General features: G+C 65.8%; 2 protein-coding genes and 1 long non-coding RNA gene across 3 annotated transcripts; 1 reads left to right on the plus strand and 2 right to left on the minus strand.

The window, feature by feature from the left end:
- Positions 1-1626: 1626 nt before the first annotated feature.
- GPR31 (G protein-coupled receptor 31) lies at positions 1627-2645 on the minus strand. Its single transcript, XM_028504038.2, has one exon. The coding sequence runs from the start codon at positions 2632-2634 to the stop codon at positions 1690-1692; it is 945 nt and encodes a 314-aa protein (XP_028359839.1). The 5' UTR covers positions 2635-2645; the 3' UTR covers positions 1627-1689.
- Positions 2646-17203: 14558 nt separating this feature from the next.
- LOC118499932 lies at positions 17204-18894 on the plus strand. The gene is made up of 2 exons (XR_004902469.1): positions 17204-17297; positions 18810-18894. It is a non-coding gene; the product is annotated as an uncharacterized LOC118499932 (long non-coding RNA).
- An 8623-nt stretch (positions 18895-27517) lies between these two features.
- On the minus strand, positions 27518-40987 carry UNC93A (unc-93 homolog A). The gene is made up of 8 exons (XM_028504035.2): positions 40761-40987; positions 37965-38146; positions 36852-37081; positions 35112-35237; positions 32188-32396; positions 31501-31636; positions 30215-30346; positions 27518-27823 (listed from the first exon to the last, which is right to left on the minus strand). The coding sequence occupies exons 1-8, from the start codon at positions 40845-40847 to the stop codon at positions 27558-27560; spliced, it is 1368 nt and encodes a 455-aa protein (XP_028359836.1). The 5' UTR covers positions 40848-40987; the 3' UTR covers positions 27518-27557.
- Positions 40988-68044: the final 27057 nt, after the last annotated feature.

Raw genomic sequence — 68044 nt, forward strand, 5'->3', positions numbered from 1 at the left:
GCTGGGGACGTCGCCAGGAGACGAGAACAGATCGGTCACTCGAATGAGCACAGTGCCCGCTACTGGACGTGTGTGGTGGGCCAGGCGCCGTGCTCCCCGCACTGTTCGGTGTTGCACTTGACCCCACGGGACCCCCACGGGTTGGCCTGTCCCATCCCCGTATCGTGGCAGAGCATGGTGGTGCGGCGACTGGTCCCCGGTCACAATGCCAGGAAGGGACAGGGCAGGGTGCTGAGCCGAAGGCCCCGACCTGAGCCGCTAACCCGGTGGTGACTCAGCAGTGGCTGTGATGACCCCAACACCACCGGTGCCCGGGCCCCTCCCAGACCAACCGAGCCAGGACACTGGGCTGGCCGAGGCGCCAGTGTTTCCTGAACGCTCCGGGCCCGCTGAGCAGGCCCCCGGGGTGCGCGGGAAGGAGGGCCCCCCCGCTCTGCCCAGGACACTGGGGCAAGGGCCCGAGAGGCCGTCACACTGTGGGGCGACTTCCCCCTTTGGCCAGGCTGATGTGTGAGCCCGGGTGGGGGTGCCTGAGGGCAGCCAGCTGCAGCACCCAGGGCCAGACACGCACCCAAGGGACGGGCGGGCGGGGGTGTGTCTGGGAGGCTGCCGCGCCCGGCACTGGCCCGAAGGCCGGCCGGAGTCCTGTGGGCTGCTGAGTCGTCCCGCCTGAGGGCGGGCGTCCTGCAGGGCCGGGTCAGAGGACCGTGGGACTTTAGCGTGGGTTTGCCTGTGCGCAGGCAGGGGGCCTTGACCTGGGCCCCCCCCCCCCACAGGGAAACAGTTGGGCAGTGCCTCCAGGAGAGACGACAGGACAACCGGGACAGAAGGCCCGGGGGTGGTCACCGTAGGGTGGACAACACTCCTGGGAAGGGTCAGCATTTTGGGAAGCAGCATTTAAGGTCACGCGTGCCGCGGGGTCAGGGGAAGAAAAGCAGACACTTTTCCTTTCCTTCAGCGGAAAAGGAAGTGAGCAGGCCGGGGGGGGGGGAAGGTGTCCCCCCCCGCCCCCCCGGGGGATTTATTCACACACTTCCCAGCTGCACCTGCTCGCCTGCCCTCCGAGCCTGTGAGATTCTGTGGACTGGGGGGGGAACAGAAACCTGGGGAGGCGGGGCAGCGTTGCCGCCAGAGCCCCGCCGCCCGGGGACCCCGAACGTGGTTAGGTCGTGTGGGAACACGCTCTCGGCTCAGAACCCCAGAGCCCCACTTTCCCAGGTTCGTTGCCGCCCAGTCGCACTCTGGGGGGTGGGGGAGAGGCACAGACGTTGTGCATTCACAAATCAAAGCCGAGAAAAGGAACACCTCTCGCACACCCCACACGGAGGGAGGGTAGGAGCCGCCTCCAGCCCCTGCCCCTCCCCGCTGAGCCCTCCAGTACCGTCCTTCCCGTGGGGGCCCGGTCACCGCAGCAGCTCAGCCTGCAGCCGGACTGGGGGCCGAGCGGGGGCTGGGCGGGCACCGGCTTCCCCGTGTGCACCTGCTGCTTCGTTCTGCACGGCAGCCCCGGGTGTCCTGGCGGACAGGCCGTGATAACGCTCGCCACAGTTTCGCTGAAGTCCATCCGTGGTCCGGTCTTTGCAGCATCGTCCCAGCATGCACCCCCCCCCCCCCGCCGTGTCCGGAATCCTAACTCACGGTCACTCCCACGGGGGTCCCAGCAGACCCGGGGCTCAGGACCCAGCCTCCTCAGGAGTCGGAGTCCCTGAGCTCACAGCCCGGCTCCTGGGCCTCGGGCCCGCGGCCCCGCAGGGTGAGGAAGACCTTCCGGTAGGAGTGCCGGAACGCGGGGCTGGAGAAGCAGTACACCACCGGGTTCAGCACGCTCTGCAGGCCGGTGAGGCTGCTGGCCACCTGGGACGCGTGCACCAGGGCCGTCCAGACTTCGCAGCTGTCCGCCCCCCGGAAGGCGGCCAGCAGGACCTGGGCCAGGAAGCTGGGCAGGAAGCACAGCGCGAACAGCACCACCACCGTGGCCAGCAGCGCCCGGGCCCGCTGCAGCTTGGGCTGCTTGTCCGCGTCCCGCAGCCTCCGCCGGAGCGTCCGCAGGATGCCGGCGTTGCAGAACAGGATGAGGCCGAAGGGCAGGACGAACTGCGAGAAGGACAGCACTTCCTGCCAGGTGAGGCCGCCGGGGCCGCCCCCGCGGGACTCCGACCCCGCGCACTCGGCGGTGGCGGTGGGCCCCAGCAGGTTTTGGTGGCTGAGGCCCACCATCAGGAGCCAGACGAGGACTGAGATGCCCCGGGCCGCCCGAAGGGACAGGAGGTTGACCCGGAGCCGGGGGTGGACCACGCGCAAGTAACGGTCCAAAGCCACCGCTGTGAGGAAGGCGACGCCCACGCTGCGCCCGAGGGCCCACAGGAAGAGCAGGACCCTGCCGGGCGCGTGTCCGGGGCTGCAGGCCCTGTGCTGCAGGAAGAGGGCGGCGAGGAAGGGCAGGCAGAGGGTCAGCAGCAGGTCGGCCAGGACCAGGTTGAACAGGTAGACGGCGTAGGGCTTCCACACTCTCAGGCGGGAGAAGAAGGTCCACAGGGCCACCGCGTTGCCCAGCAGGCCCAGCCCGCACTCCAGCAGCGTGGCCACTGCCGTCTCCACCACCGCGCTGGGCTCCGAGCAGTTCGGGGGCGGCATGGCCCTGCCCGCTGCTGCGGGGGCCAGAGCCCGGGGGCTGGGGGGGCCGCGCAGCCGCCCGAGGGAAAGAACAGGCTCTTCCTTGTTCCCAGGCTCTGCCTGTTCTGGGTGCGCGAGCACGGAAGCAGCCCCAGACCGGAGTCAAAAGCAAACTGAAATCTCTCTGGAAAGAGGATCCGCGGGGAGGCCAGAGCCCCAGCTCCTCGCTCCTGTCGTGCTTTGCCTCAAAAAGAGGAAACTGCGGTTCCCTTCCCACCAGCTGGTGGGAAGCTGGTTGCTCGCGGCCGGAGGGCACCCGAGGGAGCGGGCTGGGCCCGAGGCGGTGAAGCAGGACCCTGAGCAGCGGGCTGCACGGACTCCGGCCCATCTTTGTAAAATGACGGAGACGGAGCGATGGCCTGCGGCTGACGGTGCCTCCGGGAGCTGAGACCAGCTTGCGTGGCTCGCTTCCACTCGCTGGTAGTCAGGCCATGTCACTCCGGTGAGCACGCTCTGCAGGCCGGTGAGGCTGCTGGCCACCGGTGGCCGGGTCACTCCACAGGGGGCCGGGTCACTGCACAGGGGGCCGTTTCCAGTTGTGCTTCTGCCAAGTTTTCCCTTCTGCTGAGCAGACCCCCTCCCCGCCTGCACCCCCCAGACCAGGGTCCACACCAGGGGGCTCAGGCCCGAGAGGGCTGTGAAACCCGAGGTGGGTCCCTGAGCCCAGCGCCGTGCTCCTTGTCCGGGGACAGAACGATGCCGGCACATCACGGAGCCAACAGATGAATGTCGAGTGAATCCTGACATCCCGCCCCTCAGCTAAGCCCGGATCACCTGGGTCCTGACCCCTCAGCTGAGCCTGGATCACCTCGGTTCCGCTCAGCCTGACTTGGGCTTGGGCGTCAGACGGGCTTTAGTTCTGGTTCTGGTTCTTCCACGGAGCAGCACTGTGGCCGGGGGAGGCGGATGCAGGCGCGTGCACCCCAGGCCGCTCACCCGGGAGGGGCAGGGGCTGGTGCACGGTGGAGATGCGGGGGAGGAGCCGTGCGCCGCCTCCCCGCCTCCCCGCCTCCCGGACGTTGCGTGCTCCCCCGCGTCCCCGCCGCGGACTGCGCCGCCGCAGCGCGGTGAAGTGGGTGCCGAGCCCAGCTCGAGTTGTGGATGAAGAAGTGGAGGTGCAGGCAGGGGAGGTCATTTGCTCAGGGCGACAGGCCAGTGAGCACGGGGGGGGGGGGGGGGGCGGTCCCAGCCCAGGCTCCGGCCAGCGCCTGGGGTCAGGACCAGATGCCCAGCTGCCGGCCAGTGGGCGGGAGCTTCAATGACACATCCCAGTCTCCGGAATCCGCGGGAGCTTTGACCCGGGCCCCTTCAGGGGGCGTGGCCTGCGCGTCTCCGCGTTGGGTCCTATCAGGGCTCCTCTCCAGCCCGCCCGCCCGCCCACCTACCGCCCCCCTATCGCCCCCCTCGGCCCCACGCAGGGTCAGCTGCCTCTCTCTTTTCTAAGGAAGTCCTGCGAGCACCCGGGATTGTAGCAATGTCTCAGCTGCCCCCCCCCGCCCCCACCTATGAGCACCTATGAACGGGGACCCGCCAACCGCAAGCCCCGTATGAACAGCTCCCGGGAACCCAGAGGGAGGACGGAGTTCCGCCGCGTGCGCGCAGGGAGAGCGCCGGCGGCCGCCCCTGCCTCGGTCCCAGAGCCCACGCCCGGAGCCGCCCAGCCCTGGGGGTGGGAAGGGGGGGGCGTGTGTGTGGAAGGTGCCAACCGCAGGAGAGGAGCGAGTTAAAGCTCTTTCTCCAAACACACCGACACCTTGGCAGACCTTAAAAGCTACCCCTTAATGACAAACCTCAATGTGTGCCGGAACTTTCCAAATCGCAGACACTCCAACTCGTTAGGTCAAACACGAACATGAAGAATGACACACATTCCTTTTGAGCGTAGGAAATCAAGGTGAAACATTTTTATTTAAACTCTGCTTTTTCTCAGCACACAGATTTGTGTCCCCTTCTTCTGAAAGAGCGAACCGTCCTCACCGTCCTCTCTTCTAGAGCTGTAACATTGGGGCCTCGGCCTCGGGGTCCCGCCTGAGGAACTCTTACGACCGGAAACGCTGTGTCCCCCCCCCGCCCCCGGCCCCCCACGCAGGAAACGGCTCTGCTCTCCCTTCGATTTTGTTTCTATCCTGGTTCTGGAGTTTAAATGGCTATGGAATCATTGCCTGAAACCTGCACCACAAATTCAGTGCTGTCCGTGTTTCCTTTCCGGTTTTCCTTCTGTGCCTGAGGGTCACCAGGAGGAAGACATGGTGTCAACTGAGCTGTCCCTCTGACCCCGGCTTTCCCGAGGGGAAAAATTTCCCATTCAGCAGTGTTGCTTTATCTTTTCAACTGTCTGTTTCATTGGACTAACTATTCTTCTAAACAGTTAAAGGTGCCGGGGTGACAGTGCCCAGCAAGGTCAAGTGCGCAGGTCTGTGACACCTGACTGGACCCTGCACCATGCGCCCTCCCCCACCCAAAGCCAGTCTCCGTCGGTCCCCACATATCCGGCCCCCTTGCCCCTTTACTCCCCTCCCCCGCCCCTCCCCTCCAGCCACCCCCGCGCTGCCGATGAGTGGTTGCTTCTTTATTCGTTTGTTTTTCTCCTCCTTCCTCGGGGTCAGTCGTTACACTGCGGGGGCACGTGTGTGCTCACCCCTGCACCCGGTCGCCACTCACACGGGGCTCTGGATGGGAGGCGGCACCCAGCACGGCGTCTCCCGCTCACCCCGTGCTCCCCACCATCCAGGGGTCTCGGGGCCGCTCAGACGGCAAGGCGCTGGGAGGCGGTGAGACTGGGCATCGCTCCTGCTGGTCAAAGCCGTGCACCCCGCTCTCTCCTCGTGAGCACGTTGTCCGGCGTCTGTTCCTTGTGACCTCAGAAGACAGCTCGTCTTCCTTCCAGGACCAGTGTAGGGCATTTACCCGGTGGAATACTACGCAGCCGTAAAAGGAAGGGAGTCTTGCCTTTCGAGACCGCACGGATGCACCTGGAGAGCATTACACCGAGTGAAACAAGCCAGTCGGAGAAACACACGCACCACATGATCTCGGTCACACGGGGAATCGAAGGCACAAAACAGGAACAGACTCACGGGTACGGGGAACAGGCTGGCGGCTCTCGGGGGGCGCTGGGGGCTGGAGGAGGAAGGCGAAGGGATTAAGCCAAGAACAAAGCTCATGGACACAGATGACAGTCTGGCAGTTACCAGGGAAGGGGGTGGGGGAGGGGGGGTGAAGGGGGCACATGGAGATGGAGGGGACTTGGCTTGGGGAGGTGCCCACACGATTCAATAAGCAGATGACTAGCTGTGGAATTTGTGCACTTGAAACCCAGCTAATTTTGTTAGCAATGTCACCCAATGAATTCAATTAAAACTAAATAAATTAATTAAATAAATTTTTAAAAAGAATAAGTGCTTAGAGAGTGAGTTCTTACTATTTATCGCGTACTGAAAACTGGTATTAAGCCCTTTCTCTGGCCGGCTGGGGGGGGCTGGCTGGCTGTGCCCGACCCCTGGGAGCAGGCACGTGGGCACCCCTGCAGCCGGGGCGTGGACTGGGAAGGCGGGCCCCTTTAAGGCAGGACGTCGGTTTAGAATCAGGCCGCTGTCTTCTGGTGTGCCCTGACGGCGGGGGGGCAGCCATGCGGGGACATGGCCCGGGGGGCCCGGCGCCTGGCCCCGGAGGCCTGAACGGACGCGTGAGGTGACAGAGCCCGGCCGGGGTGGGGGGCAGAGAGGCCCCCCCAGACTGCGGGGTGGAAGGGTTGGGCCCCCGCACGCAGACACGCCCCGGTTCAGACCAAAGAGGAAAAGTGCCCTTTGCGGGGCGACACGGGGGACCGGCCGCGCCGCTTTCTGGGTGCGGCCTCCCTAAAGCCCGCCCAGGCAGGGGCGACCGAGTCCCCGGGGTGTCGGCCCTTGTTGGGAGACTCGGTCCCCAAGGAGACGAGGGCCGTGAGGGCCCGTGTCGGACGGTGCGTCCGATGCCCGTGGGTGGTCTGAGGGGCGCGCCTTTCTGGCAGCGCTCATCGCTCTGGTTTTCGGGGTGCCGTGAGCTTCCCGGGACAGGCAGGGCCGCCCGAGTCTCCCGCACACACAGAGGCTGCCCCCCCACCCTGCCCCCACCCACACGGGCCCTTTGTTCTGAGGCCGTGGCCCGCCAGCAGGAGCCCGCCCCCCTCAGCCCTGTTTGGGGACGGTGCCCAGCTGGTGGCTGCGTGCCTCTGCCTGTCTAGGAGCCGGGCCTGTGGGTGCCCACCCTGGTCACCACCTTCTCTGTTGGAGGCATCCGACGGCCCGTCCGTCCATCGCCCCAGAGGTCGGGTCTGGTTCACATTTCCGATGGGTGCCACCTCGGCCCGTGCTGGCTGAGGCGCTGAGCGGTCCCCAGGTTTCCACGGAGACAGTCCTGGGCCCGTCTGAGAGCCCCGACAGCCACTGCCGAGGAGAGGCCCCCCCACCCCTGATGTGGCCCCCACACCCCACGGCGTTCTGCTGGGTCAGTGCTGAGCACTGAGCGGCAGAGACAGGTGTGACGAGAGGCGTCCCTCGCACTCATTCCTCAGAGGGTGCGGGGCCGGCACCTCACCTCCCGCCTCCTGATGGGGCCCCCTCCCCTCCAGAATGCTGGGGGCCCACCTGGAGGCCGAGCGGCCAGCACACACCAGCTGCCCCGGGGACCCACAGGCTGGGACCGACCCCGGGAAGACAGCCGAGCGCCCCCGGGAAGGCGGCGGGGGCGAGGAGTTGCTGGTGAGCTGGGTGCCCCGGGGTCATACGGGGCCATGTGGTGGGGGGGCTTCGTGGCACCAGCTGGGAGCACCCCTCCCAGCATTGGGCCTCCCTGCTTCCTCGTCCTGCAGGGCTAGGAGGTGACGCACTAGCATAGACAGGGACCCCTGTCCTTCGGGGGGGGGGGGGGTGGGCAGGGCTGTGTGCCCTGCGGCTGAGCGTTCTGAGGTCGGGGTGGAGCGGGGCAGGGAGCCCCCTCGGGTGCGGCAGCTCAGCGCTTCTGACCTGAGAGAAGGCACAGGCCGGGATGGCCCCGCTGAGGCCGTCCCACCAGAGCCCCGAACTCGGCTGCCTCCTGTCTGACGCCGCAGCTGAGTGCGAGTCTCTCTCCCCACCGTCCCCGGAGCGCAGATGACCCCGCACGACCCCGCACATCCCCCCACAGGCACCCTTGTCCAGGGGCACCTCCCACGGTGCCGTTTGCCCTCGAAGCGCAGGGTCCGTGAAGGGTCTGGTGGGAAAGCTAGTGCGTCGGGTTAAAGGCCGCGGCTTCTGACCTCTAAACAGCCGGGGGAAAGTCCATTTCGGTAAAACTCTGGGTCCCGCTTGTTCTGCGGGAATTCATTCAGGAGTGTCAGCCACAGACCGCTGCTCGCAGCCGCATGGGACGTCCTCCCCTAACGTCCTTGCCGCGCCCTTCAGCCCTGAACGAGGGGACACGCGGCGGAACCCGGGCTGCTGCAGGCACTGTGCCTGGCGGTGCCGCGGGGAGTGGCACGTGGCGACCCCACTCAGCAACACCGTGGGCGCGGGCGCTGCGGCTCCGCGGGCTCCTCGGAGGTCGGGGTCACCAGCCAGGGCTCTCTCTCCCCGGCGACAGCGGTTGCAGCGGCAGGTCGCTGGGCTGCACCAGCTGCTCCGGAGACAGGAGGCCCGCTGGTCCGCCGCCTTCCGCCACCTGCAGATGCAGATCGACGCCCTGAGGGGGCAGGGCCGGGGGCCGCGGGGCGGACCAGGAGCCGCGGAGCTGCGGGCCCCGGGCCCCGGGAGGACCGGATCAGACACTCAGGTACGGAGGGCTCCTCTGTGTGACTTAAAGAAGCCTGGTCACCACGGGGTGTACGTGCCCACCGGGGCGCCGAGGGTGGGGGAGGGCTCTGACCTCTGAGTCAACCCCACCCCCATAAATGATCAATAATGAACACGGGCCCAATCGGGGCTCTCGGAGAGCACCAGCGTGCCTGCTCTCCAAAGGCACCCAAGGGCCTGCCAGCAGCGGCTGATACCGGTTTCCTGGGCCAGCACCTCCTGCTCGCCCACTGCGGTGGCCCCAGGACACAGGTCCTCCGACCGAGGCCGCACTGGGGCACCCGGCTGGCGAGCCACAGGCCTGGGTGTGCGTGACGTAACAGGCCCTGGCCCTCCCGGACCTTGCTGTCTGCAGAGCTGGCCCTGCGGCAGGAAGCCAGAGGCCAGACGGCTCGCATCCCTGCGGAGCCACGGGGGTGCCCCCGACACAGGGCGCATTTCCTTCCTCCTTCAGTGCCGGCTCAGCGCGGGCGGGGCCCCGGGGCACGAGTGCGGATGCTGTTGGTCTGCCGCCTCGGGGGACCTGGGAGACCTCGCTGAAACAGCGGACAGCGGTGGGAAGCAAAGCCCACGGGGGCCGTGCCTGTGACGCGGCGGCTGCCGGGGGAGCTTCCCCAGGCGGAGCGGAGTGGGGCGGAGTGGGGCGGGGCGGAGCGGGCACCCGGGCCAGCGGCCCCACGGCCCCCCTATGTTCCCCTGGGATGTGGCCATTGTTGCTGAGTGGGCGAAAAATCGAGTTTCTCTTCCAGCCACTGTGCCGCTGAAGATGCAAACAATCTCCCCGAATTTTGTTTTGGGGCGAATCGCCTTCTGGGTGTGGACACCGACTTTTGGGACAATCTGCCCTCGGCCAGCTGACTCCGGGGGCCAGGACTGTGTGCCCTGGGCGTGCGCCCTCTTCCCGGTGGCCCTCTGTGTTGGCGTCTGCAGAGGGGAGCGGAGGCCCAGGACCCGGACTCTCGCGCCCCACCCGCATCTCGGCTCAGACGCCTGCCTGCCTCGCGGACCGCGGTCCCCCTGCGGTCTCTCCCCTGGGGGCACCGTCAGGGTCATGTGCTTTTAAAGGAGCCGCATCTTCTCACGTCTCTTGGCCCGTGTGTCCTACGGCTCCAAGGCTGGCCGTCTCCCAGGGGTGCCCGCGCGTCCAGCACAGGCCGCTCCAGGCAGAGTCCTGCTGTTCGGTCGGACGCTGCTCTTCGTTCTGCTGCCCGTTGCTCCTGAAGGCGTCCGGCCAGCCAGCACGTCTGCCGGGCCCGGCTTCCCACCGTCCTCACACCCGGGAGCTCACGCCTGGGAGCCGTCTGCGGCCCCATCCAGCTGGGGAAGGGGTCGCCGGTCTGCGAAGACCCCGCACTCCTGAGGATGGCCTGGGGCCCCGACATTCTCTCCCAGCGCGACCGTGGAGCAGGAAATGTTTTGTGTCTCGGGGGAGGGGCCGCGGTCCCCTACTCCGAGCATGCCCTGAGGAAGGGAGGGCACCTTTGGGGCCTCTGAGCCGCTGAGGGCGGGGGGCGTGCCGCACCCTGGGCACTCCCCTCCCCCCCGGAGACGGGTTAGTCAGACGCCTGCAGTGCGACGGCTTCACCAACGCTCGTCTGAACGAGCGGATGCCTGGCCCCTCTGTCCCTCAAAACCGTGCTCCGTCGAGAGAAACCACGGGTGAAACACTCCGCCACACCACTTTCTAACTCGGGGGTTTTTGGTGTTTCTGATTACATTTTTTGTTCTTTTTTTTAAAGCATATTTTATTGATTAGGCTATTATGGTTTTCCCAACTTCTCTCTCTTTATACCCCCCTGCCCTTCTCCCCGCCCCCCTCCAGCATTCCTCCCACTGAGCTCATGTCCACGGGTTGTGCATGAGGTTCTCTGGATTCTCTGTCCCCTACACCGTTTTTTATCGCTCCCCGTCTAATTTATGCCTACCAATTATGCTGCTTCTCCCTGTACATTTCCACCCCATCCCCCCACCCCTCCCCACTGAACTCCCTCTGTGCGATGTCCGTTTCTCTGATTCTGTTCCTGTTCTAGCTATTTGCTTAGTTTTTTGTTTTCATTGTTTTTCTTTTCTTTTAGGTTCATTTGTTAATAGTTGTGAGTTTGTTGTCATTTTATTGTTCATATTTTTTATCTTTTTCTTAGATAAGTCCTTTAACATTTCATAAAGTAAGGGCTTGGTGATGATGAACTCCTTTAACTTGACCTTATCTGGGAAGCCCTTTATCTGCCCTTCCATTCTAAATGATAGCTTTGCTGGGTAGAGTTGTCTTGGCTGTAGGTCCTTGCCCTTCATGACTTGGAATACTTCTGCCCAGCCCCTTCTTGCCTGTAAGGTCTCTTTTGAGAAATCAGCTGATAGTCTTATGGGAACTCCTTTGTAGGTTACTGTCTCCTTTCCTCTTGCTGCTTCTAGGATTCTCTCCTTATCTTTAATCTTGGGTAATGTACTTGTGATGTGCCTTGGTGTGTTCCTCTTTGGGTCCAACTTCTTTGGGGCTCTCTGGGCTTCCTGGGCTCCCTGGAAGTCTATTTCCTTCGCCAGATTGGGGAAGTTTTCCTTCATTATTTGTTCAAATAAGTTCTCATTTTCTTGCCGTTGTTCTTCTCCTTCTGGCACCCCTATGATTCAGATTTTGGAACATTTAAAGTTCTCCCAGAGGTTCCTAAGTCTCTCTTCACTCTTTTGAATTCTCATTTCTTCATTCAGTTCTGGCTGGATGTTTATTTTTCCCTTTTGTTCCAAATTGTTGCTTTGAGTCCTGGTTTCCTTCCTGTCACTGTTGGTTCCCTGAATATTTTGCTTTATTTCATTTTGGGTAGCTTTCATTTGTTTTTTCATTTTTCGACCAAGCTCAATCAGTCCTGTGAGCATGTTGATGACCAGGGCTCTACATTCTCCATCAGATGGGTTGGCCATCTCCTTTTCGTTGAGCTCTCTTCCTGGGGTTTTGCTCTGTTCTTTCATTTGGGCTGTGTTTCCTGGTCTCGGCGCACCTGTTAGGTTGTAAGGGGGCGGGGCCTCAGGGGCTCACCAGGGCGGGACAGCCCTCCTGGCTGCGCTGTGGGAAGGGGCTGGAGGGGGAACAGTGCGGCTCACCTGCTCCTGCTCGGCTCCAGCCCGCTTCCCAAGGGACTCTCCTGTGAGACTGGGAGTCTCTCCCACCGCGGCCACCGCCTGGCCCTCCGTCGGCTCCGAGCCTCAGTTTCTCCTCCAGCCAGCCCCGCCCACATGGTCTAGATCTGTGGTCATCCTCCTGCCGGCTGTGCGAGGAAGCGAGGGGTCCCCACCTCCGCCTCCGCCTCGGCCGGGACGCCTCACTCAGCGCTGCGTGCCGTGATGGCCGCAGACCCTCCCTCTGTGTCCAGCCAGGGCCTCACTGCGTCCCGCCGGACCTGGGCCGTCAGACGGGAAAGGGGGAGCCCAGGGCTGTGCGTTTCGGGGTGCAGACGCAGCGTCACGCTGGCCCGGCCCCCGTGACGACCGGCGGGACCCGCCGGCTGGTGGTTTTGGACGACGGGACCATCCTTCATGCATCCCACCTCTGCTTCCAGCCGGCGAGGACGAAGATAGAGAGAGTCGACTGGGGGAAGATAGTGACGCGTGAGGACGGGGACAAGACGGTGTCCATACACCTCCGGGTGCGAGGGGCCGCAGGGAAGCCCGCCCCCCTTGGGGGCGCAAAGGTGAGACGGGGAACGGTGCTTGTGTGCACACGGTCACACCACACGTCGAGGTTGGGCGGAGCCCCACCCAGGTCTGCTGCGAGCCCTTCGTTTACTGTCCAAGACGGTTTCAGTTGTGCAGAATGACTCTGTTTCCCGGGACGGCTCGTGGAACCTCCGCGGCTCGTCGTCAAAGCTGAGACACGCAGCTGCCTGCCCGGGGGGCCGTCTGCCTGCCCGCCCCCAACCCCCGCCCCGGTCTCGGCATTTAGGCAGTGACCTTTCTCCTCGTGCCGAGGGCGGTGCCTTCGGGCGAGCCTGGGTGTCACCAAAACACACTCGTGGCTGAAACGGCCTTTGGTGGCCCCAGTTTCTGGCCTGGGTCGCTGCCCCTGAGATGTGACAGTGCCGGGCTTTTGTGACTGTCCTTGCTCCTAGGCTGCCACCCCCCCGGGCCGGAGCCTGCCATCGCCGAGCGGCAGGACGCCCGAGGGGCCGGCTGCCCGCCACGCCGAGCCGACGGAGGACGGCCCCGCTGCCCAGGACCCTGGTGAGGCCACCTGGGCTGCTCCTTCCTGCCGCTGTCCTGCTCCGTCCCCTGGCCGTGTCCACCCTGCTCTCGCTGTGGCCAGTGCTGGGGTTCACGGGACGCCCTCACCGCTGGCCGTCTTCTCTGACCCCTCTCGGGTCCCCTTCCGTCTGTCCTGCCACCCCCTCCTACCCCGCCTGACGCGCACCCAAAGCTCGGGGACAGCCACTGGCCGCTGTCCCCACCACCTCGGTAGAACACGCCCCGGTGTCATTCTCTCCTCCTTCTGAGCTTTGGGGGGGGCGCTGTCCACACAGCTGTGCCGAGCCTTCTGCACCTGGGGTCCCACCTGGGGTCCCACTGGCACCTGGGGTCCCACCTGGGGTCCCACCTGGGGTCCCACTGGCACCTGGGGTCCCTCCAGCACCTGGGGTCCCACTGGCACCTGGGGTCCCTCTGGCACCTGGGGCCCCACCGGCACCTAGGGCCCCACTGGCACCTGGGGTCCCTCTGGCACCTGGGGTCCCTCCAGCACCTGGGGTCCCACCGGCAGGACCGAGAGGCACCTGGCTGGGCAGGTCGAGGGAGAAGCGCCCCCTCACGTCCCCGTCAGAGAACGTGCACCGCCCCCCCCCCCAGGGCACCTGCGGGAACACGTCCTCACACACACCAGGGCCCAGGTGTCCCTCCCCTCAGGCGCGGGGCCCACCAGGCCCACGGGCACCACGAGCCCGACGACCAGAACACAGACCACGTCTCCCTCACACCCAGGCCCCTCCCCACCCTCCACCCCCAGTCCCAGTCCTCTCGGTGGGTGCCATCCTGGGTCCGCCAGGCCCCTGGGCAGAGGCCTGAGGACCCCTTCCAATCCCCCCACCCCCTCTCCCCTCCTAGCTCAGCCCCACCTGCTCAGTCTCTGCTCCTCCCCTCCCTGCCACCTCCAGCCCAGACTGCCTCTCACCCCTCCCCCAGGGGGAGTCTCCCCCCCCCCTACCCCGAGACCCACCTGCTCCTCTGCAGGGTGGGCACAGTCCTCACTGGCCCCCGAGCTGCCTCAGTTTACCAGTCGGAGGCTTAGTGCTTCACCCTGCCCCTCTGGGTCACGTGGGCCACGTCTCTCTCCCAGGCCCGTCCCTGACTCAGTAGCTTCTTGCTCAAAATGCGCCTTAAACGGTTCGTGCATCTCACGGGAAAGAGAGCACGGCCCGGTCGGCTTAACGACTCTGTGGGGGGCAAGTGACCCTCCCCCCTCCCCGCGTGTCTCCCGCAGACGCTCGCCCCTCGCCCCCCGAGGGTCCCGAGGGCAAGCCCCCCACCCGGGCTGGGACAGAAGGGCCCACCGGCCCCTCCGCGGACACGGAGCCGCAGGTGCGTGCGGGGACGGGAAGCGTGGTTCCGGGTGACTCCTGGGGCAGCTCCGCCCGCCTCTCAAAGACGTGGAGACCTTTCGTTCTGGTTTTAAGTCAGCCGCATGTAGCACTCAGTCAAGACAAGATGGATGTTTTTCCCAAATCAAATTTTAATATTATTTTTACTTATAATTTTAAATGGAGATTAGTACGAATTTAGCAAGTAACACTTCTAAGCCCTAGCTAGCTAGAGGTCCACTTATTACATGCTGTATTTTTAAAAGATTTTTATTTATTTATTTTTAGAGAGGGAAGGGAGGGAGGGAGGGAGAGAGAAACATCAATGTGCGGTTGCTGGGGGTTATGGCCTGCAACCCAGGCATGTACCCTGGCTGGGAATCGAACCTGTGACATTTTGGTTTGCAGCCCGTGCTCAATCCACTGAGCTACACCAGCCAGGGCTTTGTTTTGTTTTCTTAACATCCATGTGTGGTTGCCTCTCACCTCCCCCGCGCACTGGGGAACCTGGCCCACAACCCAGGCATGTGCCCTGACTGGGAATTGAACTGGCAACCCTTTGGTTCTCAGGCCGGTGCTCAATCCACTGAGCCACGCCAGCTGGGGCCGTTACGTGCTGTTTCTAACCCCAGTGTCAGGGAAACGAAACAGTGCTCTCCATGGGCAGAAATCTGGGCCGTGAGCTCAGCCACCATGTAGAGGAGGCCCCGGGAGGAAGTGCAAGAACAAGGGTCCCACGTGCCCTCGGTTCCCCCAGGAAAGTGCATGGTCTACACTGCCCCTTCCGATGTCTGAATGCGGGGACCTCGGCGCCACCGTCCCCTGGGTGTGTTCTGCGGGGGGCTCCAGCCGGCGGGGCCGCGCGGAGCCTCAGGTGGCAGCTCCACAGCTCTCGGGCTGGCTTCTCCCTGCATGCGGCGTGTCCTTCCGTGCGCTGTTGAACTTGGGGTGGCCACCCCGGCCCGGACCAGACAGACAGGGACACTGGGGACACACACCTTTGCAAAAACACGGAGTGTGGCCCGAAGCCCCGGTGCCCCTGGCCCGTGGAGATGCTCCTGCAGATGCCGGGGGACCCGCTTCTCCCGCCTCGTGACCACGGTCTCCACAGCGACCTCCTGAGGCCACGGCTGCACCCTTTCTGCAGAGTCTCCCCGGGGAACCGGAATCATCACAGCCCACGGGCACTGGGACGGGAACGGAGGGCAAAGGAGGAGAAGCACGGAGCCCAGATGGCAAGGTAGGCTGCCGCAGGCCCGCCGTCCTGGGCGGAGGTCCCGCCACCTGTCACCTGGGCCCCAGGTCGCGGGTCTGTGCCGGGGACCCTGCGTGTGCTGGCCGACCAGGGGAGGGTCTCCTGTGGGGCAGCAGCGCCCCGTCCAAGTCTCGCTCGGCCTCCGCGGCTCAGCCTCCGCTCCGGAAAGGACGGGTCCTCGGGGTGGCGGTGGCCCCGGGAGGAAAGCAGAGAAGGGACGTGCAGCGGCCGGCCGGTGTGTTCTGTGAGCTCTGGGGAGAGTCCACCGACACTCGGAACCGGCACCGGCCAGCCGCACGGCCGTGCCCTCGGAGCCTGTTTGCCGGCCCAGCCCTCTCGGGCTCTCCCTCGCCGCCCCCGCCCTCTCGGGCTGACCGCGGCTCTCGCAGATGAAATGTCTGTGGAAACCAACAATAATAGCTCTGAACAGTAGCAGCTCACAGTAGCACTGAATGAGTTAAATGCTGTTGGTTTTTCTTTTTGCCTTTAGTGGAGTTGTTGTACAGGTTTTTCAGGGGGAAGGCCCGTTTAACTTAAATTCCTTGTCTTACTGTCTCAGCGAGAGGGGTGTAAGAAATGAGTGATATTCCTTAAGGATTTGTCAAGTGCGTGGACGAGTCTGTCACTCAACTTGATGCCCCCAAGGCCGTGGGAACAAGAAGTAGTAGCCGGCTCTCGCCCTCCCAGCCCAGCACACCTGCCTGCCCTGCACCCCCACCTTGCCCCCCAACCCCGCTCTCCTGGGGGCCCCCCGGCCTCCCTGCTGCCCCCCTTCACTGGATGGAGGGGCCCAAACCCCCTGTTCGCTCATTCGCTTGTTTTTTCTTCTTAGGATGTAAACCCCGAAGATAGTAACTAATTTTATGATTTTCTTATATGGAACATTTAAAGCCTCGTACCTGTGCTTTCTCGTCCCTGAGCCTCTGTAAGCCTCACTGGAAACTTCTTTGTACTGGTTGTACTCTTCTGCAGTGGGACAGAACACACTGGCTTTGTCTCGCGGGTTTGGGGCGAGGGTGGACTCGCGGTTCCGGGTCGAACCTCGAGCCCGTCAGGGGCCCCCCACGGCCGGCAGCGGCACATGGAGCCGGCTGTGAGAAGGGTCTCGGGGGGCGCTTCCGAAAGCCCAGTGCCGGCGTGCGCCCCCCCCCCCCGGCAGGTCTCCCCAGGGGAGCCACATCCCGTACCCCCACGCCAGGGCCACGCCGGGGAGCGACCACACCCTGGCTGACTCTGAGCCTGGCTCAGGCCACGCGGTGCGCGGCCACGTGCTGACCACTCAGAGTTTTCACCCGTGCAGACCTGAACTCTCGGAAGGCTGGGAGGATCTCTGTCCGTTTTCCCTGCTGTTCATCTTCACGTCACTAGTGTTTTCAACCTGAAGACAGAGGTTTTTTCCCCAGCTCCTAGCTCAGCGCTGTGCCCGCGCAGTCACTCACGGCCCGCCCATTCTGGCTGGGAGTCGGGGAGCCTCCGGGGCCAGGTGGGGTCGGGTGTGGGTCGAAGGGCTGGGAGGCAAAGGAAAGAAGAATGCACAGCCGACAATTCCCACGGAGCAGTCAGCCCGCTGGAGGCCCGGGGTGTCCACCCCCACCCCCTGCGACGGCCACACGCCGCCCGCACTGGAGGCTGCGGCCCAGCCCGTGTGCACGGCATGGCCTCAGGGGGGCAGAGCTCAGCGGGACGAGCCAGGGTGCCCGTCATGCCTCCCGCCCGGGCTCAGGGGTGCGCCGTGGGGCTGCTGCGTTCCGTGAGAGCTCGTTCGCGGGGCCACAGCAGTGGGGCCCACGAGGCGGCACAGGACAGGGGCGTGTGCTGACTGTGCACGGAGGGACACGTGAGAGCACTGTGGTGTGTTTCCTTTTCCGTTCGCACGTTTGTGTTTCTGCACAGGTGGGCGAGGCCGCCAGCGCCAAAGGCCCCGGGAAGGACGTGGGGGCCGAGACCACCGTCCTGCACTTCCTCAACGGCGACACGCAGAGGATCCTGCCCGACCAGAGAGTGGTGCGCACGTGCAGCCCGCACGTCTGTGCCTCAGACAACGGTCGGAGCCGCCCAGTCACTAGACGTCTCCCTCCAGGGCTCGAGGACGGGGGCGGGGGGGGGGGTGGGGTGACGGGGCAGGGGCCAGGCCGTCTGTGCGCTGAGCCCTCCCGTGGGCTCAGGTTTGCGCGTGGAGGAGGGAGTAACCTCCGCCCCGCCCCGCCCCCTGGTTGTGAATTCTCGCTCAGGCAGCTAGTGGCGGGCAAGCCTCCCTAAGCCTCCCACGGGAGGTGACGACAAGGACCTGCCTCAGTGGAGGGTCACCGGGCCCTGTGACACAGTGCGCTCGCGCCCCGCCTCAGTGCTCCCCAGAAACACAACAGGGGACGCTGGGAGAAAGCTCCTTAGTCACGGGCTCAGCATTCAGGTGGTGGCAGGGGCGGGCGGTGTTGGGAGCCCCTCCAGGTACGAGCTGGAGGCCAGATCGCAGCAGGCGGCTTCTCCTGTCTGCACGGGAGTGGCTTGTCCACAGTGCAGTGTCCCTGTGGCTGCCTGTGGGGTGCTGCGTGCTGGGTGCTGGGGAAGCAGAGAGCATGGGCCTGGGGGCCACAGGGTCGGGGCTGAATCGCTGCCTGTGACCATGAGCCCGGATGTGAGCAAGTCAGCCTCCTCAGCCTCAGTTTCTGCACCTAAACACTTAGGAAATACCTGGCTCGCAGGTCAGTGGTTCTCAAGGTGGGGGGTGGCCCCCCGGGAACACCTGCGGCGTCTGCAGACAGGTCTGGTTGTCTCGAGCCGGCGTGGGGGGCGCTGGTGCTGGCCTGTAGTGGGTGGAGGCCAGGGGCGCATGGTGTGGCCCCCCCACAGCAAAGAGCGGCCTGGCCCAGACCGTCACTGGGCTGAGGTTGGGGACCCGTGAGCGACTATTACAACCGAATGCCCTCCTCCACACCAGTGCGGCTCCGCGCGGAGTAGGTGCTCAGGGACCTCCCACCTGGGCTCACGGGCACGGCTGTCAGCCCCGCGGTTGTCATCAGCACAGGGCGGGGCGCTTCCCGTGGAGGTCGGCAGCCTGTCTCACTGTGCGGGGGCGCCGCCGGTGTGGGGTGCCGTCACGTGGGCCCAGTGGGCCCGGGCGTGTGTGTGGCGTGGGGCATTAGATACAAATGTGGAGATGGATGCATAGGCCTGGGAAAGAGAGTCGGCGGAGTTTGGGGTTTCCCGGGAAGACCTGCAGAGACGCAGGCGTCCTTCTGACGACTCGGGGTTCACCGCGATTCTGACTCAGGGACACGTGACGGCGACACAGGAGGGTTCTGGACCTTGTCCTGGGCGGGCCTCGGGGTTTGGCGGGTCCCGATCTCTCAGACTTTCTGGGTTTGAGCACCAGCTCCTCCTCGGAGCCCCGCCCCTCCCCGCGGGCAGGGCAGGGCAGGCCCCTCCCACCTGCGGGAAGTCCTCCGCCGAGGCGGAAACCAGGTTCGGGGCGCTGGTACAGACCGCACCCCAACCCCCGCACCTCTGTGCTCGCAGGTCTACTACTGCGCAGGCGCCCAGACCACGCGCACCACGCACCCCAGCGGGCTGCAAGTCCTGCGGTTTCCGGACAAGCGCACAGGTCAGTGGCCTCGCGCGGACCTGCGTCACCCGCCCACCGTGTGCGGGCGCTGCACGTGGACTCTAGGGGTTGGAGCCTGCGAGGCAAGCTCCGCATGCCCGCTGTCGCCCCATAACTCGGGGCGTGAGTTCCGTAGTGCGGCCCGGGACGCGCGCGTCCTCGCCCGCCTCTCATGGGACAGCTCTGGGCCCGCTGCTGCGGCGTCCCGAGGCCGAAGCAGTGTCACCAGGCCCCAGGCGGCAGGTGCGTGCCTTCGCTCCTGTGCGTGGGCGCGTGCGCTGGGAGCCCGACCCCAGGTGAATGAGCAGCTCCCCACCGCTGAGCCCCGCGCTCTCGGAGGCCTCGGTTCTGCGTGCGCTCCAGACTACTGCCGCGTTCCGGTCCAGGCCGGAGGCTCCGGCTCCGTGAGCTCGCTGCCGGGCGCGGTAGTGGCACCTTCTCTCTCGTCGTGACCCATCCCTGCCCGGTTCCCGTCAGTGACGCGGAGGCCCCCTGAGCACGCAGCGCCCTCCCTGGCGCGGACTCCTCCGCCCACTCAGGGCGCTCAGTGGTGGTGACTTTTCGTTTCAAGTCCTCACGAGAGGCTGTGTTTGTTGATCTGGGAGAGCCAGGAAGTGGAGGGGGGAGAGAGGGAGAGAAACTTCCATGCCAGAGGGAGACTTCCACCGGTTGCCTCCTGTGCGCACCCCGACTGGGCACCAAACCCACAACCTCTCTGAGCACCGGGTGACACTCGGACCAGTGGGGCCGCCCGGCCAGGGTGGCCTCACCTGCATCGAGCCACCACTGTCCACTGTCCCCCAGGACTCTGGACGCGGATTTTGCCTCTGGAGGAACCGTTTCAGAGCCATTCACCACAGTGGGCCGCCTCCCGGCGTCTTCCCCGTCTCCTGCAGCTGCCACCGCTGTCTGTGCCGAGTGGGGTGTCTCCCGGGGTCCCTGCCGCTTCGCTGAAACCAGCCAAGCCCTAGGCCTGTCCCTAGGGTGGCCAGCAAGCCACCCCCTGAGTATATGGGGCCCCGGCCCTCCGGGGGGCTGGGGTTCGGCTGTGCCACAGTGGCCAGACCACCAAGTGCTTTCTTTCCATGGAAAGGCGTGTGTGTGCGCGCGTTCGCACCGGGAAAACCGCAGCCCTCGGGGCCAGGGGCTGTCTGCACTCCCAGGCGCCCTCTGGGGGCCTGGAACGTGTCCCCTGGGGACAAGGGGGCTGCTACAACACAAGTTTTTTAAAAGGGCAAAGGAGGCCAAAGGTCAGCACTTCCGGTTAAAACTAGGTCAGCCCTGGGGAGCGTAAGGTGCGGTGTGCCGGCTGGAGTTACAGCGTTTCCCGCGTGTCTGAACGTCGAGAAGAGAGCGGATCTTCACAATTTCTCGTCGCGAGGACACGACGCCCGTGACTGGGTGCCGTGTGGGTGGGGACCGGACGCCGATGTCCCGTCCGTGCCGGCCCCGACGCGAACCTGTGTTCTGCAGAGAAACTCCACCCCGACGGCTCGAGGGAGACCCTGTTCCCGGACGGGACCGTGCGGCGTCTGAGCGGCGGGCGGGAGGAGACGGTGTTTCCCGACGGGACGTGCGTGCGCGTGGAGAGGTCGGTGTGAGGGGCGGCGGCCCTGGGACGCACCCCCAGTTTCGGTTTGTGTAAAAGTCCGGGACGTCTTTCAGTCAGTTTTCCTGAAGGCTTCCATGTTCGTCCGGATGTGAGAACAGAGAACCGTGCCCTTGACCCTGCGGCTGGGTGTCAGGGCCTTGCCTGAGCCCTTCGTGTGGCCTCGAACACCGATTTTGAGTGTCTCCCTCAGTGACCTTGGTCGCAGCCCTCTGAGCATGCGCCCACCTCAGACCGGCCCTCTAGAAGCCCGAGCCCAGAGCAGATCAGGCGTAAACCACGTCCGATTCCCCAGGAAGGTGCTCATGGGTGCACCTGTCCCCGCGCCAGGATGCGCAGGGATGAGACCCCGGCGCAGACGCCGTGCCGATTGGGGAGTCGAGGCTCTCGCTGCTCCTTTGCCCCCGACAGCCACCGGCCCCTGAGCATGTGGGGTGCATACCTGCCCCCTCCCCCCAGTTCTGCCGCCGAGAGCCCTCTTCGCTGCCCCCTGGGTGACGGCAGCGGGCCCCACCGTTCCCCTCCCAGTAGCCAGGTTCGTCTCCTGACCTCTGGGGTCGCTCCTCTTGGGCGGTGGTAGGTTGTGTCCAGGTCACTGCCCCTGTGAATGCTGCACCCTCCCGGGTCTCCTCCAAGATGAGACCCGCAGCACAGGGCGCCAGGCTCTGCATGGCCAGCCCGTCCGGCCTGCCCAGTCCCCCCTCCTGGCGTTGTCCCCAGGCCTTATCTCCAACTGGCGGAGCTGGGCCTTTCAATCCCTTGGATCGCCTGTGGGCTGGCACTGCCCTGGCCTTTGTGCATGCTCACCCCTGGTCCACCGAGACCTAGATGGGGGACCCAGCCCCGGGTCACATCACCCACGCCCGCAGCCCCGGCTCCCACGAGGCCAACTGACACGGCCTCCCCGTCCCCAGGAACGGCGACAGGACCATCGTGCTCAGTAACGGGCAGAGGGACATTCACACGGCCCAGTTCAGGCGGCGGGAGTACCCGGACGGCACCGTCAAGACCGTGTACGGCGGCGGCCTCCAGGAAACCAGGTTCACCTCCGGGAGGGTGAGGGTCAGACGCGACAGCGGCAGCCTCGTGCTGGACCAGAAGCAGGCCGCCCACCACTCCCAGTAGGACCCCCAGGAGGGGCCCGGGGGACCGTCCAGTTATGGTTTTGTCAGAACGGAAACAAAAAACGAGTAACATACTCGCTGCCCCGAACGACGGACGGAGAACCACACAGAATTTCCGGGCCACTCCGCTCGTCTGGGAGTCGTGCAGGACGCGAGACCTGCCTTTGGGCTCTCCTGGAGCGGAGAAGCGGTGAGGGCACCGCCGGTCAGGGAGCAGAGGGGACGAGAGAAGGGCCCTGGGGACGCCCAGCAAGGCTGCAGGCTCGGTGCTGGGGGGCCACGGGGGCCTCTCGCACGTGCAGCGCTGTCCCCCGTCACTCGGCGGGCCACCCGCCCTCCCGTCGGCGTTCAGCTTCTCCCGGTCCCCCGGCCTCCCCGTGGCCCCGGGCTTCTCGCCTGCTTCCCCAGATGGACACACGCCTCTGCTCTATAAACAGACGACTTACCGATGGAAGGAAGGAAACCACATTTCCTATTTTTAAAAGGAATAAAATGAAATGTGTCCTACCACATTCTCGTGTGTGACAGCCATTTCATGTATTTTACATTAGCTTCTTGTTGAGCATCATTCTGACTCGTGGGTTGGAGAGCAGGCTGGCTTCTCTGGCTCCGCCCCCGCATGTCTCTGGGCTGCGGGCTGCTCCGGTGCCCGGCTGGGGCCACGTGAGGCAGGTCCAGCCCGCCGGCCAGCTGGGCAACCGTCAACCCGCCAACCACCCACCAACCACCAAAAAAACAGCCAACCAACCACTAGCCAATCAACCAACCAACCAATTATCCACAATCAAGTGACCACCCACCCAACCCCCACTCTGGGGCCCGCAGCCGGGCTGCCGCCTCGCTCCGGGCGGGGCCGTGTTCCGGCAGCTGGTGTAATGTTTGAGAGGGGTCTCCGTGGAGGGTGACGTTGGAGGGGAGAAGGTGTGGCCAGCAGGTGGACGGGTGAGAAATGGGTCCCAGGGCGCGAGGGACATCACCATCATTGGGTGATGTTGGGTGTTGGGACGACGGCGTGTCTGCACATGTCTGAGGACGGGTGGGGGTCTGGGTCAGTGGGAAGGCTCGCTGTTCCGGTGGTGGGAGTGGCTGAGGCCGGGGTGCGGGTCCCCAGGTCCCCACCGCTGCCCCTGCGGTCTTGGCCGTGGTCCCCGAGCTGCAGGCAGGGCAGGTGCGGGGACTCGCCGCGGCAGGCAGTCCGCTGGGCGGTTGCTCCGAGTGCCGGTGGGACCGACGGTATTTTCGTGTTGTTTCCTGCTGTCTCGGGGCGAAGGGGCCCTGCCCTGTCGCGGGGCCTGAGGTGCAGCGTGAATGACAGATGGTAATGAGTGACATTTGACCCCCGAAATCCTTTTAAAATTTCCAGCCTTTTATCTCGTACCTCACAGGCCTGGAGCCAAGTGAGCGAGCCCAGGGCCCCGAGAGCAGAGTGGTCACATGACTAAAATCCCTGCTGCTCAGTCAGGTGCACGCACTCACGCCGAGGAGGGTTTAAGATGCCCACAGGGGGCTGCACCCCGGACTGACCGAGGCAGGACCCTCAGGCGGGGCCCGGGAGTCTGCCAGGGTGGGGGGCCCCCTGTGTCAGAGGTCGGGAATGGCAGCTTCAGAGTCACGGGGACGACACGAGGTGACGCTGGTAGGCGGTCGGGGGCGCGGAGCGTGGCAGAGACGACCCCGGGAGAGGCCGGCGGCCGCCAGGTGCGGGCTGTCCGCAGCCCGTGTGTGTGAGCGCTGAGCTGGCCGGCGCTCCTCCCCATCGGGCACGCTGCCCGGGGGGACACTGGGCCGGTGTCCGGAGGCCAGAGGATGTGAAAACGAGCGTGAGGGACCCAGGGCAGTGAATGCGTCTGGTCTGGTTCACGTGCAGAAGCCCACGCCGCCGGGGCCCGCGTGGGCAGGCTCGCGGTGTGGCTGAGAGGAAGCGCAGCACGCCCCCCTTGCGATGAGGCCAGGGTTCCACGAACTTCGCACGGACACGTGGAGCGGGGACCCAGGAAGCTCGGGCCGGCGGGCCGGGAGGAAGTGACTCAATGGAGAGGCGGGAAGCAGTTGGAACCCACGTGAAAATCCCTTCACAGTTCAGTGCCTGGAAGATTCACCTCTTTTAAAACACCAGTAACCCCCTCTTGTCAAACGTTATGGAACCTGTGGGCTTTTGCATTGCTCGTTTTACTCATTTTGGTAAATCACACGGTCCGTGGGTGCTGGCCCTCGGCCTGGATTGTGGGCACACTTACTTTCTCTGGACGCTTTTCCCTGTGCTCCTGCCTCTAACAGACTTGCGTCAGACGACCCTTCAACTTCAGGAAGTGTTCTGATACGTTGTGGCACATGCTCATGCATGGTGTGGGTTTTCACTCTCGCCCTCATCACGTACTCCGGGCAAGTAACGAACGGCAGTGCCAGTGCGTCAGTTGCCGCGGAGCCCTGGAGTGGGGCCACGAGACTCCCGGTCGTCGCTGGGTCAGGTCTGGCCGAGGTCTGCGACACCGCGTTGGAGTTCGGCGATTTGCAGATCGCTGCAGGCCACCCTCGGCCTCCGGGGACGGTCCCCGTGCCTCCACCCTATCGCTTGGACAGCTTCGGCAGCGACCCACCGTCTGAGCATTCCTTGGGAGCCAGGGACAGTCCCGTTCCACAAACGGAATAATGAGAACCAGGTACACAACGGCCCTTCGGCTCACCTGCGGGGGGCTGGCGTGCCAGCGCTACTGAGGACACGGGGGCTTGTCTGTCACCCGCCCACCGGGCACCGAGGAGCCCGTGCGGGTCCTGGCTCTGGGCCCCATGCCAGGCCCTTGGGCACGGCCACAGGTTCCTCCCGTCCACAAGTTCAAAGGACAAAGAGAGGGGAAAAGGCCCTGACGACGATGCAGGCGGCCCTCCAGCAGACGGGAGGGCGCTGCTCAGCCAGCAGCATCCGCGGCCCCGGCCACTGCTCTCCAGACGACGGCCAGGTGGCCCGTGCCTGGACCTCGCTGGGCTCGCCCTGCCGGTCACTAGAGCCGGCCCCAGCTCCCGGCGTGGCGGCGTCTGGCACGTTCTCCTGTGCGCGCCGCCGGCAGCCAAGCAAGAGGACGGGCTCGGCCACCTGCTCGGGACGCCGGTCGCACTTGGCCTCCAGCGAGGAAGCTGCTGTGCCGTGGACACTCGGGGGAGCAGCTGTGTGCACGGCCCCCCTCCCCCACCGCAGTGGGCTCTGCCCCTCGTCGTGGGGAGAAAAAGGCCGGTCACTGGGCCAGAAGTCCACGCCGGGCCTCCGTGCCCACGCTCGCCGGGCTTCCCAGTTTCTCGGGGGTCACCAGGGAGAGCCCTGCGGGTGCGGCACTTAGCACCAGTGCCCGGGCTTTGGGGCTCCTGAGCGCTCCTGGCGGTGGTGCAGGGCCAGTCCGTCCACCGGCTCCGTGGGACGCCCCACGCCCAGCTGCCCCACGCAGCAGGCCACCCCCGAGGTCGACAGCCACTGGGGGCACCCGCCGCCAGGCTTCCAAAGTGGCAGATGAGATGAACCATCCCAGGACCGCTTGGCTGCCCTGCCCCTGGGCTCTGCTGCAGGGACCCTCTGGGACACGTCCCTCTGGAGGCCTGCCCAAGGCCATGCGCTCACTGCCTCGCTCCTCATCGCTCCTGGGTCTCTTCCTGCTGGGCCTTTGGTGCACAGTACCCCCCTCGCGGCCACCTGTGTCCGCAGCAGCTGCTGAGGACCCCGCAGGGAGAGCGCCCGGCATTTGAGAGGAGCCGTGCGCAGGGCAGCCCGGCCGAGAGGCACGTGAGGCCGAAGAGGCAGCGGGAGCTGAGCCCCGAGGAGCCTGGAAGGTCATGGCCAGGAGTTCAGACCGTGGTCTTGAGATGGGAGGGGGAGTGGGAGGGGGCCCTGGGAGGGGTATGAGCTGCAGGACAGCGTGGGTGTGGTCAGCCCTGGGCAGAGGAGAGGACAGGGAGTTGGGGGGGCAGGTGAGAGGCAGGTGGGGATGTGGCTCCAGGCACCGACTGGGGAGACTAGTGGGCGGGCCCCCGGCCGGCCGGGGAGACAGAAGGAGCAGGAGGGCTGGCAGTCACAGCGGTGGGGGCTGCGGGCACGTCCTAGCAGGCGGGAGAGTGACGCCCGAGGGGCCGTGGACACATCACCTTGCAGCAGGAGCAACTTTACGTTTGTTTGATCCACACCTGTCCCCTCACCTGCCCGGGAACTGGCCGCAGGACGGAAGAACCGTGTCTGCGTCAGCTCAGCACAGTGTCTGCAGGGGGCAGGGCTCGGCCACGGCTGAGGGGCGGGTGCACGGAGGGTCCCGAGTGTGGCTGGATGTTCACAGAGACGCCCGTGACCTCAGGGGTTGATGATTCTTTTTTTTTTAAGATTTCATTTATTTTTTTTAGAGAGGGAAGGGGGGGAGAAAGAGAGAGAGAGAGAGAAACATCAATGTGTGGTTGCTGGGGGTCATGGCCTGCAACCCAGGCATGTGCCCTGACTGGGAATCGAACCTGCGATACTTTGGTTCGAAGCCCGCGCTCAATCCACTGAGCTACGCCGGCCAGGGCAGGTTGATGATTATTTACGTCACTGATGCGTTTTCTTTACTCAACAAACATCCCCTAAGCGCCTATGAGTATTACATGTCAGATGCTAAAGCTTAAGGCCCGGTAGGGGGAGACATTTGCACAAAAACCAGCATCACGAAGCACTTGCTGTGTAGGCGGTGAGGACTCCCGAAGCAGGGTGGTCTGGCATCGACAGGCAGGGAGATTCGCGGTGAGCAAGCGGGAGCGAAGGTCTGGAGGGCAGCTGGCCCTTGGGAGGCCTCCGGTGGCCCTGGTGCCCTGTGCTGGACTTGTGTAAACGGGAGCCCCTGAGGGGTGTGGACAGGAGCGGGCCTGACAGGGCCTTGCCTGTGGCAGGACGAGGGAGGAGGGCAGCTGGGGGAGGCCGGGCTACCCCACGGACAGGGGAGAGGCAGTGTGGAGGAGGGCGCAGGTGAAGGGGGCGTGGGAGGAGACGGCCTCACGGCTCACAGCCGATGGGAGAAACCCATGGGGAGCACCAGTGGGTGGGAGGGTGTGTGTGGGGGGGGGTCGGAGGGTGCAGAGCAGCTCGGAGAGGAAGAAGCGCTCAGAAAGGAGGCGGCCGGCGGCGTGACCTGCTTCTCCGAACCTGGGGACCACAGGGAGGTCCAGACTGAGGTGAGCACAGGTGCTGGCTGCGAGGTGGACGGGGGCCACTTGGAAGACCCCCCATGACCTATGACTCACCGAAGTCGCCTGTGTGATGACGGCCTTCGCTGTGTCACCCAGGCGAGTGTTCAGAATCAAAGCGCGTGGCCAGGCGGCAGGTTTGCGACAGCACCGCGTTTATTTAGAGGCCCCCGCTCGGCGAGATCCAAACCTGCGCGCTTGGGCCTGGCTGCCGCGCGCCCCCGGAACGGAGGCAGCCCGCTCATGAGCGCGGACGGCAGTTGGTGAACCCGTGGAGTTGGGCCGCGCCACTTGGGACAACAAGTCCTGGGCTCCGGACTCCGGGCCCGGGGACAACAGCGACCACGAAACCGGGTCAGGGCTGCTGGTTCTGTGCCTCTAAGCAAGTCCCAGTGGGCTGAGCAGACCCTACACTTTGGTCTTCTGCACCTGAAGTTAACGGATTTTTTTTCATGGATACTCCTCACCTCTGCGGATGAGGAGGTGGGCTGCACATCTGATACAATTGGAAAAAACGACATAAAAAAATAAAACTGCATTATGCCTTTCCAACGGCCTCCTCTCGCTCAGACGGTGGCCAAGCATCAGCCACCACCTCGGAGGCGCCCCGCCCCCTCGACGCCCCGCCCCCGCCGATGCCCCGCCCCGCCCCCTCGACGCCCCGCCCACGTCCCGCCCCGCCCCCTCGACGCCCCGCTCCGCCAACGCCAACGCCCCGCCCCGGCGGGGCGTGGCCGCCTTCACATCTTCGTCTGCGTCTCCCCGCCCTCCGCGGGTCCCGAGGCTTCCGCCGCGAGGGGCCCGGCCAGCCGCCGGGCCTCCATGAGCTCCACGGTCCCGTAGGCCAGCATGGCCATGCCCAGGACGCCCAGGAGGACGTAGAGCTTGACGCTGACGCACAGGAAGGTGCTGTACCCGAAGGCGACGACGAAGCCCAGCGCCTCCCAGAGGCGGTAGTTGGCGAAGGCGGCCTCCTTGTTCTTGTCGAAGAGGACTCCGTACAGGGCTGCAAGGGAGGGGCCGTGAGCGGGGCGCCGCCGCCCGCCGCCCGCCGCCCGCCGGCTCCCACCTGCTGCTGCGGGCGGGGCTGCCCCCCCCCCAACCCCCGCGCCCTGCCGGGCCTCCTGGGCAGGGCCAGGACCTTTCTCTTAAAAACACAGACAATGTTATGCGGCGGACTCTAGGCTGGGGCGGAGAGTGGCGACACTCCCCGGCAGTGAGAATCGCCCCACGCACAAGAAACCTGGGACTCGTGACGTGTCCGCCCTGGCGACTCCGTGCGCAGCGTCCCTGCCGGGCCTCCGCACTGACCGCCCGTGGGTGACTTCTCCATTCTCCCGGACACCCCCCCCCCCCCCACCAGCGGCCGCAGGGACTGTGCACGCCTCCCACACCACGCACGGTGCTGCCCCGCCTGTCCCCCCGCGGCCCCGGGCACCCCCCAAGTCAGAGGCCACTCTCGTCCTCAGTGATGTTCCACGGCTACCTCGGTGTCAGAGAGAACTCGTCTGGAATGGCTAAGAGAACGAGTAGAGGGACGGTCACGCCATGAAGTGAGGAGGGCACCAGCAGGTGCGACACCACCAAGCCCGTGTCCTCCGTGCAGACTCGACACCTAACATTTAAGGACGCGAGGGCGCGTCTGCACGTGGAACTTTCCGCAGGCCCCGCGGGGATGCGCGCGCACTCTCTCCCGACGCTGTCAGGGAAGGTGCGGAGGCGGCCGCGGGGGACGCGCCCGCCCCTGGGGCACCGGCCGGATGCCCGCGGAAGCCGCAGGGAGTTTCTGTTTCTCTCTCCCCTGCGCTGCCCCGGTGCTGCTGTCCCGCAACATCGCCGGCCTGGCCCCGGGGGTGGTCCTGTCCTTCCTCCCAGGCACTGACCTTGACCCAGACACACCAGGTGAGGGTGCCCAGCCGAGCACGTGAGCACGGGCATCCCCTGGTTCAGAACCTTGGGCAAGCCCCCTGCGGCCCTGAGCCAGCAGAAGCACCGGTGAAACCAAACCATGGACACCCACAGCGCTGGGGGGGTCTCAGGGAGCCAGTGCAGCTGGTGAGCCGGCAGGACGCAGGTGCTAAGGAAGAGGCCACCCTGCAGACCTGCCCCCTGCCGGGGGGTCACTCAACCCGGCTCTTCACACGCAGGGGCAGCAGCCAGGCCCCCGCCCCTGACACGTGGCTGGTGAGGCACTGGCCGAGCTGCGACTAGTCCCAAGTGTTTCCTGCCAGACGTCTGCAGGGAGGAGGCTCCTTCCTGGGCCACCGCCAGGTCCCGGCAGCCCTGGGGCATCTCACCGGGCTCTGCGTGGCTGGCCAGAGGTGGGCCCGTCTCCGGGCTACCATGCTGCCTTCACCCCTTGGGTTCAGCCGCCACCCAAATCCAGCCCCTCGATCGCTGCCTTTCCCGTGTTGTCCCCCAGGCCCCGCCCCAGGCCTCCCTGACCCTCCAGTCACGTGGGTAGTGCTGACCCCACACCCAGCCCCCATGGGGGCTGCCCAAGGCTCCCTGTTCCAAGATGCACAGGACCCCCTGGGCCCCGGCTGCCCCTCTGCTCCTGGCTCTGGCCACTCACGCTCCCCAGACAACCCGTCCCTGATACTCTGCCCAGCGTGGGTGACAATGACCTCTGTCCTGTCTCCCCAGCTTGGCTGAAGGGCTCCGAGTCCCCAGGGCCGCTCCCTCCCGTGCCCCCCGTGAACCTGGCATCGCCAGCTCCCAGGGCCAAGCCCTCTGACCACCCCACCCCCACGTGGTCTCCGGTCCCTGGAGCTCACCGACAACGAGCCTGCTGTGTCATGGCCCTCCCCCTCCCAGAACTGCCAAGGGCTCCAAGCTCCCAGCCACCACCCTGACCACAGCCAGCAACCCTGCTGTGCCGGGATGGCCCCTCTAGCCTTCCGCAGCTGCCCGCCTCTCTCCACCCCCGTGGACGTCGGAGACAACCTGACAGCCAAGGCAGTGTCTGGAGCTGGACCTCAGGGCCAGATCCCAGCTCTGCGCTCACAGCCGCCCGCCGCACGTGGCTTCTCCGTGCTCCAGGGTGTGTGGAGGACCGCCAAGGCCAAGCCAGCGCCCTGGCTGACCAGCCTCGGCCAGAGGCCAGCTGGCCGTGAACAGGGAAGCGGGCTCTCACCAGACAGGGAACCCACCAGAGCCTTGACCTTGGCCTTGCAGACCCAGAACTGTGAGGAGTAAATGTCTGTTGACCCCCAGAGTGTGTGGTGCCCCAAACAGATGGGCACAGCCTCCCAAACCCGGCCGCCTCCACACCACAGCTGCACCTGGACCACCTCCGCGTCTCGTCTCCCCAGGGTCCTCACCCGCCCTGGTCCCCTCCGCCGCCCGGGGAAGGAAGGGGGCCTGGGCAGCGACGGTCTCTGTGCAGGTCACTCACCGTTGTTCTGCGTCTGCCAGACGGCGTCGGCCATGCCCCACAGGCCCGAGAACACGAAGAACACGGCCAGCTGGTCGGGGCTGGGTCTCCACAGCAGGAGGGCAACGCTGCAGGACAGCTGGGTGACGGCGCCTGTGCGGGCCCCGGGGAGAGAGAGCCGCAGGGGTGAGGGCCGCGCCCGCAGCCGGCGGGGCTGTGCAGTGCTCGTGCTGAAGGAGGCTCGTCGCCGCCTGGTGGAGTGAGCAGCGTTTCCCCGACACCCCCAGACCGGGCTCTGCGGGAGCCCCGGGCGCCCACGCTCTGTGCCGGCAGGCGTGCGTGCCCTCCACAGGGTCTGACGGCGACTCTGCTCGCCTGCAGCCTGGCAGACCGCTGTCAAGGCGGGGGACAGTGGGGCCACGAGCCACAGAGGAGAACGTCGTCATGCCCGGGCGGAGGGGCCCCCAAATTACGAGGGTTCAGGCCCAGTGGGGGAGAAGGACTCCTTCCTCAGGCCGATGGGGGCGGGGCCCCCCCACCCCGTGGAAGCTGGCCTTCAAACGGGGCGAGGGTGGGCGGGGAGGCAGGCTGGACCGCCCCGGCTCCCTGCTCCTGGCCCTGTCCTGGCGGGTTGGGTTTCTGGGGGTGCCGCGTTACCAGAATGTAGATGTGGTCACACGACGGCTCTGGCCATTCCGGAAACTGCTGGTTACTCGGGAGGTGCAGGGGCACACTGGGTCCCCTGAGGCCGTGTGGCCTTGAGACAGACACCTCACTTCTCCCTCCTCAGTTTCCCCACCGGCCAAGTGGGCAGGGCCCACGCCACAGGGTGAAGCTGAGGACGCAACGGGAATATGCAAACTGCTTGGCCCTGGTCGGCTCCGATGTCCGAGACCCTCAGACCTCGGCCGAGCGGCCAGGGAACGTTCCGTTACCGCCCCGGTCCCTCGTTACTCACAGTGTCTCTGGTCCTTCCCTCCCTTCCCGAGGGAGGGAAGGTGACGTGTGTTTGGCGTGGAGTCGGTCAGCTTTGAAAGCTCCACCTTTCTGCACCGGGGGAGTGCGGGCCACGCCCCTCAGGGACCGTCCCCAGCTCCCTGCCTCACCCACCGCCAGAGGGCGGGCCAGGGCCTTCCTTTCTGTGCCGCTCGGAACCCCGTGCTCCCCGCCGCCCCAGCCCCACACACCGACCGCGGTGGGGCAGCCCTGCGCAGGGTCCCGTCCCCCGCACACCCACAGGGCCAGCCGGGCAGCGCCAGGCACGAGAGGGCCGGCTCCTGCTGGGGGCTGGCCGCGTGCCCACCTACCGAACGCGTAGAGAGGGATCCTGCCCGTGTACTGGGACACCTTCCCGTACAGCTCGGAGCACAGCGCGTTGGTGGCCGAGAAGCAGATCATCACATAGCCCACGAAGTGGATGCCCAGGGCGCAGGTGACATAGGACTGGGGACGGGAACAGAGCCGCGTCAGAGCCTCCTGGAGGCCGGGTGCCGGGGCGGGGGGTGGGGGGGGGGCAGCTCGGTGGGCGAGTGTGGTCGGGGGCCCAGTCACGCCCGCACGGGCCCGCTGGGGGACCTCGGTCCTGCTGAACCGGCTGGAACCCTCTGTCAGCCCGGCTCCCACGCAGAGAGCAGCGGTGGCGCGCGTAAGGAAACCGGGTGCGTGCGAGCCGGCAGAGGGCGTGGACAGGCGTCTGCACTGCCGGTGCCTGCGGAGCTCTGACACGCGGTGGCAGCTCCCGCTGGGGCCAGGGGGCGGGGCCTGTCGGGGCCAGGGGGCGGGGCCGGTGCGGTTGGAGGAACAAGGGCATGGCTGTGTGGGACACGGCTGTGCTTCCACCCACGGGTGCTCTGAAAAGGGAGGTGTCCTCCGTGGGGGTGGGCATCGCTCAGTAAGTTAAACCCACATCTAATGGCCTTCCCGTGTGCGGCCGCCCACCGGGCCCCGCCCCCGAGCCCCGCCCCCAGCGGTCCCCCGCACGCACGCACGCCTACCCGCGTGTAGTCGCCCGCCAGGAAGGCCTGCTCGAACCCGCTGTACATGGGCAGCAGCACCAGCAGGCGCAGGCGCCGGTCTCTCAGGAGCCTGAAGGTCGACAGCAAGGTGGAACAGACGGAGGGCGTCCGGCCTTCGCTCCTCTGCTGAGGCTCTCCCAGCGGGTCCAGCAGGAGCGCCACCAGCAGGACCGCCAGGACTCCGCTCCCTGGAAGGGACAGCACGGGGGCGGCTGCTGTTTGGGGGCCGGAGCCACCGGACACGGGCTCCACTGCCCCTTTCTCCATCTCCGGGGGCGGCGGCTGACCTCAGACCCCCGCTGCTGGCGAGCCCCCAGGGGCCAGCCCAGCCTCGACTCAGCCTGCACCACCCCTGAGCACCCTGCACACGGCAGTGGTCCGCGCCGTGTGACTGGCCTGAGACCCTCGGGCCCCCACAGGACGCCCGCCACTGTGGGCAGCGGGGTCTCCCACGGTGGGAAACACGAAGCCTGGGGGGGACCCCGACACCTCTGTGCTCTCCCCCCACCCCCTGCAGTCCAGTCCTGGCCCCGGACCAATAGCCAGCCCGCACGCTGGAGTCATCCGTCCGTCCGAAGCCGCCCTCTGCTTCCTGCTCGTCCCACCCCAATTTGGAGGACCGTGCACGCCCACCACGGTGGGTCCCCCACGCTGGGACGGCGGGCGTCTGGGGACAGAGAGGAAGCTCCAGGCGAGCGAAGTGGGGAGCGTCCGGGGAGGAAGGGCCGAGAGCAGAGTCGGGTGCAGGGTGGGCTCGGGCACTCTGGGCGTGTCACCCGTGAAGCACGCGCCCAGACCAGCCTCGCTGCCTGGTGTGCACGGTCGCGTGGGGAAAGGCGAGTCCACGGTCCACTCCGTGATCACAGCTGCTCCTTCCCCACCATCCCCCCCACCCCGTGGGGCCCGAGCGTCCAGCAGGAGGTCCCCCCCCCAACCCCCGCACCAGCCAGTGCCGCGCCGGGCCACGAGAGGCGGGTCTCGGAGCCACGTCCACACTGGGGCATGCGTGGTCAGATGCCCTGTGACCCAGATCCGGCCCACAGGGCAGGGTTGGGAAAGGGCTGGGGTTGCCCAAGCAGCGTCCTGCATTCCGAAGGAGCTGGGGCTGGGGTGGGGGGGGGAGGACAGAGCCTGCAGCCCTGGAAATCGCTCCAGGGAGACGGTGGTCTCTGCCTTTCGTCCACTTTCCTCCTCTTCTTCTTGTCTTTGTGGCAGTGTGGCTTTGCTTCAAGGAGAGAGACTGACGAGGCTCTTCCTGCAAGGAAGCCAGGAGCCGAGTAACCGGAGACACTGTCTCCGTTTCAGGCGACCTTTGGACTTCGGCTCCCCAGGGTGCCGGCTTCTCGGAACTGGGGCGGGCCTGGCTGCTGCCAGGGGGCGCAAAGGGGACGGGAGACGCACTCGGGGGGCCTGGGGACGCAGGCTGTGCCTGTGCCCAGGGCCTGAGCTGCTCCTTGGGGACACACACGGCCAGCAAACCACAGTCTGGGGGCCGGACCTGCCCCCCTCCCCGCTGCTTCTGCACACAAAGCCTCGCTGGAACGCGGCAGCGTGGTCCTCCGTGCCCCCCTTGCCTGGCGCCTGCTCCGGGGAAGACCGCCGGCCGAGGTGCGCTAGAGACCTGAGGCCTGTCACCCCCGCAGGTGCCCTCCTGCCACGGGCCCCTGCTTCAGCCTCTGCCTCTGGCACCCTCCCAGCTCCCCTCCTCCATTCACACCCAGGGGCGGGGGGAGGACCACCCCCTGGCCCATGCAGCCCCAGAGCTGGACTCCCCCTCGAGGAGCTGCAGCTGCACGTCACTGGGGAGCTCTGTGCAGGGCCCTTCCACCAGAGTCTGGCCAGGTGGACGTGCACCTGCCCCCTTCGCTGGGCCCCCCCAGCTGACAGCGGGGGGGCCCCCTGTCTCCCCAGGTCCTGGAGCAGAGAGGGGCTGGCGTCTGCCTGGGCTCACTGTGCTTCCTCCCCGTACAGTGGCTGCTGCACGAGGGCTCCTCTGAGCCTCTGGCGCAGCAGTGACCTCCGGAGGGAGCTGCGGAGTCGCGGCAGCCAACCGACCGTGGCTCCGGGGAGCCCCCGAGACCCCGCCCCCACCCCGGGAAGCCTGGGCGCGGTCCCACCGATCCACTCGCACCAGGCCCTTGCTCGTCAAGAGCCTTCCATGACCTTTGTGAATTCCAGACTCATTGAGAGTGACCCAAAGATAGACTTAAATTCCCTCCAAGATGCCAGCCAGAAAAAAAACAAAAACTTCCGAGGCGCTCCCGGCAGGAGTGGAGTCCCTTAGAAAACCATCAGCACAGACGTTTTCCCCTGAGACGAGCCCCTGAGGGCAAGGCTCCTCCTGCCAGTCAGCCCCTCCGGGGCCCCATCTTTTCCGTGGGGCTTAGTGTCTGTACACCCAGCTGCCCGTGGGCAGCCCTGAGCCCGCACTGGCGAGGGTGAGGGGCAGGAGAGAAGGGCGCCCCACACCCGCCTCTCGGCGGGCGTCCCTCAAGGACGGCCACAGAAGAAGACAACCCGGCTTGGGGACTCTGGGTCTTCGGACGTGGCCGGAATGCAGGCAGCCCCTCCTCCAACACCTGGTCCACCACGAGCTGTCCACCGTGGTGGCCGTGACCCACAGAGGCCACCGAACACCAGGAGCTGGCTGTCCTGACTCAGAGATGGTCTTTGCAACTTAGTTAATTAGCATTCAAACAGCCCCCTGCGGGGAATGGCTACGGGGCTGGCCCGTGCGGAGGCCGGAGGCTCCCACCCTCCCGGGAAGCTGTGCCCGCGGGTCAGCGGTGCCTGGTCCCCTGTCCGTGAGGACGCACGGGGCCGGGAGGTGGCCGGCTCGCTGGGGGCCCAGCGAGGCCCCGCCCCCCGCAGGAGTCCCCCGGTGCGGTGCTGCGAGCACATACCCGTGTAGATGCCCAGCAGGGTGTAGATGAGCTGCTGGGTGGGACGCTGCGTGCTGTTGCCGGGCGCCGTGGCCATCAGGCAGTCCCGGGCCCCGCAGGACTCGAGCTGCTCCTCAGACACGGGGCCTGTGGGGGGCGGGGGGACAGGCGGCGTGAGGACACCGGTGACTCCGTGGGACCGGGGACACAGGGAGTGGAAGGGCCCGGGGAAGAGGAGCGTGCACAACCCCCGAGCCCCGAGACAGCTTGCCCAAGGTCACATGGGTCGCAGCTGGTTGGACCGGGGGTCTCAGAACACGTCCCCTGGGGCGCGGGGGCACACGCCCCATGTTAACATGGTCCAGACACAGGTGTCAGATGCCTGTCACCCGTTAAATCGCTCTCCGGACGTGAATGAAAAATTCAACTCTGAATTAATCAGGAAGAAAGAACGCCTGTGAGGGTCCACGTGGGCGGGCCTGGGTCCTCACACAGACTGGACACCGGGCCTGTGTCCCGGGGCCGGCCACTTCCCGTCTTTTCCGGGTGTGCGCCGCCTTATCCGAGAGGAGAACAGGAGGTGACCCCTCCCGTGGCAGGAGGAGAAAGGGAAGAGGGGCCTCGATGGCGGAGTTTCCCGAAGGTGGGGCTTTCTACGGCAGACGGGCAGGTGGGCGGGCCAGGAGGAGGAGCTAGAGACCGTGGCCCCCTCTTTCAAAGGCGTCCTTCCTGCAGGAACGACGGGACTCACGCCCCCGGCCCTGGTTTACACTCTCAGGCACCAGAGGGCGCACTTTGCAGCCGGGTCAGCCCAGGTGCCTCTGAACGGCCGTCCTCAAGGCTCAGACCAGTCAAGGAACGAACGGTCGTGGGTGTGGCCTTGAAACCACACTGGTCAGTGGCCCTGGCCAGGGTGGCTCAGTGGGGTGGGCATCGTCCAGTAAGCCAAAAGGTTGCAGGTTCGATTCCCGGCCAAGTCACATGTCTGGGCTGCGAGTCTGGTCCCCGGTCGGGGCGCGTACAAGAGACGGCCGGTCAGTTTCTCTCTCACATCGATGTTCCTCAGCCCCCCCTTCCCCTGTCCCTGAAATCAGTAGGCACGCCCTTGGGGGAGGATAAAAAATTCTGTACCATGCCCACATCCCCTTTGACAACAGCCAGCTTCTGTACAATATTAAAATCCCATTTAAAAAAAAGAAAAATCAAGCCCTGGCTGGCATAGCTCAGTGGATTGAGTGCAGGCTGGGGACCAAAGTGTCGCAGGTTCGATTCCCAGCCAGGGCACATGCCTGGGTGGCAGGCCATGACCCCCAGCAACCACACATTGATGTTTCTCTCCCTCTCTGTCTCTCTCTCTCTCATTGATGTTTCTCTCTCTGTCTATCTATCTCTATCTCTATCTCCCTCCCTTCCCTCTCTAAAAATAAAATCTTAAAAAAAAAAGAAAGAAAAATCAAACCCAACGAAAAGCGCTGGTCAGCCGGCCCATTCAGGGGAAAGGGAGTCAGTCACCGGGAGCTGACCTCACACAGTCTGAGAGGACAGCGTTGACCCCAGAGAGAATTCCGCGGGCGGCCTCGGCCTCCCGGGGAGGGGAGTGTCCAAGTCATCGGGGACCCTCCGGCCCACCCACACTGTCCGGGGGGACAGCCAGGAGCCAGGTGGCGCTGAGGCTCAGGCAGGCTGAGCAGCTCGTCCCCAGGGCCCCCCCGGGCCCTCTCGGGGGTGGGGGGGGTCCTCCCCGCGCCCGGCCCCTTGTACCTTGAGTGGGCGTCTGGCCGAACACCAGCGAGGAGATGAGGTTGCCCCACACGCCGGACGACTGGAACACGAGGAAGAAGATGCCGAAATACCGGCTCACCACGTCTCTGCCGGCCTGCCCCGCCTTCTCCGCGTAGGCGTTCCCCACGGTGGTGAGGTAGGTGCCCTGCGCGGACCACAGCGGCGCTGCGCCGAGGCCCAGCAGGACGGAGGTGGGCACCAGGGTGTACCTGCAGGGCAGGGTGCAAACGCAAGGGGCCGCTGTCCCCTCCGTCCTGCCCTCCCGGTGGGGGCTGGGGGGACCGCGGAAACCTCCTTGTGTTCAAGGGCCGGCTGGAGGGAGGGGCGCGTCTCCTCCAACCACCGTGAGACTCGGGGAGATGAGCCCAGCCGCGGGCCGCGTCTGGTTCAGGGTCATTGCAAGAGTGACAGGCAGAGCCGTGGCCTCTGTGTCCGACAGTAAAGGGCACGTGCGGGGGTCACAGGCGAGGGGGGGGGACCTGGGCGTCCCCTCTCAGCTTTGCTCACAGTGGCGGTGGCGGGGGGCGGGGGGGGGGACGGGACCGGTCGGTGTCGCCCTCCTCAGGGGGGCTTCTGCGTGAGAACCCCACGGCAACCGGAGAAGGGGACTGGGGGCCATCGCCACCGTGCGTCCTGGATGGCGAGTGGGCGTCCCTCAGAGGAGGGCCTGGGCCGGGGCGTGCGGCCCGTGCGCTTAGGGCTGGGTCCCCGAGGTCCCTCTCCTCCAGGGAGCAGGCGGGGCTCCGGTCGGCACGCCCACCGTCTGCGCCAAGGGGGCGGGCCCAGCGGTTCCTCGGCCCAGTCTCCCTGACCCCGCCCTGGGGCCGTCATCCCTGGGGCCCTAAAGGCCCCTGGTCACCGAGAGGGAGGCCACCCAGGCCTGAGGCAAGGTCAGCCCGGGCGTCGGCGGGAGGAGAGGGCACGGCAGAGGGCACAGAGCCACACCGCGGTCCCACGCGGGGCCCAGGGGTCTCGGGCGCCAAACTCCTTCCAAAGTGGAGCGGCGGGGGTCACTGGGCGAGGGCCGAGCATGTGCCGCTGCCGCCGCCCGAGACGCCGGGTGCCGGGCGCCGCGCGCCGTGCGGGGAGTACCAGCTGGCGTAGAAGTTGCCCAGGGAGAAGGTCACGTAGCAGCTCATGGAGGCGACGATGGTCCACTTGCAGCCCAGCGTCCGGATGAGCAGGGGCGGCAGGAACATGGAGGACAGCAGCATGGCGCCGTAGAGCGTGCTGAGCACCGCCACGCCCAGGCCCTCCTCGCTGTACAGGCTGCTCTGTGGGGGGAGGGCCCGCTCAGCGGCTCGCCCGCGGCCCCCCGCCCCCAGCGCGCCTGGCCCAGTCGGGGAGGGAAGGTGGGTGGGTGCGGCTCTCCGTGACCCCTGCCATCATGCAAGGGCAGCAGAGGCTGCCGGGGTGGACAGCGTGTCCAGGCACCGGCACGAGGGGCGCATGCGAAGCTCCGTGTCACGCTGTGGGACCACGCTCATGCTCTCCGTTTTCCTGTCATCTGCCCCTTGAGAGCCTTGTGGTGTCGCCCGGTAAGGAGTGGCCAGGGGTCCAACAGGGACCCAAACCAGACCCTGTCTCTTCCTCCCACGCGCAAGGGGAAGGGGTGGGGAGGCAGCTGAGCAGGGAGAACCCAGGGGCAGGGGACAGGGCTATGGCTCCCGGGTGGCGACAGGGCCGCCAGGTGTCCACAGCACCAGCAGCCGGCCCAGGACGGCGCTCAGTCAGCCCAGTGGCATCGGGAAGACTTTTCTAGAAGGAGTGAGGACCACAGGAGCTCGGGGGGCTGGGGGGATGACATATGAGGAACTGACCTGGGAAAGGGGGGAGGGGCCGACGCTGAGGGGAACTTCAGGGACGTGTGTGCCCAGGCCCCGCCGTGAGGTGACAGAGCACAGGACACAGGGCTGCGGGCAGGTGCAGCCGGAGAGCGGCCCGACCCGACCCCGGGGCGCTGGGGCTCTGGGTCGGACTGTTCTGTTCAAGCAGAGCTGGGCCAGAGGGCCCAGTGGGAGGTGACACCCCTCGGGGGGACTTGCACCCCAGACACCAGGAAGGGGAGGGCAAGTGGCGTCCCCGCGGAGATCCGAGTGACAGACGGGAGTCGGTGGCGGCGGCTGCCACGGCGGGAAGTATGGGGAGGCTCACCGGGCCCCGGGTGGGCTCGTGGCCAGGCCTGGGACCCCACGAGGCTCACGGCCGTCTCGGCCTCCACTTTGGGGCCCGAGGATAAAGCCGGCCAGAGGGACTGACGGACTGGAGCGTCCTTGGTGGCAGGTGCAGCCACTCCTGTCCACGTCACCAGGTGATTTCGCTTAAGCCGGTCCTGGTGGACGGGGACGGGGTCGCCCGGGTCGGATGCGTCTCTGCGGTCCGGTCGGGGGCGGGGTGACGCGTGGCCAGGCGTGGAGGGAGGAGGGGTGCTCGGGTTGGTGGGGTGGCTCCAGGCCCGAGTCAGAGGTGCCCTAACACCCCCTGTCGCCCGAGGCGGAGGGACCACGCCCAGGACAGGGCGCTCCTCACCCCTGGGGTCCGGCCGGCTGGGGGACCCGGTACGGGTGTGTTGCTGCCCTCGGGGCTGCCCGGCTGTCCTGGGCCGCTGTCACCCTGTCCCGAGCGAGCCCCCCCCGAGCCGGGGCCCCAGTCACGGCCTGAGCAGCTCTCCCCCCCTTGTCCCTCCCTCCTCCGGCATCCACGGGCAGAGGCCACTTGTCACTGTTCTGCGGAGCACCTGCAGGGTCCGACCCCGTGGGGAGGCCTGCACCCAGGGGAGCTTCCCCCCCAGGGTTCCCCCAGTGAGGGGCTCTCCGTGGGGTTGCACGGCCTGGCCGGGCCCTTCGGAGAGCACCCGCTCCTTTCAGCCTGGGCCCCTCCACACAAGAGGAGGGGTGTGCCGAGCGCCCTGACATTTCACAGCAGGGCCCAGATCCTGGGGGCTCTGTCTAGAAAAGCCCTGAGCTGGCCGGGCGGGAAAGCGGGCTGCCGCCCCACCGTTGGCCGCAGTCCCATCCCCTCTGAGCCCGGCTGGAAACGGGACCCGCTGGGGGCTTGCAGGGGACACGCACCCATGGGAACTCGAGGCCGAGCCCCCGGTCCAGAGGGTGTGCAGCCAGCAGTGAGGACAGAGAATCCAGCCCCTCCCTGCCCTGCACCGCCGGTCCCGGCCCGCTGCGCCTCTCGGGTTCCCCCCTGGCACACAGCAGTGGGCGGGGGGCTGCTCCGGGACCCCCACTGGCAGCCATGCGAGACCCCACACGCGTGTGTGTCAGCAGAAACTCTAAAAGCACTTCCGTGCCAGGCGGCCACGGGGCACAGCTGTGGGAGAATGAACGCCCCAGGGGCCTCCCCGGGTTCCCGCACGCCTGAGTCTCAGAGCGGAGCCGTGAGACGCGGCTGCCTGGGCAGGGACAGCACGGCCACCCCGGGCACACGCGCCCCCGGCCCTTGGGGGGGGGGGGGACCTGAGGAGGGCGAGGCCACAGAGGGGCAGGCAGACCCGGGGCTGTCCGCGTGTACGGTTCTGCGTGAAGCAGCCCCAAATCTGCACAGTCTGGTGCGGCCTGAGCCCTTCCCGCCCCTCCCCTGACCGCAAAGCCACAGGGTCCCCAGAGATCCTGCTGGAGACTCCTTTAACCCAGCCGCAGGCAGGGGACGTCTCGGGCAGCCCCGGCCTCCCGGTCCGAGGGTCAGACACACGCCCCCGTTGTGCAAGCCCGCCGGGCCGGGCCAGAGGCCTGCCCCGGGGACCGGGTGTCCACACCACCCCCACTGCCGCCCGCTCTGCAGGGTTCGGGCCGAGCTGCCCGGTGCGAAACCCGCCTTCCCCTGGCCCTCGGCCGCGGGGCCCTTGGGGGCCGAGACGGTGTGCGGACCGGCACGTACCTGCAGGCTCTGCAGCCCCCCGTAGGCTGTGAAGAGGAGCAGGAACCCCAGGGAGACCACCAGCACGTTCCTCAGGCTCCTGTCCATCGCGCTGGCGGCCGGCGCCGGCCCTCCTCGGACACGGGGACGCGGGGCTCCCTGACCGGGCGCGGTCGGTGCGGGGGTCGGTCTGCACCCCACCGCCACAGCACTCCGCCACACGGGGTGGAGGGCCGGTCACGAGGCTGCGGGAGGTAACGACTCGGTAATGACAGACGCCGCGAAGCGCCAGGGCCACCCGTCTGCCCGCGCCGCCCGCCGTCCACCGCCGCCCCCTTCCAGCGGGGCCAGGGCCCAGGCTGCTCAGCCCGGGCGTCCGCGCACTTTTCCCCTGACTTCCGCCGGAGACGCCCCCTCCGCTGCGGCGACGGCTTCTGGCCCCAGAATACAGTTACACCTCACGTAACGTTGCATGCACGCACCATCGCGCACGGATCACGGTGCCTGCCACCGCAGGAGAGACCGTGGACGGTGCGCAAGGTGGAATGAACTTCGGCCTCAGACAGCGCAGCGCGCACCTCGGTCCGAGGACACACAGGTCACCTGAGAGTGTCACCCTGACTGTCAGAGCCGGGGGCCAAAGTGTGGGCATCTCTGGGATGGCGTGGCTGCACCCTCGGGGATAACTGGGCGCCCACGTGGATCCGCGGGGCTCCACGCCTGGACACGCGCCTCACACGTGTTGCTCCGTGTTGCCCGCAGCAGGACGCCGAGCCGCACTCCCAGACGGGGCGCCGACCCCGGAGATGCTACAGGTCAGGCCCGGGCCCTGCCCCTCGCTCTCCCGCCCGGCTCCTCCGCTCCCCCCCCACCCCCCGGTTCAGCGAGGGTTTCTCTCTCGTTTATTCGAAAGTGTGTTTTTAAGTCTCCGCCTCCCAGCCCCGCCCCTCGGGCAAACGTCAGTGTGTTCTCTGCCTCTGCGCGTCTGCTCCGAGGTTGTGTGTCCGTTCAGGTCGCCCTTGGGGTCGCACGCGCGAATGAGGGCACTGGCACTTGTCTCTCTCGTGCAGGTGGCAAGGTTCCGTTCTGTTTCACGGCCGAGTGGAACTCTTTCACACATTACACATACACACAGTGGCACCCCGGCTCTCCCCCGGATTCGTCCTGGGACCCGTGACGAGTCCTGAAACCCAGGAGGGCCGAGCTGTGGCCACAGGCAGAGACACACTCGTGTGCACATGAAGGCCTGTCCAGAAGGAATCCCGCCACGGGCTGTGGGAAACAGAGACTTTTACTGAAGAAGACACAAGAGACAAGAAACACTGCACACAGGACAACGACGCCTCAGTCCCCTTCCAAGGAGGCACCTCGGGACCCCACACAGTTCTCCCAGTCGCCAGCAGCTGCCCCGTCGTCGTTTCCTGAGTCTCATCGATGGTCTGGAATCTCTTCCCTTTCCAAGGTGATTTCAGTTTTGGGAAAAGTGGTCGTGTTTGGAACCCCCAGATCGGCCTCTAGTTCTCACCCTGCAGGCGCCCATCTTGGCTGACTGCAGCCCACACACACTCGACACTCCCGGGGGCTCTGCCCGCTGCAGGCCCTCTGGACGGGGGTCACTCTCAACAGAGTCTCAACTGTCTTTGAAGATTTGTGCCGCATTTTTGTTTGCGCTGCTCTCATTGCATCATCCACGAAAGCCTTCTGAATCATCCAAATAGTTTCCTCACAGCAATCCTCAAGCGTAACCCAAAATCTGGTGCAGATTCACTGCCCTACTCACTGTCATTTTGAGTGAGACACCCACGCAGGGCACACGCTCGCTCAGCAGCATCCACTGCCCCCACTGACCAGCACAGTGAGGTCGTCATTGCTCACACCTGCGCACTCCAGTCCACGCCCCTGGGCTGCCGGTGACATCGGTGTCACCCAAACGGTTCTCGTTAGGTTAACCGTGGCTGCACGTCCTCCGGACAGACCTCACAGTACATGTCACATGTGTGACTTCTCCACTGGCTTCGGCCTCATCACCAAGGGCACGCCTCCCATGGCTGAACTGACGAAGGTAAAAACGACTCTGAAGATACGTCCTCCCAGGCCCTAAAGCTGACACTGAGGGAGAAAGGTGGTTCCGTGGAACTGCCTGGATGCTCAGGCTGCCTGTCGGATGTTGGAGAGGAAGACACGGTGGCCGGCAGCGGGGAGAACCCTGCTGAGGGGACCCCAGGCATCGACCCTGCGGGGCCCGCCCCCGGCCACTAGGTGTCACTGTGTCGTCGCCGTCAGGCTACCACACCAAGGCCTGGGGCCCCGGGTGATGCAGGGTCACGATTCAAATCAGTCCTCGTCTCTGTGGGAAGAGGGAAAGGGCTCTGACATGAGGGAAGGGTAATCCGTGGTTGTCCCTTTAGAAAGAAAGCCTACGCTTCCGAGCACGTCAGGGTGAGAGCTCGCAGACGGGGGGCATGGAGCGGACCCTGCAGAGCGAGGGGCTCCGAGCTGCGGGAGGAGGCACGCTGGGGCTTCCTCCGGGGTATGCACCGTGGCACAGCGCCAGCCCCAGCGGGCGCTTCCTCCCGGTGAGCGCTCTGAAGCGGCTGCCGAGGCCGAGGGGTGGCCGGGGAGCCCCCTGGCCCCGAGCTGAGCCTGGGCCGTGGCTGGGAACCTGGCAAGGCAGGCCCTGGGAGTCAGGGGTGTTTCCTGGGGGGCCCCATCCTCCCCCTGCTGCCCCACAGCATGCAGCCGGAGGGACGAGGGGGGCTCCGCAGGCCCGGGGGACAGGAGAGTGGCCTGACCCTGCAGCCCCGTCGCCCAGGGGCATCCTCGGACCCCGACCCGCGGCAGCTGACGTCGCCCACGTGACCCCACAACCTGCAACGTGGGGTGAGTCGGAGCGGGGAAATCTTCCCTCCCCGCTCTGCACTCAGAGGGGTGGCGCAGACCCCGGCTTAGGGCACACTTGCGCAGGCGTGTGTAAAACACGCACACACACGTACACACACCCCCTCGCCTTTGTCCTCCGAACGCAGTCCCCTCTCCCTTCCCTGTGAGCCTTCTGCTGGCTCCCGAGTGGCACCGAACCCCACAGTTGCCGGCAGCTGCAGGGGGGGCCGCCTGCCCTGGGGGTCAGTCTGGGCGGGGCCCCGACCTCCTGGAGGCTGGTCCCGACGGAGGAGACGCAGAGCAAACAGTGATTAAGGGTCGGACACTCCCAGGTGGGAGGCCCGCTGTCCCCACAACGGAGCAGGTGCTCAGTCCAAAGGGCGGGGCGGGGAGGGCGGGTCCCTGCGGTCACAGCCCCGAGTCTCCCCAGGGGTCGGAGGAGCACCCGGCCAGCCCAGAGGTCGCCCCGCTGCAGGGGTGCCGGCCTGGCAGGCTCTCTCAGCGGAGACTGGAAGCCCCAGCCTGCAGCTCCGACCCTGCAGCTCCGACCCCGGGGGTGGGGTGGGGGGGTCACTGGCAGCTGAGGAAGCTGGAGCTCAGCGCCCCACGCCGCCCGGACGAGGGGCGGCAGTGGTCCTCATGCCAGAACTTTCTAGGCGACTTCTGATCTATTGTTTGGTGCCTGGCAAAGCCACTGGGATGTGAAGTGACGTTGGTCAGGCTCCAAAGATAATTCCGTGCCTCCGCGGCCAGGACGCGCAAACACTGGTAAGGTCGGACGCTCGCCCCCGCCCACCCGCCCCGCCCCCGTCACTGTTACCTACAGCCGCGGCCGCTCAGCTCCGGCGCTACCGTGCCGCTCGGCTTCTCGGCTCGGCTCCGGGGCCGTCGGACGGTGGGGCCGCGTCCCCGCCTGCCGTCCTTCGCAAGACGGCGGGAGCCTGGGAAATCATTGCGACACAGCGGGTGCTGGCACCGTGGCCTGCCCTGCCTGCAACTTACTGTCCTCAGCAGTTGCTTATCTGGCCCCGCCTCACCCCGGGCAAGGCCGGCGGGGAGCCGCGGAGGGCCAACTGGAGGAAGGGCCGGAGGGGGCCGGTTCTGAGCACCGAGAGCCTGAGCTCGCTGCAGTGAGGATGCGTGCACACGTGTGCATGCTGGGGTGTAGACGTGCACACACGCGTGTGCGTGCACACGGGCACAGGATGCGTCTGCCAGGAGACTCTGTCGCCCCGTCTCCGGGCGGGAGAGTTGGCCCGAGGGACCCCTGCCCTTCTGCCCTCAGACGCCCGTGGCCTGCTTCCACGTTTTTGGACAGAGCATGTTAAAGAGAACACAGATGTTAAAGGAAATACGCTTTGCAAAGAAAAAATCTCATTATAAGGAACTGTCAAGATGGCAGTGAAACTGCACCCTATTTTAGGCGCCTGATTTCCATAACTGGCTCCCCCTTCCTTAGCTTCCCCAGAGCCCCGCCTGCGCCCGAGGTTCACGAGAGGAGCTCCGACCAGCACACGGGCCTCGGGCGTGGGCCCTGGACTCTGCTGTCCCCCTGGCCCCACACCCCCGCACAGCCACACCGTCCCACCCCAGAGCCAGTCCCCCACGGCGCTGTCTGTCTGTGACAAGCTGGACAGACAGAAGACACTGGCGAGCAGGCCTGGGGGCTCCACTGTGACACGCAGAAAACGTGGGGGGCTCCAGAGGAGCAGCCCCCGCCCTGCGGTGTGAACCCCGTGGCCGGGGACCTGCCCCGCATCCCCACCTCCACTGCCTCCTCTCCCCGGGTGGTGCCCATGCACCTGCCCGTCCTGTCGGGCCAGAAACACCCCCGGCCCTCTGAGACGGGTCTCCCACTCCCAGGCGCAGCCACCGGGCCTGGCCTTGTCACTGAGCTGGCCCCCCAGACGCGCCTGCCTCCCCACACCCACCTCTCGGTCACCGTTCCGAGGGGTCCGGCCAGGCTGGGGAGCGAGGGGTGGGGCCCTGCCCTGGAATCAGATGCCCGGGTTGCTGTCGATCTGTTTATCCAGGATGAAGCAGCCACCCACCTTCTCCTGCACGCCACGCGCCCCTGTCCGGGTCAGTGGGACCTCCAAGGCGTCCTGGTCTCACAGGGCATGGGTGGCTCCGGGGGGTGGGGGGGGGGGGGGGTTGCTAATGGGACCTCCGGGCTCCTTCACAGGTGACGTTCCGGGCTCCTCGGTGCCTGATGCCCCGGGCAGCCGAGTGACTCCCACGCCTGCCGAGGCCTGTTCAGAACAGGTCTGCTGGCTGGCGCGTCCTGCGGAGGATACCCAGGGCCGGCGCTGGCGGCGGGGAAGCCTCCCTGTGTGGTGGGACGGGAGTCGAGTTGTGTCCCTCGTGGCTGTCCCCAGGGCTGCAGGCGGAGGTGTGTGATGGGCGTCACCAGGATCGGTGTGGGAGAGACGGGCGGCCTGGTCCCACTGAGAAAGCTCGTGCGTTGGTGTTCCCTCCTGTCCCAGCCCCAAGCCCGGGGCGCCTCAGTGCGGGCCGTCCCAAGGCAGAGATCCCGGGAGAGGAAGGAGCGGGAGGGGCCAGCCATGCCGGGCACCCCCTGGAGCCGCATTCGCCTGCCTGGGGCAGGCTGGGGCGCCCCGAGAGCACAGCCAGGAAGGGGCTGTGTGGCTGGGAGGAAATGCCCAGTGAGGGTGGGCCGGTGCTGCTGTGGGGCCGGCGACCCCGGGGGTGGGGGGGGCCTTCCCGGCCGGTGGACCTCGGGCCCCACCGCCGCTGTCCTTTCCGTGCATGGCCAGCAGGGATGGTCCCACTGATACTGAACAATAGTGTGAATTAAAGAATAAAACCTTTGTAAAGGAAGAAAAGGGGAGCCAGCGAGACGGTGTTTGGGTGGTAGACCGGGGTCCAAGCCCGTGTCCGGACCCCGAGAGCCCCTCTCTGCCCGCCCCGTCCTCCACAGGTCGCCACTGCTCTCCTCTGACGCCCGGTGTCCGTCCGTCTGCAGGACACCCACGGCCGGGATGTGGACACGCACGGCTACTGACCGCTGTGAGCTTGCGCTGCTGACCCGGAACAAACCCTGCCCTTGGCCTTCCCCCAGAGGGGACCACGCCGGGCCCCTCACGGCCCCGACGGCACCCGAACTTCGAGGACCTGTGCCGTGGCTCCACATGCCCAGCCTCCTCCGGCCCGAGGGCCCGCACGCCGGCTGCGGGAGCGCCGGGGAAGCCCGCCTGGGGGCTCCTGCCCGGGAGCGGGCGCCGTGCCAAGGGACCGGTCCCCGAGGCCCCTGCCCCAGATCTTCACGGCCGGCCGGAAGCCCCCCCTCTTGCCTTCCCGTCACGTGGTGCTTCTCACGGCCGACGCGGGGGAGGGCGGTGCTCCCTGCCTCTGCCCCTGCGGCCGCTGCCACCCCGGTGAGTCCCTGCCTGGGCGGCTGCAGGTAATGGCATCGCTGACGGTCACCCGGGCTGACCAGGGAGGGGTCGCTGCCGCAGCCCACAGCTCCCGCTGCCCCCAGTCCACGAGCCGCTGCGGCAGCGAACCCGGGAGACTGAGTCACGGGCCACGCGGCTGAAACAGGCTGGGGCCCTGCCAGGCGCCTTCTTAGACTCCGTCCTGGGGCTCAGGGCCTGGCCCCGCCCCCTGGCCTCATCCCCCCCCCCCACCACAGCCGACACGGTGGGGGCCCCTGCGGTGCGCCGTGTCCTCTCCAGGGGCCGCAGTGCGTGTGCCTGGCCACCGGCAGGCCGCCGCCCACCCTCGCCTCACCTGGAGACCTAGAACGAGACGACCGAGGGGATACACGGGGAAGCCGTTCTCCTGCAGGCCTGGCCTCGTAGCCGGCGAACTCTGTAAGGAGCCCCGAGCAGCTGCGCTTCAATGGCGCCTGCAGGGCCGCCGATGCCCAGTGCGGTCGGTCGGACGGTCGGTCTGTCCACTGTGAATCAGAAGACGGTGGAAGGGGGATCAGTCAGTCAAACAAGGAGGCCCTGGGAGGGGTGCTCCTTCCCTCCCAGCCCCCGAGGGCAGGACGAGGTCGAAGCCAGAGGTGCCTGGGGCCTAGGAGGTCGAGGCCGAGAACAGATCCTCGCAAACGGCCAGCTAAGCGTCCGGGGCAGCTGGTCAACCACGTCCTCACTTTGGCTCCGCCGTTTCCCAGACAGGCTGTCCCCCGGGCTCCCGCCGTCCACAACCATGGCTTCTGCTTGGTGCTGCCCCGTTTGAATCCACTTTTGCTAAAAGAAACTCTTGGAGTTTCTGCCGTGCCTCAGTTTACCTTGTCACGGGGCCTTCCCCAGATCACCTGTCCGGGTCTCCAGCCGGGCAGATGCTCGGTGGGTGGGGAGGGAGGGAGTGAGCGGGCCGACCCCACGCACGTCCGGGCTCCAGCGTGCACCTGACCGCGTGCTGCACTAGGTGGGTCCCGGTCAGTTATCCGTCACTGCCCGCAGGGAAGGAGGCGGGACCCCGCATTTCCGCCCCTCCGCGGGGAGGACTCTCGGCCTGGCCAGGGGAAGCTCAGGGCTGTGGGAGGTGCTTCTCCTGTCCCCTGCCAAGCGCTCCACTGGAAACTCCAACGAGGACAGACTCACAAGAGAGAAACGAAGGGACGTTCGTCAACGTGTGTACACAGGAGACACTGGGCAGGAGCGGTTCCTCCGAGCGGCTCAGCCCGCAGCCACGGTGTGGGCGTCGGGGAGGACCAGAGGCAGGGGTGTGGGGGGAGGGGGAGGCGGGTCCTGGGGGCCCAGCCACACCCCACGGCACACCGGGCGGGTGGGGGCGCTGCTCCACTCTCTCTGCCCCCAACGGTGCTCCCCTGGGGTGGGCCAGGCCCCTCCCCCACGCTCGGGGGCGCAGATTTCCTTTACAGAACGCCGCCTTGCTTCTCAAAAATCATCAGTGCCAGCCCCGGCTGGTGTAGCTCAGTGGATTGAGCATGAGCTGGGAATCAAAGTGTCGCAGGTTCGATTCCCAGTCAGGGTACATGCCTGGGTTGCAGGCCACGGCCCCCAGCAACCGCACATTGATGTTCCTCTCTCTCTCTGTCTATCTCCCTCCCTTCCCTCTCTAGAAATAAATAAATAAAAAATCTAAAAAAAGAGAGTTGCCAATACATTTAAGAAAACCATCAGTGCTGAAGGAGCGTGTTTGGGGGTAACGTGTTCTGCCAGCCGCAGTGAAAACCCCCGAGTACCTACGTCACTACTTCCTCAGCACCAACGCCCCCTGCTCCCTGGAGGACCTCAGTCCCCGCTCTCACACCTGCACCCACCCCTCCCTCTGGAGCCTGCAGGTGCGGGGGCGGGGGGCGGGGGCTCCGGTGCTCCCCAGAGTGACCGGTCCGCGGGCTCCGCGGTGCCTGTGGAGGTCAGGAGGGACCTGGGGGAGAGCCCAGGGAGGTGGGAGGAGGCGGGGCGGGGGCGGGGTGGCAGCAGGGTTGACCACAGGTCGCTGCTCCGGGAGGGCACTGTGCCCCCCTGGGCTGCCACTCGGGCGTCTCAGAGGCGTGGGGACCTGGATGGGCAGAAAGAGTGTCCAGGGCGGCCCGGGCCTGGGTCAGCCCCCACTACCAGCGCCCCCGGCCTGGGCCTGGCTGCCCACGAGACGGCCCAGCAGGACTCCGTGACCCCCGACGGCGCCCGTCTGACCCACAGGCCGGAGGCGCTCCCGGCCGCGCCCGAGGGCCCCGTTCAGGGGCACCTCCTCGGGGCGTGCCCGCTGCACTTGCGGCCGGCGCTGGGGAGAGCCCAGCCGTGTGGGTTCTGTCCTCTCTCCTGCCTTGAGATTTCTCCAGGTCGCTGACCAGCGTGAGTTCTGGAGAATGCTGCTGGCGGGACCAGGCAACTCGGTGAGGAAGGGGGGCCACGGCAGCCGCAGCCCCCGGGCAAAGCTGCCGGAGCGTGGGCGGGCGGAGCAGACCAGACCCGCGGCCAATGTGGAGAGGAGGGGCGGGCGCTGCCGCGTCTCTGGGACACGCGGCGGCGGCTTTGGGTGTCCCGGCTGCAGGGCTGGTGTGAGAGGTCGGAGCTGCTGAGAGCCCAGTCCCCCGGCCCCTGACACGGCGGCGCTGCTGGTGCGGGGTGGGGAGGGGCGGAGCGGGGGAGAGAAAGGGCCTCACACCGAGCAGACCCCGCACAACAGAAGCAGCTTCCGTCTAGCTAGAGTCTGCCGTTGGCAGCTGTGACGTGGTCCCGAGTGACCGGAGGGGGCGAGGGGGGGCGGGGTCCGGATGGCACAGCCCCCCAGGAGCTCTGTCTCCAGCCAGGCCCAGTCTCCTGGGAGGAGCAAGGGCTGGGGCCTCTGCCTGGTGTCGGCAGAGCTGCGTTCCTGCAGACTCGGGGCGCCCCGTCGACGTGGTGGAGGCCGGCTCCGTGTCCCTGCGCTGGCCACCGCCTGGGTCTGGGTGGCAGTGTGCCCACACGAGACAGAGACGCCAGACGCCTGGCCGGCCAGCTGCCTCATGGTCACCAGCGGCCCGAGGAGCCCTAGGACGTTGGCGCGTCTCACCGGCCTGCTTCCGTGGCCGGGCATGCCCGCCCCTCCCGCTCCTGGGGACCCAGAGGGGACGCTGCTCAGACACTGGCAGGTAGGGGGAGGAGCCAGGTCCCCGGTGACGCGTGGGAACCCCGGGGCAGCTCAGGGCCACCTCGCGCCTCCCGGTTTCTCATCGCACGAGGGGCAGCTGCCCCTTGGTGAGGCAGCTTGTGTCGGGGTCGGCGTGACTCGCAACCAAGCACATTCCTGTCGGGACACTCGTGGGCGGAAACGGGGTTCTGTGGGGAGTCACCCCACGGGGGCCCCGGCACAGCTCCCAGCTGGGCGGGTCACTGTGCGCGGCCACGCCCCAGGCCCAGAGCCGCTTCAGTGGAGGTGGAGCTGAGCCTTGATCGAACCCTGCCTGCAGTTGCCACACATCCAGGTGCGCACACCCTCAAGGTGCCTCCTTCCTGCCCTCCTCCCACCGCATGCTGCTCCACAGGTCGGTCTGCTGTGTCGTTAGCACCTTGGGGCGTGACACACCGCCCAGTGTGTCACGGCCGTGGATCGCACCATCATGGTGCGCACACACACACCCACAGACACAAGGGCACACCCCCAGGCTGTTCCCGGGTATGGGAGTGGCAGAAGGAAAAGAATTCTTTCCTCCCTTCCACGCCCACGATCAGGGGCGAGTCAGGGGTGTGGACGGACCGGGGTGTTGTGATAAACCGTAAATTCGTACGGGGGGAGGTCCCATGGGCAGCCTCGCCCCGGGCCCGTGGCTCCTTTAGCGAAGGTCTCTGTGGGCTGGAGGCCACCCTGGCCACGGTGGCCATGCGCCCGGGCTCCCACGCTTCCGAGACACCGCAGGAGTGGCCCTGGGAGGCGCAGCCGCCCTCCGAGAGCAGCGACCTGGTCAGCCCTGCGGCCATCCCCCCCCCCACCCTGCTTTCTCCCACCTCCCGTACCCCCCTCCTTAATTCCAAAGGCAACACTGTCCCTCTGGGGGGCATCTGGGGACCTTGTGATACAAATAAACTCATAAAAAGTCTCTCCGGGTCTGGGCGTTCGTTACGTCCCTGTCTTAAATGCTCCCGCCTGGAGCCCAGGCATGTGGCTCTCTCCCCAGCGCCTGCAGGCCTAGCTCGGATCCAGGTCCAAGGGAAGACCCCTCGGGCCACCGAGTTCCGGGCGGTCCTGGCAATGAAACAGCCCCCGTCGCTGCCGGAGAAGGTGGACCCCAGACCCTGAGTTCGGCGAAGAGAGAACCCAGAGCCAGGTCTGCAGATGAGCATCGGAGGTTCATTTGGGAGGTCATGGAGGCAGTGGAAGGGAGCCGGCGGGGCCGCGTGGGCTCAGGAAGCGAGTTGTGGGGGCAGAGGAAGGGCCCTTGGAGGTGAGGAGAGGGAGAGGCGGAAGGACCAGGCCCCGGGGGGGGGGGGGCAGGGAGGGCGGAGAAAGGCCGGGTGCGCTCCGGAGAGAGGGAGCAGCTGGCCGGGCGTCTGGGGGTGTCCCGGGGCGGGTCCCCCCATAATAGCCACCTGCTCTGTGTGGGTGCGCCAGGGCGGGATCCGTTCCCCTGACTCCGTCCGCCCTCGGGTGTGGCTGGCGCAAAGAGCAGGAGGATTTTGTTATCTCTCTCCGAGTGGGGTACTTTCAGACTATGCACCTCCTGGCTGGAGAGGAGAGTACGAACTGTGTGTTTCTCCTGAAGCGTCGTCCTTGGTTAGGGGACACGGGATTCTGATTTACCTGGTGGCTGTAAACTGAAAACTGGCCGTTGACCTGTCCCCGGGTCCCCGCTGCACCTGTCCCGGCCGACGCCCATGGCGGCCGCCAGAGCCCAGAGTCCAGAGGAGCCGGCGCTGTGTTTGCTCAGGTGGACGGACAAGGAGGGGTGTGTCCCTGGGGAGGCAGAGTGTCCCTGCTCTGGGCGGGGCCGCCCCGGGGCTCTGCTGGGGAGGAGGTGTCCCCAGGGAGGCCAGCTGGTCGGGCGGGTTTGCGCTCACGTGACTCACAGCAGCCGGATCTGCCGACTCCGAGGTTGGGGCTCGAGGGCCCAACAGGGACAGCCTGAGCACGCCTGTCCAGCAACCCCCACCTCCCCGCGGCCAGGGGCCCCGGTCCTCGGCTCCTCAGCCCCTGGCACCCGGCTGGCTGCTGGAGGGGCCCGGGGCACCGCCCCGTGCGGCTGGGGTGCAAGGAGGGCTTTGAGCTGGAGCTGTGACAAGTGGACACAGGACAGACAGTGTCCCGCCTCTTCTCCCCACCACGAGGGGCGGGCCGTTCCCACCCACGGGGCAATCCACGCTCTCCTGGCCCGGAGACGGCGGCCCAGACCTCGCTGAAACCGCCTCGCCTTCCCGTCTGTGCGGCCCCTGGCCACACGACGTCCCTTTCCCTGGTGCTGTCCCCGCCCCACGGCTGTGCTGCTCTGAGACGCAGAGGCAGCCCTGGTGACGACCGCCCTCCGTGCTCCCGGCCGCAGCCTGTCCGTGTCCCTCCCGTGCGCCTGCCTGGAGCCGGCCAGGTCTGCAGAGCCCGGCGGCAGCTGAAGGTGGGCAGAGCAGCTCAGGTGCCCGGGGGGTGGGCGAGCAGCCCCAGCTCTTAGGAAAGCCCTCGTCCGGGGGAGGGCTAGCTCTGGAGACTGGCCTGCATTTCTGGAGCAACCTCGAGAATCCCCTGGAAGGTGGAAGGGTGGGAAGAGAACCAAACTTTGCTAATCAAACGAACAGACAGACAGGGGCCCCGCAGAGCCCCTGAAGGCACCAGCTGCCTCCACAGCAGGGGACTCTCCCCCTGGCCGTCCTCACCTTCGGCTGAGCCAGGCAGGGGGAGGAGGTGGCAGGTGGCAGGCTGGCGGCCGACAGGAGGCCCCAGGGACCGGCTTCCGCGGGCCTCCAGGGTCTTCACAGGACACGAGGTGAGAGGAGAGACGCCCAGTGTCCCCACGTGCAGCAGCCCCCAAACACCGGAGCAGGCCCAGGCCGCAGCCCAGCGTGTAAGGAAGCCCCAGCAGGGCTCCAGTGGGGAGACGGGCCGGGGCGCCCGTGAGACAGGGCGGGGGCAGCCCCCTCCGCGGCAGGAGGTGTTTCCGTGGGCGCAGACGCCGGGACACAGCGACGCCGACTCCAGACTGTGTCTTCGGTTCCCGCCCAGCGGCCGTCTGTCCGCCCGTCATCACACCCGCTCTCGTCACCTCCCAGGCCTCGGGTTGGGACCCGAGGTGGCTCGGCTCCGTGCAAAGGTTGTTTCGCTGCTTTAACTTCCGGAGTGTTGGGGGTCGGACGGGCAGGGTGTCTCTGTACCGGCTCCGGCTCCGGCTCCGTGCCCAAGCAGCCCCGTTTGTGTTATTTTGACAATGCCACCACCACCTCGCTTCCAATGGCAAGAGTCAGGGGTTTCATCTTCTACTTCTCAGTTTTTCAGTGTTAGTTTGGAGACATACAGATCAGTGCGGATTTCAGAGCCAAGTGCCACCCACCTTCCAGGCAGAGGGTCCTGCCTCCCCAGTAAACTCCTCAGTGCGTGCCGAGGGGGCCATGGGGCCGGCACTCACAGTGACCAGGGTCAGCAGCCTCCGCTCGGCAGCCAGAGGTGGGCTGGCACCAGCACCGGCAGCGGCATCCCCTGGGTTTCCCCGGGGGGTCAGCGGCCTGCTCCCGGCTGTCATTGTGACAATGGAGAAGACAGTCCTCTAGGGGGCGACGTCACGCCAGCCAACAGGCACTGGGACTAGCACCACGTGGTGAGAAAGAAGAGGAGAGGCCTCCTGGGGCGGGGGTGGGGGGAGCAGACAGCGGGGAGGGGTGAAGACCCTGCAGAGGAGGGAGGGAGGGAGGGAGGTGGGCAGCATCCAGGGAGGATGGGGGCTTAAGGGTCCACTGTGGCCCAGGATGCAGCAAGGCCACAGTTAAGCTCAGAAACCCAGAAGGACTCCCTGCTCGCTGTCACCTGTGTCACACTGCAGGCCTGGCGCAAACGGGTGGGCACGCGGCACCTGGAAGACGCCAGGCGAGGCGTGAAGGCGTGAGTCTGTGTGTTTCGACAGGGCGTCTTGGTGGGGGTGGGCAGAGGCGCGGCAGGCGGAGGCTGCCAGGCCCTTCCCGGGAGGTGCCGTGGGGCTGGGGGCGGCCGGCTTTGTGTGGCTGGGGGGCCCAGCCCCTCCCCCTCAGCCTTCGGGCTGAGGGTCTCCCTAAAACACTGGCAACAGGAAAGGCATTGTAGCTTCACCCCCTCAAAGGCCCGAGTAGAACTGTCCCCCAGGCTTCACAAAACATCGGCTGGCGAATTCTTGGGCAGAAAAAGGAAAACCGAGGCTGTGGAAAACAAACACAGGAAAATGTCAGTTTTAATACAAACCGACTAAGTATCGTCAGGTGCCTTCTCCGGTGCCCTGGCCCGTGGGGTCCGCAGAAGGTCCCTGCTGTAGGACTAGGGGTGAAGGGACTGTCCCCGAGGGGCACAGCCGGGGACCTGCTGTGCAGGGCACCCAGGCCGCCACCCCCCCGCCCCTGGTAGGGAAGATGGCACTGGCATCGGGGCCTCTCGGAGCTGCTCCCGCGCCTCCCACTTCTGGGGCTGAAGGAGGAGAGGCTCATGGGGAGGAGGACCGAGCGTTCCTGGGCAGCGGGGCTCCTCCACGCCAGCTGTTGATGGCTGGCAGGGACATGCGTGCCCCTTGGGTCACCTTCGAACGAGTGAGCTGTCTGGGAAGGGTCCCCTCCTTCCGTTTGCAACAAGCAACGGCCTCGTTGGGAGTGGGGTTTGGCGGAGGGTCCCTCACACCTGGCAGGGACACCGGGCAGTGTCCTCACCCCCCGAGCCTCTGCCCCCCAGAGCTGCTGGGCTCAGAGGGCAGTTGGTGGGCAGCCCCCCCCTCCACACGCCAGCTTCCCTTGCAGGAACCCTGGTATTATCGCCGCAGAGAGGCACACCAGTCTCTCCAAGGGAGGTTCCAGCTGGGCTCTGGAAGGCCCGATCAGGCCCCCAGACAAGCAATTCAGAAGCAATCTCATGGCTAAGTTGGGGGTCTATTGGGGCTGCTGCTAAAAGAACAAGCAGAAAAGCATTTTGATGATAAATGCTGTCATTGTTTTAAATTTGGCAGCGTCGGAAGAACTAACTTCAGATCCTTGAGATATATTCTTTTTTTTTAAATTCTTACTTAATATTCTATAGCCAAAGATGATAGCAAGCAATTCTTTTTTTTTTCAAAGATTTTATTTATTTATTTCTAGAGAGGGAAGGGAGGGAGAAAGAGAGAGAGAGAGAGAGAGAGAAACATCAATGTGAGGTTGCTGGGGGTCATGGCCTGCAACCCAGGCATGTACCCATACTGGGAATCAAACCTGCGACACTGAGATATATTCTTATTGAACCTGCAAAGCTGGATGGGAACACCCGAGTCCTCTGGGGGGGGGGGGGGGGGGCTGCTTGCACCACAGCGCCCCTAGCGAGGACGCCCCTCAATTGCAGGCAAAGTGTCCAGATCATCAGTCACCCCCTGAGGGACCGACTGGCTGAGTTTCTTGCAGGAATTTCAGTGTATGTCACAAAATGTGATGGAGTGTTTTCATCTTGTCCCTTAAGTTGTTAAGGACGCTAAGTAAAATATAAATAATAGACATCTTACCTATTACCATTGTACTACTATTTCTAAACATCTCACACATTCTCACTCTCGTATTATTGGCACATAAACAAAAATAGTTACACTAAACATATACAACTAAACATAATAACGAAATCAAGAAAAGTGAGCATCTATAAAAATGTAAATGGTGCCCTGGCTGGCGTAGCTCAGTGGATTGAGCGCGGGCTGTGAACCAAAGCATCGCAGGTTCGATTCCCAGTCAGGGCACGTGCCTGGGTTGCAGGCCATGACCCCCAGCAACCACACACTGATGTTTCTCTCTCTCTATCTCCCTCCCTTCCCTCTCTAAAAATAAATAAATAAAATATTAAAAAAACAAATTCAGGAAATTTATAGAAAAAAATGTAAATGGTACATTATTTGGCATTTGTAGCAAAAGTTATCAGCGACCGGAGAATGTGTGTGTGTGTGTGACATCAGACTATATATCAGTCCGTTGTTTCTGCATAAAAGGTAGTAACTGAGTCGATGATCCTGACTTTGAAACATAAATAATTCAGATTTTAATTTTCTTAGATAGAGGTGGAGCTGGAGCACACCAGCGAAAGTGCTGACATTTCAGGACTGGAGTGCCAGGCGGGAACGCCAAAGCCGCAGACCGTAAAGGAAAAGGCGTGTTGCGATCACCATCACGGAAAACGTCCTTAGGATACATGTAAGTGTTCGGGAGTCGTTTCAAACCTGTCCGTCATTGTGTCCTCTTCGCGTGGCTGTTTGGGGTGAGTCACCACCTTAATTTTGAGCAATACGAAGGGGATTGTTCACAGCAAAAATATCTCAACTTAATGAGTTTCACCTTCTTCCGGTTAAAGGGTCTACCCCTGAACTCCCGGGCGAGACCGAAGGGACACACGGGGTCGTGCCCTCCTCACCTGGGCCTTTCAGAGCTGGTCCTCAAGGTCCGATTCCGCAGCCGCCAACTTCAATGCAAAACCAAGAAGACTTGCGAATGTGTGAGTAACACATGCATACCCTAGGGGAGGGAACGTCTTACATTGTGGCGAATTTTCAAGTAATGGGTACGTTTTAGGTATTTGGAGATCTTTGTTTCACTGGACTCAATTTTTAAAAAAAGATTTTACTTATTTATTTTTGGAGAGAGGGGGCGGGAGGGAGAAAGAGAGGGAGAGAAACCTCGATGTGTAGTTGCCTCTTGCACGCCCCCAACCTTGGACCTGGCCCCCAACCCTGACATGTGCCCTGACTGGGAATCGAACCAGAGACCTTTCAGTTCATAGGCTGGCACTCAATCCACTGAGCCACACCAGCTGGGACTTTTTTTTTTTATTTTGAAAGTTCATTTATTGAAGCTGGTTTCAGTGAAACAAGGAAGGGCTTAGCGTAGAAGCAGCAGCAGGACAGCGCCTGGGCGGGGCTGCTGAGGACTGGCAGTTCTGAGCGAAGAATTCATTTGGTTTCTGGGGAGTGGAGGCCGAGTCATTTTCTGAGTGTGTACACTTCCTGATTGTGTCAGAACGCCAACGCTTACACAGCCCACACCTACACACCGTGGTTTACTTTGGGAAATGGGCTGGAGCCGTCACACCGCTTTCGTCCCAGCTCCAGCCTTGGAGCACCTGCCACCACCGTCAGAGTGACGGGATTGGTTAGAGACACGCCGGGTGCGGTGTCCAGCCCCCGCCCCCCAGCCTCGCCACGCGAGGGCGCGTCCCGGGAGTCTGAGCTGCTCTGACTACGGTCACGCCCCATCCAGTAGCGCGACCCTTGATAACCTCTGTGATCCTCCGAGAGGGCGGAGTGGCTTTGGCCAAAACACGGGCGCTCGTGAAGTGCCTTGTCCACTCCACCTCCGCCCCGTCCCCCTGTCCACGCAGGCCACCGCCAGTCTCCCGGCGCCAAGCGGAACCGTGGCCCCCCGCGTCGGCCGAGCCCCAGGATAACAGGGGGGCCTGGAACGCGACCCCTTCGGACCTCGAGCGTCAGACCAGCGCTGGGCCGCAGGCGACACGCACACAGGAGAACTGAAGGAGTTGACGTGCGAATAAGTAAAGCTATTCTAGTTTTTAAACACAACTTAAGAGCATGAGACGTAGCTGTTGCAGCACTTAGCGTGTCTTCTGAAACCAGGTGGCGGGGCAGTTCAGGAGAAGGGCAGACGAAACTGGAGCTCCGAAAACTGTGCGCGTGCGGGCGGGGCCCGGGAAGCCACGCCCCCGGCGCAGCACGTGTCCCCCGCCCCCACCGCCTCCCTGGCATCTGGCCCCGGGAGGCTTGGGGGTGGCGCGCGGGGGCTGGGACCGGTTTCAGTTTTTAAAGCCCCATGTTTGGCGTCCAGTCGGAGGCTGAGAGTTTGCCCGGAGCGTGAATGGGTCGGTTCTCACTCGTTAGCTGGAATGCGTTAGCACTGGACGGCATCTGTGGAGGCCACCCCTTAGGCGCCGTACAACGGAAAATGGCCCGGACAGGTGTGAACCGTTCAGCCCGGAGGCACGCGGTGGGGGCGGAGGGTGGGGGGAGGGGGGAGGGGAAGCCCAGCTAGGTGTGGCCGCGGGGCAGAGACTGCGGGGAGCTGGCTGGACTGAGAGTCCCCGCACGTGGTCAACCCAGAGCCCGGAGAAGCGGTGAAGGTGCCGTGGGCGCAGGTAGGACCCTGCTCAGCGGGAACACCCTCTCCCCGCCGGCCTGGCCGCCGAGCCAGGCACAGTGCCCGCGGGAGGTGCACGCCTGTGACTCCCTGGGGGCCGCGGCCCTGGTCCCCTGCGGAAGGCCCCCCGCAGGCAGAGGTCTGCGCGTGCAGCTGCCTTAGAGTCGGCTCCGCGGCCCTGAGGGCCATTGAACAAGGAGGATATTGACCCGTCTGGGCTCCCGTGTCTGCCCCGTGCCCCGGGGACGCCAGGGCTGTGGTTTACCGCAGATCCATACGTCCGCCCTCTGCCTGTGTCTCCGGCGCCTCCTGCAATGACCCGAGTCCCCAGAGTCCCAAGCGCCCGCAGGCTGGAGGGGACAAGCCCCGTTGGCCAGAGCCTGGGCCAGTCCTTCCGGAACCGAAGCGCTGGGGCGACTCCGTGGTCAAGGTGGCCTGTTAGCTGTGGGCAGCAGGCACCCAGGGGACACCGCGGGCCGTGTGGTCACTAATGCTCGTGCACGGAGGCCTCGGGCCTGGTGCCAACATGGGGCTCGGGAGCCAGAGCAAACTGCTCGGCTCTCGGGGACTTGGTGTCCTGTCCGTGACCCCGGGGTGCTACCACCTGTCCAGGCGAGGCGGCCGGGTGATTAATCGTGTCCTCTCGTCGCCTGTAACAGGACTGTGTCCCCGCCCTCTGCCTCATGGCGTGGCAGTGCCCATGGGAAGCTCTGGGGGGAGGCTGCGGCGGCCCCTGTGTGCGCCTTGGACCCTCGGCCGACACGATGCTCCCCCGTGGGGGGAACGTGCCATTGGCTGCCAACCCTCAGTGGCCCCCAGGAGACCGTGCGGGTGGACCTGCGAGGACACGTGGCCGGGAACACGGCAAGTCCCTCAGGACAGGAGTGGCTTCCCTTCCTGCTTTAGATGCGGGGCTGCAGCTGTCCGAACCCATATTCCTGGATCTCCTGGGCGTCAGGCTGGGGCGGCTGTTGGTGGGTTGCGACCCCCAAGTCCTCCCGAAGCTGGGGTGCCCGGAAGCTGGGGTGCCTGGGCCCCTCTGGCCTCCTCACCTGTGTGGGCACCGAGGCGCAGCGGTGGGAGGTGGGGCTGCAGGGTCTGGGAAGGACCAGGTGTTCGGCGAACAGGGACAGAGCCAAGCTCCGTGTGGGGCCGGGCTCCCGCCGGGTCCACACTCGGAGGCCGACAGACGGGAGCCTTCTCCCATCTTGTTCTTCTCGTGTGAGATGCCAAGCTAGTCACTGCCCAGCTGGGCCCCCCTTCCTGGCGGTGTACGGGGGGACGCAGGGCATCTGGATCGGCACCTGTGTGGCACTTAGAAGGAACGGGCCACCGCGTGGCTTCCCGGGGACATCGGTGTGCACGGCCCCCGGGGAGATGCCCTGGAGTGATGGGGTGCCTGCCCAGGGCTTTGCACCGGCCGGCACCGGACGATTGTTCACAGCATCGGCTGGAACGGAGAGGTGGGTGCGGTTGTGCCCCCACCCCGTCCGTCCTGACCTGACCGGCGTTGCAGCTGCGTGCTGAGGCGGAGCCGCTGGCCCCCTCCCCCACCCCCTGCCCCAGGGGCCTGGCTCTGGGGCCTCACGGCCCGGACTCAGGACCCTCTGGGGCTGCAGTGGTAGGGGAGGGGGCGCGGGCAGGGCTGGGCACGGGCCTGGGCTCTGCTTCCGGCTCAGAGGCCCACTAGGCACGTGGCTTCCAAGGGGGAACCGAGCGCCTGGGCCTGGACCCCTCTGCCCTGCGTGGGATGGTGGGCAGGCACCGCCCTGTGCCCTGTCGTACTCGTTTCCTTCCTGACCCTCCCCCGGAGGCGGGACAAATGTGGGGCCAGAGTTGGACCCCTCCCTGGTCCGTCCCCCGGTCAAACCTGGCCCGGGAGCACGTCGGAGGAGGTCATTCCAACCAGAGGGGAAGCTGGCGGAATCTGCCCCCACGGCCTCCCCCCAGACGGTGCGCCCTGCACTCTTCCCCTTTCTCTCTTTCATCTACACAGGCTCCCCTTTGCCCAGTGCACCCCCTGCCCCCCCAGGGGCTCCCTGTGTTACTAATATTGTGACACAACCCCGGACACAACCCATCCTCTCCTCCTCGAGCGCCTCACCTGGCGCTAACGTGACACCAGGGGCGTGAGCCAGAGCTGTTGTGTGGGGCCAGGCCTCCATCTGGGTGCCCACCTGCTGGGCGCCAACCTGCCGGGTGCCAACCTGCCCCTGCATGGCCCTGTTGCCAAAGCCAAGTGCTGCCCGTGGTCGACCCCAGGGTCACAAGCAGGGCGAGGAGGGGACCTGGGAGGACAGGCAGCTCCCGGATCCCCGTGGCGGTGCGCGGTCATCCTGGTGGCCGACTCGGGGCTTGGGAATCCCCAGGCAGCGAGTGCAGCGGGTCTGGGAGGGATGGAAGTGGGGGCCTGAACTCAGGTCACATACCCAAACAGCAGGAAATTGGAGGAGCCACTCGGGGCCTCAGGGGCGTGGCAGGGCTCGGGCCTGATTTGGCTCTGTCCCCCCTCACGCAGGCAGGGCCCTCGGGCTGGTCCTCACGCCCCCACTCACACCCTGGCCCTCACGCCCCCACATGTAGGACACCAAGCCCTATGTCCCCGTGCGGTGGGGACTAAAAGAGACAGTTCACATGAGATCCCGGTGCACACAGGGCCCCATGAATGTGCCCCAGCTCGAGGGAGGGAGGCCAGGATGCAGTCCGGGGGGGTATTTATTAGCTGCGCGTCTCAGGAGGTGACGTGACGGGTGGCAGGTGTCCCCGGAGCCCTGGCCCGCAGAGGCCTGTCCTGGCTGAAGCAGAGGTCGGACTCCCAGCGCCGAACGGAGAATGTGCTCCCCCTAGAGGCCGGGGCTGGTCACTCATGCCGCCGTCCTGCCCGGGGAAGCTCGGGGGCACTGGGGACTTTCTCCTTTAATCCCCCTCCTCAGCCTAGGGGAGAGGTCCAGAGATGTAAGGTAGCGGGTGTGGGGGACCACCAGCAAGGACGCAGGGGAGGGGAGCGGAGGGCACACGCAGGGCAGGATGGGAGGTGGGCAGCATCACTCACCACCACCACCTCCCCCCCCCCCCCCCAGGGCCGCCGCACATGGGGAAGGTGGGGAGACTGCCCTGACCTCAAGCGGCTCGCGGGTCTCAGTGCTGCAGGCCTGCTGGCGCCGGTGGCTCGTGTCAGAGCACAGGACAGCGGTGGGTCCCTGTCCCTGCCCCGAGCCCCCAGTCAGCAGCCAAACCCACTCCACACGCCGTGACGGCCTTCTGCCCGGGACCGGGATGACCAGGGAGATGAGGCTCAGAGCGTGTTTTCTGACACGTGTGGCACTGGGGCGCTCTGGGGGCAAAGGCGACCACCTCGAACCAGAATGGCTCGCAGCCCAGCCCCCGGCTGCCTCGCAGGGACCCGGCACGTCCGTCCCGGGGCCTCTGGGCGGGTGCTGTGGGCTCTTCTCAGCAGAGACAGAGTCACTTGTTATGGGAAAAGTTTCAGAGCCTTTCCCTCGTGATTTGCCCGGACCTTTCCCCTCCACGGTGTTGCGAGGGACTCCGTGCGACATCTCACGTTCGGCCGCACCTCTGTGCCTCCTGCCCTCCCCCTGCTCTCCCCGCCCGCGACGTCTCAAACGCAGCAGCAAAGGCGGTTCGTTCAAGTTCCGGGACTTTTGACGAGCCCGTTGCCCAGCACAACCGTTGTTAAACTTAAACTGCGTGAACTCCCAGTGAAACACACCCTATTTTGAAACGTAAGAAACACTCAGGACGCCCCACTCCCTGACGGTGTTACTACGCGCGACACCTCGCCTGCCTCGGACGCCCCTCACACCGGGTCTGCGACGGGCAGCGGGGGCCCCTCCGCCCAGTCCCCCGCCCACGCACGGGGCGCCCGGCACCGGCCGCGGCGGGGGGATTCACACGGCAGGCAGGCACGGGCGGCCGCTGCGCGCCAGGCTGGGTTCGCTCCCCTGCAGACGCCCTCACCTGCAGGGGGCAGCGGAGAAGGGTGTGTGGTCAGGCGAGCGCGGCCTCGGCGTTGCGTGCGGGGGCGGAACAGGCTGCGGCGCACTGTGTGCGGTGAAGGGGGCGGCGTGTATGGGGATCGCGAGCCGGAGCAGCAACTGCACGTTCACGGGGGGGGGGGAGCACGCGGCCCAGCCCGCCGGCTCCTGGGGATCCGACAGGGTCGGTGAGGACACGCTGGGACCTTCGACTCGCTGTGAGGAATAGAGACAGAGACAGAGAGAGCTGCGTGCGTTATTGTTGCTGTCCATTGTGCGCCTCAGGCTCTCTGTGTCTGTGGAGCTCATATAAACCGCCCTGGCTGGGGTGGCTCAGTGGTTGGGCACCATCCCGCAAGGCTAAGGGTCGCCAGTTCGATTCCCGGTCAGGGCACGTGCCTGGGATGAGGGTCGGGTCCCGGCCGAGGTGTGTAGGAGAGGTAACTGACTGATGCTTCTCCCTCACACCCACATCTCTCTCCTGACTTTCTCTGTCCCCTCCCCCTCTCTAAAAACGAAACCTTCTAAAGACTTACATAAACCTCTGTGCGTCACATGCACACACTTGTGGTGTGTGAGCACACCTCCGTGCACACATACGGAGCCTGGAAGCGCGGGTGTAACTCCAACACCTCCATCCCCAACACCAGCTCGCAGTAAGTGCGGCGAAGGAGACACAGGCGGGGACCACAGTCGCTGTGCTGCCGAGCACCCCCCCCCAGGCCTCTTGGCCGGGCCCAGCACCCCGAGTCAGTGCACCTGGGGCCGTGGGGCTCCGCTGGCCAGGCTCCTGGGGACTGTTGGTGAGGGTCGCGTCTGGGAAGTGCCGCTGCACCACATTCTGTACAGAGTGCTCCCCCCCACACAGACACACGAGGGACCGTTTGTGATAACGGCCATTGTTGTCCGTCTTGGCCGTGGAGCAGCAGCGGCCCCTGGCGCCCTCAGGGTGTCGTGGCAGAAAGGTGCTGGCCACACACGGGCCCGGTCTCGGGGGCAAGCACGTCGTCAGGGCCTCTGGAGGAACTGCCCAGCAGGGGACCGTGTACCTGGGAGAGCTGGTGTCCCTGGGGGCCGAGAAGTCGTGCCGGCTGCTGCCGACCACAGGCTGGAGGCCAGGACAGCCTGCGGGGTGGGGCCCGAGAGCAGGGGCCTGAGGCCCGGGGGGCCGACAGTGAGAGCCCCGCCCGGCGGCAGGTGGGCTGCCTTCCCACGCCCACGGACCCAGACACCAGCCTCTCGGGGACACCCCACCACTGATGCGCCAGGAACACCGTGGGGCCTGGGCGCCCGCGGTCGGTCCTGCGGCCACACACAGTCGGGGTCGTGGTGAGTCAGCACAGGTCACTGTGGCGTCGGATGAGAGCACTGTGGCGTCCCAGACAGGAGAAGAGCGTTTAGGACTCACAGAAACCGTGTCTCTGCCCACGGCCTGTTGCCACTCAGATGACGAGAGGGGCGTGACCGACCTCACCTGTGGTTGGCTCTCCCATCTCAGCGATCTCCCATCTTTTCTTCGTCACTGGTGGGCTGCCCACCCCAGGCCCCGAGCAGAGAGCGAGGGACCACCTGAGAGCAGCGAGCCCGGGCCGCCCCTCCCCACCCAGAGCCCCTGCCCACACCCACGGCCGGTTCCCAAACGGACCTCCCACTCAGCACAGCACAGGCCCACAGCACAGTGCCAGGGCCCGAGACCTCGGGCTTCCCCAGCCAAAGGCTCTTGGACAGAATCGCGTTTCTGTGTTCACATTCTCTCTAGAGAACGTCAAACCGAAAAACCAAAAATCAATTAAAATATTTAGACACGGCTTAAGAGAGAAGCAGTGTATGCCTTAGTAAAAATTAAATGCAACAAAAGATAAAGTGGCCCCCCCACAGGGTCTGCCCTGCTCCCCCTCCCCCTCCCGAGTCCCAGGCCCCCGGGGGCCTGCCCCTCTGAGCTTGAACAGGGTCCCCCTCTGGGGGGGGGGGGGGGGGAGGTGCTGGGTGAGCGAACAAGGCAGATAGCGCCCAGGGAGCGCGCTGGGCGGCGTGAGCGGTGGCCGGCCCTGGCCCTAGCCGCCCTCTGTCCTCCTCCCCGAGGGGGGCTCATCTTTCATCTTTCTGAGCCCTCCGGCGGCAGGGCCAGGCCACGGGACGCAGCAGCAGCAGCAGCGTGGAGCTCCATCCCGGAGAGGCATCCCGGCTCTTTCCTGCCGGAGAGGGAGGTCTGCGTGCCCCCTGCTGGCTTCCCGTGTGCTCTGTCCCGCCGGCGTGTGCTCGCAGCCCCGGCCGTTGCTGGGAGGCCGCGCGGAGCTCCGGACGTGCTGAGGCAGGAGGATGACTGCCTGCCTGCCATGCTGCTCACCTTGTCCAGGTCCCAGGGAGGTCCAGGTCCCAGGGAGGTCCAGGCCCCAGGGAGGTCCGACACTCCCTCGGCTTTCCGCTCCCCGAGACCCCAGGGGCTCAGAGACGCCGCAATCACGCTTCTCTGAGGTCTCGCTTGGCCGAATCCACAGTCAAGGCTGACCACGGAGCGGCTTCAGGCCTGGACTCCTAGAAATCCGGACCTTGTAAAACTGTGAAACCAAGGAGTTTGAAATGGAAAGTGGTGAACTCGGGGAACGCCCTTGGACAAGGAGGCCCTGGGGCGCTGGAGCTCCCGGTGCTGCCAGTGGGCAGAGCCCCGCACGGGAGCAGGGCCGGCTAGAGGAAGGGAGCCTGGGTGGGGGGAGAGTGGACCAGGGTGGAGACTTCTGTGCGGCCAGAGAGAAGGGACCAAGCTCAGTGAGGACCCCATGAGCCGCACACAGCACCCCCCAGGTGTCAGGCGTCCCGGCCGCTTTCCAACCCGCCCACTCAGGACTGTTTCAGGAGGCGGATGTCCTTGAATTGAGAGCTGTCCCCTTGCGTTTTCACCGCGCGGCTCTCAGGGAGGAAATTCCGCCCGCCCGCCGCCCTTCTGGGCCACCTGGGGAACGCTAACCCGCAGCGTGTACACACGAAGCGCGACTGGGCACCGCTGACGGGCCCGCCCGCGTCCCCCCCGCCCCGCGGGCCGCCCTCCGCGCGCCGCAGCACAATGGGCTCAACCGGCCGGAAGGACGCACGCCGCCCGGGCCTCGGCACGGCCGGCCTCCAGGACAAAGCCCGCGGCCCGCTCGCGCAGCGCACTTTTGTCCCCGCCGGCGTCCTTTGTGATGTGGCGTGGGAAAAATCCCAATGAGCCGCCCGCCCGCTCGCTCGCTCGCTCGCAGAAACCCCCGTCCCAGCGAGCCGCCCCTCCCTCCACCTGGCGGCGAGGACGCAGCGAACGTCAGGGCCTCGTCTCCTAGGCAACGGGACGTCGGAGGAGAACACAGTCCTGCGGGGGGGGGGGGGGGGGGGATTCGGCAGAAGAGGAGGGGTCGGAAATGCTGAGCGGGGAGCCTGCCGGACGAGGTGTCGTGGCTGACGGGTGTCCGCAGAAGATGGGGGAGGGCTGCGTCCCGCCAAGCCCAGGAAGGCGGCGGCCGCCCCACGGGCCCTTCCAGAGCCCGCCCAGGCCTCCCTTCTGTGCCAAATGCCCCATTGTGCAGCCCGATGAAATCATTAAAACCGGCAAGGAGGCAGAATCCTCCAAAAGTGCGAAAATGGTCCGGGAGATGAACGGAACACGGCCAGGTTCAAGCCAGAGACGCGAGCTCAGCCCCTGGAGCCAGGCGTCGGGATCAGGTGTGGGCGGGTCTGCGCTCCTCGGAGACCAGGGCGCCGCCGGCCGGCTTCTCCCAGCTCCTAGCAGTGGCCTCTGTCCTTGACGAGCTCGTCCCCTAGCTCGCAGCTGTGCCCCTCCGGTCTCTTCCTGCCGTCACACGGCCGCCTTCCCGCAGTCTGTTCCCAGCGTCCTCTTACAAGGACACGGGCCGTGCGGACCAGGGCTCCCTCTAACGACCTCGTCTCGGCTCCGTGACGTCGGCCGAGACCTGGTTTCCTGGCACCTTGTTGCAGGCACCAGGGTCAGGGCTTCGCTGGATCTCTTCCGGGGACACAGTTCACCCCGTGACATTAAATACAGCATGCCACACACACACACCAGTCATCCCACGAAACCAGACGACGGACAGCTGCATGGTGTCACCCGAGCCAGGTACCTGCAGAGTCCGGGACACGAGAAACTGGTTTCCCATCGGAAAACACACAGAGTGCGGGGCCCCCACTCCTCCCGGCGCCGTCTGCAGGGCGGATGCAGGCGCTCACGAAGCGCTTCTGGAATAGCGCGGTGTGACTAGGGGCACGACCAAGCCGGCCAGTCAGGAGCCCGCGAACACGGGATAATTCCCGGTCAGCACGGGCTCCCGCACGGGGGAGGGGGCGCCATCTCCCACTGGGGCCGGAGGAGATCGGCAACAGCAGTCACCGCAACTCTGAGCCACCGGAAAGGGTGAAAACGCGGCCAACGGCACGGCCGTGCTGCGAGCCCTCACCGCCCAGCGCTGCACACGCACCGCGAGTCCTCAGTCGTACAGGCGTGTTCCCGATTTCTCTGCGCGTGGAAACGGGGAGGAGCGTATGAGCACTCTGAGTGGTTGGCTCTTTTTGGGAGTCTCTGAGGCAGCATCTGGGTGTCGGAAACCGCGTGCTGGCGCGCTGCATCCACGGCCAGGTTTTGCGCATGCCCGCCGGAGCGGGGCCGGGTGGGCCGCGGGCCTCCCGCATGGCCTCCGTGTGGGGGCGGGATGGGGGGCGTTTTGAGGCTGCGGACACCCTCCTGTGCTGCGTGAGGCTCCTCCTTCAGAACCTTCCAAGGAGGAGCAAGACAAGCTGCCAGGAAACAAGCACACTCAGCCCTCAGGGACCCAGGGTGTGGGGGAGGGGTGGGAGGTGCAGGGACTGGGGCCGCTCACGGATCTGAGTCCTGGCTGTGCGAGCGTCACCAGCATCACCAGCGCAGCAGGGCTGCGTCCCCACGCCGGGCCGGCTGCACCCGGAACCGGTGGGAAGACCGTCCTGAGGCTGGGGGGTTAGATGAGAGGGAGGGAAGTGCAGGCGCGGCCCGGGGGACCCGGGAAGGCCAGCAGGCCACGTGCCCGCACAGGCCCAGGCCCAGGCTGTTAGGGGACGCCCGTGGCATCCAGCCCTGTGACAGGCAGCCGCTTGTCCCTGTGCTGACCAGCAGCGATGCCCAATGCGGCCCGCGATTGAAATGAGACATGACGGAGGCACACGCATGTGGGGCTGCAGGGATCCATCTCTTCTGAGCACGGAACGGTGGGAAGCCTGGACGGAGCCTGGGTTTCCGTGGTGGCCTTGGGTGTGTGTGTCACCACCGTCCTGGCTCCTGCTTGTGCCTGTGTCCCTTGGGGCCCTCAGGACGCCCCTTAGTGCTTTTCAAACAGTGCGTGCCTCACCTGTCTTGCAGGACGGCTGCTGATGAACCAACAGTGCCACCCCAGCCCCCTCCGCCTGCACTGCTGTGACTTTGGGGGTTGCTAGGTGCACCCCAAAGATCCTCACGGTTCCTCTAGCTCAATCTCCTTTCTGAAATGAGAACGTTTTGTTCCTTCCTCAGCCTTCCCATCCCCCCTGCTCTGGGGACGCGCCCAGGCCTGAGCAAGGCGGCCAGTGCCACCCGCAGCTCAGAGGGCGAGGCCCCTCCCCGCCCAGCTGTGGCAGATGCGGGGACAGCCGCGCCGGGTGCTGGAACAGACTGGCGGCAGGGAGGGGCAGCGCCCCTGTGACGGCG

Source organism: Phyllostomus discolor, chromosome 4 (genome assembly GCF_004126475.2).
Source record: "Phyllostomus discolor isolate MPI-MPIP mPhyDis1 chromosome 4, mPhyDis1.pri.v3, whole genome shotgun sequence".
Classification (NCBI taxonomy): domain Eukaryota; kingdom Metazoa; phylum Chordata; class Mammalia; order Chiroptera; family Phyllostomidae; genus Phyllostomus; species Phyllostomus discolor.

Excerpts from the sequence above, each read along its gene's own strand:
- UNC93A (XM_028504035.2), bottom strand. The coding sequence starts at position 40,847 with ATGGACAGGAGCCTGAGGAACGTGCTGGTGGTCTCCCTGGGGTTCCTG. Across the intron at positions 37,082-37,964 it reads GGCAACTTCTACGCCAGCTG|GTACACCCTGGTGCCCACCT; the intron begins GTACTCCCCGCA and ends CCTGCCCTGCAG. Across the intron at positions 35,238-36,851 it reads CGGCCAGACGCCCACTCAAG|GCCCCGTGTCTGAGGAGCAG; the intron begins GTACAAGGGGCC and ends CGCCCCCCACAG.
- GPR31 (XM_028504038.2), bottom strand. The coding sequence starts at position 2,634 with ATGCCGCCCCCGAACTGCTCGGAGCCCAGCGCGGTGGTGGAGACGGCA.